This window comes from Triturus cristatus, chromosome 10 (assembly GCF_964204655.1).
Source record: "Triturus cristatus chromosome 10, aTriCri1.1, whole genome shotgun sequence".
Classification (NCBI taxonomy): Eukaryota; Metazoa; Chordata; class Amphibia; order Caudata; family Salamandridae; genus Triturus; species Triturus cristatus.
Window position 1 is genome coordinate 1,049,513,687 of NC_140593.1, and position 72,089 is coordinate 1,049,585,775.

Sequence of the window (72,089 nt, forward strand, 5' to 3'; positions counted from 1 at the left end):
CACCTTCACTGAGAGAGCAACAGACCAAGGCAGGAGACTAAAATGGGCTAAAATAGACGGGGAAAAGTTCTACAAGGGCCTGGTGGACGCAGGTATACTTGCTATTAATGATTGTTTGGACACAGAAGTCCGCGGACCGAGGATAATGGAAGCTTTCGACCAGATCGCTAATCTGGTCGATGGTTTGCTAAAGACTAGTGTCCCATTTAAGAACCACGGGAATCCCAGATGGTTCGACAAAGACTGCTCTAAAGCTTTGAGGGAGCTGAAAAGCTGCCTTAAAACTAAACCAAGGGTCCCCCACAAAGTTAAGGTGTGCAGAGAAATTTATAAAAAGGAAATTAAGAGGAGGAAACTTGCCTTGCAGGCGGAAGCATGGGCAGATTTACGAGAAGCGGGGGAAAGAAAGGACCTAGCAGGCTTTTGGAAAATAATTAATAACCCAACTTTCCAGGAAAAAGATACCCCGGATATAGGGGCCAATATTCTCCCAGAGCAGTGGGTCAACCACTATAGGGGCCTGTACAATCATGAGCCTGGTTCTACTGTAGACCTACCGGCCATTCCAACTGAGGCTCCACTGGTAGAATTCTCCATTAAGGAGATCATTGCAGGGATTGAGGGCCTGACCAAAAATAAAGCTCCGGGGCCTGATGGAATCCCCCCTGATCTGTTTTTGAGTAACATCGAACTCTGGGCTCCCCTAATGACAAGGGTTATTAATACTGCTATCATCTGTGGCCTGCCCCCGTCTTGGTCCACGGCAGTAATTGTGCCGATTTTCAAAAAGGGCAACAGGGATGACCCAAAGTGCTACCGCCCGATCTCCCTGATTGATGTGTCAGCAAAACTTTTGGGGAGGGCAATTCTTAATAGACTGTCCGAGTGGACCGAGGAAAAAAACATCTTCTCGGACACTCAATACGGATTTAGGGCAGGGAGGTCCACTAGTGACCAGTGCCTGAACCTTTATTTGCTGACTGCCAAGTATACCATGGCTAGTGATGAATCCATTTACATGGGTTTCATGGATCTGGCAGCAGCATTTGATCACGTCAATAGGGAAAAATTGTGGGGCATGATGCTTAGTATGGGGATAGAGAGTGGTCTAATTAATATATTGAGGGAACTGCACAGTGACACCACCGCCAAAGTCCGCTTTAATAGGGAGGGGGGGCTGACTAGTTCTTTTCCCTGTAAGAGTGGAGTCCGACAAGGCTGCATTCTTGCTCCCTTTTTGTTTTCCCTTTATATTAATAATTTGGAGCAGTTTCTGTTGGGTCTGAAGGCAGATTGCCCAAGGGTTGGGTCGCGTCATATTCCTGTTCTGCTTTATGCAGATGACGCGGTACTGATCGCACGGACACCAAGGAGCCTACAAATCCTGATTGATGGTTTTGTTAGGTTCATGAGTGCCTTGGACCTTTCTGTAAATCTGAGTAAATCCTATGTGCTCCTGGCGGGGAAAAAAACCACCTCTAAATTTACATACAAAATAGGGAGCCACATTGTGGAAGAGGTCAAAACGTTTCCATACCTTGGTGTAACATTCGATGGTGCCCTGCGGTTTGATACCCTGGTGGAGGAACGTTGTGGTAAAATGATTGCATCTAACGGGGCAATTGCTAGCTATGGCAGGAGGCTAGGAAGATGGTCCCCGGAACAGGTGATAAATCTGTACAGCTCAGTATCATGCTCCAAGGTAATTTACGGGGCAGAAGTATGGGGCTTTGTCAATACCACTAGTATCCAACGTGAAGAAAATAAATATCTGAAATCACTCTTGAGGGTACCACAAAGTACTGCTGGTTTGATTGCCCATAGGGAGCTAGGGAGACCATATATAGAAGATTTGATAAAATTGAGGCCTATTATCGCTTGGTTAAAAATCTGGTACAATCCTGATGCGACACTTAGTAGAGAAATCTTATTGGACTGCCTAAAAAGGGACAAGTGTATGCGCATCCCCTGGCTCCTTTATGTGAAGAATACCCTGGAGGAGCTATGTTTTGGGAACCTCTTTACTCATCCTGTAACTATTGTAGCCCAGAATAAACTGCATGTAGGGAGAATTTTTCTAGAGCGGAAAAACCTACGCAGAGATGAGGCTGAAGGGTGTAAAAAGACAGTGAGGGCCCATCACCTAGTGAAGAGCGTGGAAGGTATGGAGCCATACTTGTTCCTCATGTACAATGCACAGGATAGGTTCCTGATGTGCCGTTTCAGATTGAACCTTCTCCCATTTATGTTGGCATCACCAGCGGGGTTTGCTACATCAATAGAACAGAAGGGGCCCTGCGGCTGCGACAACAGGTCTCCGCAAGACTCCCTTCATTTTGTTCTACTCTGCCCCTTTTACTCAATGCCCAGACGCAGATACCTTGTAAATATTTTGAAAAATGCTAATTTGGTCCACGCTAGGGAGGCACTTGTATTCTTACAGAAAGCTGAGGAACCCCAAACACTGTGTAGTATTATGAACTTTATCAAGGTAGCACTTCGTTTAAGGCTTACTAGAGGAGAAGACTGAAATGTTTTTACTTTAACTTTTAAGTGTTAAATATGGCTATATTGTTGTATTTATGTTTTGTTAATTCACTGTACAAAGAACCCTGAAATGTTTAATGACTTTTTAACATGTAAATATGAGTGTGCTTTTATGGTGTTTTTTAATCACCGAATAAAGATTCTTTGACAGACTCTCAGGCTCTTAACGGTAGAGCAGGTTCATGATGCTGCCATAAGGAACTCTGACCAAGAAAACAGACACTAAGATCGAATAGCCACTCCATTTTGTGAAATTTAATTTATTCCACCACTGAAAGTTGGTTTACTTACTCTCATCCCCGCAAGAAGCTGTTATTTGCTCTCTCTCTATTGTCAGACGTGAGGGGATAGAATACAACAACCCTCACTCTAAAATGGTGCATGCCTCCTGATTTACAAGAAGAGGCAGCACCAAGCCTCTGGATGATGGCAGTCTAATATCTGCCCTTCAATATTGCGTCTTCGAACTTGCCACTACAAATGGTTCTGGAGTGAAATGGTACTCAGCAGTAGAGTTGACAAGCTGTAGACTAGCCAGAGATGGCAAAGAAACCATAAGCCTAGAGTGACAAACTGCTAGTTGAAATTCTGATCTGAAAATGCCTGGTAATAAAGGTATCTGTCTGACCCAGGCTGAATGTAGTAGGCAAATAAAAAAGTAGCACAGTGGCACAGAAAAGGCAAAGAGGACCGTTTGGAACTGAAAGACTGTAGGAAATCTGGAAGAGTGAGAGAGCACATGCTAAGGGGTAGTCAAGGAGAAGAACGTGGAGCAGTGGTGAGCAGGAGGATGCATAGATGAGCTTGCGAGGTTCTGTACTGCAACAAAACGCTGTGGAACACTGGCAGTTGGAGCTAAACTCCTTTTTAAGTGTACTGATATTTGAGCATGTTCAAGTGATCAGAGTATTCTTAAAGGCATTTGCTGTATTCCGTTTACTGACATGTGCAAGACAACAGCTAATTCTGTGTTTGGTTTGGTTGCTGTTGCCTGTTCTGGATGAAGGCAATCATTCCATGATTAAATCGTGCCACTCAGAGGCCACAATCTCTCTAAGTCATTCAGAATGTGGGAATAGAGCCTGGCAACTACCTTCCTCCAGATGAAACCTTATTTGGGTGTCATATTTAGTGCTGAAAGTTCAGTCCAGTTGGAAGTCCAGCCAGATATCCTTCAACGAACAATGGATAAACTGCAGAACCTTGTGGTAAGTAAAGCATACAAACATGCTGCTGGATCATTTCATATACCGCTCCCTCCGACACTTGGTCAATGCCGGCAAATAAGAACTTGGTCTAAAATTGTCAGTCATCCATGGGCAGACCTTTTTTGAAGGTGAGGAGTCACAACAGCTGTTTTAATCTATTTTGAGACCACACCCTCTTGCCATACCATGGGGCAGATACCACAACATGCTGCTGGGCAGGGACCCAACAGTGCCTCACCCAGTGAGATAAGGAGTAAAACAAATACATTCCTGACTAGATAATATTCATGTTTTGTACTCAATTATAATGATCTTGTGTTGAAAAGCAAGATTTTCAGTTGGTCACCAAACTTTGTGAAGGCAAAACCATCAGGAAGAGGCCCGATGGATGAGTAAGCTGACTGAACCCCCAGGCAGCACAATCTTATGGCGTCATTAATGTAGTAATATAATACATATGTTTGCCTTTTCCAGTTCTTAATTGAGCTGCAGGTGGTTCCTACAGCAAACTCTGACTTCCTCAAATTTTCTCTTCCTCCACCTTCTTTCTGCTGTTCCACACATCTCCCTTTGGTGATAAATGGACAAACTAAACCAGGGTTTAGACTTATGCCTATCAGATAGACTGGCTGTCTCAGACAGAGGCACCAACATCTTCAAACATGTTTTTATGGTTTAATAAAAAGTCTCAAAGTTTCTGCCTACCATGTTCCCAGATCCTGAAACCAAGTTTAGGCCTTGTCAGTCCTTAGTGTTTTTTTGAATTTGCATAAGCTTTCGGATTCATTGATTTTCATTTTTGTCGACAGTTGTTTGCATTCCGTCTCTGCCATTTCCTCACTTAAATAAAAGATCTTTTTAGATCTTCTGATTTCCTCTCTGCCAGCCCTAGCATTGCATACAATAAGAACAATAGTAATTTGTCTAAGATGCTTCTCTTCCTTGATCCATAACATACCTGAACCCCCGGGTTAGCATCCCGTCTGGTTGATGCCATTTAGTGTGTGCAACCTGCAGAGCTTTTTTTCACTTGAGATACAACACAGTCTCAATCCACAGCCTGAAGATTTGTGTAATCTGGGAATAGTTCTGCTGAAAGTGTCTATATGTTGTGCAGTTCTGAAAGTCCTTGCAAAGGTCAAAGGTGAGGGACATAGATTGCATGTAGGTGAGCAGGGCCCCTTCATCGCACCTTGCAGGGGGACCCCCTAAGGTGTTGTTACGCCACTGCTCCCACAAATCCATCTGAGGATACTAATTACATTTTTCGCCTCCAATTTCTAATTCCTTTACATTTACAGTGTGTTTTAAATGTTTTAATTGTACATGTAGCCTCAATTTTTATATACGCTTTATTAATCTGTTAATATAATGTAATTTCCTAAGTAGACGCGGAACCCCTGAGGAGGCTTTGCGGACTCCCAGTGGTCCCCGGACCACAGGTTGGGACTTCTGTTCTACATATTATTCTCTCTTGTATAACTCTTGCTCCTAACCTCTGCTTTTTAGGTGTAGTTACTGACAGCTTTAGCAGTCCAGGAGACTTCACGTTAACAATCCCTTAAAAAAGTACAATAAGAGGTAAATAGACATGGCCGAGGATCAGCACCATTCAGCCATTGGCTTTCATGTCTTCTTCGTCGTCTGAAATTGCTTGAATTGACTATCCAGACCATGTCATTCAGTGGATGGGTACATTATCCCATGTGTGTTCCATTAGTTTTTGCTTGAGGGGCATCAAGTAGTCCTTTTGTTTGATTTCAGATATAACATGATTTGTAGTTTGTAACTGAGTTAGTGTGATATTAGATGTAGTTACTCTACAAACATAGCATTTTAATTGCCAGTTAAAGGCGGTTTTATTTAGGAAGTGGGTTTATTTATTTATGCGTTTTTATTTAGAGCGTACTTTACCCGAAGGTGTAGAGCGCTTTACAATAGAGCCAGTTACATTATATAAGGACTTCAGAGTACATGAATTACATAAAAGATACAAGCAGATAAACTCTAAACTCAAAAAGAAAAGTAGTAAGTACATATGTCTACTACAGATACTCGTGGTTAGAGTTACATAAATACAAGTTGCAATTTCACTCAAGATTACATATTAATGAAAGCTGAAGCGAATAGGGTTAGCCAAATATATATTACATATTTACAGGTTCATTTGTTTTACTTTGCTGTAGCACATGACGGTAAATTTGTGTCTTTTTTGTTCATAAACGAAAGACGTCTGTGCATATAGGCCGTCTTAAAGAAGCAACAAACTACTGGCCCTTTGTAAATAGTAGATGCAAAGCAATATTTTTCTGTGTATTGTTTTTAAGTTCAACCCTTAGAAAGCTTCTGAATCCTTTGCATACTGCTTTTTGAGAGTACATGTTTCGAACGCAATCTGTATAGCAGAGGGGACCGTACTCACAGAGTACTTTGCATTTCTTTAAAATCAGTTACTAATAGAAATAAAAGAGCAATTTATGAAAGGCCAACAAAGGAGCGGCAAAACAACACATGGAGGACTTGGAGACCAGCAGATTTACAAAAGAATCTCTTATACTGGGGCTCACAAAGAGTTAGTTGTTAAAGTGACAGGACCAGATAGGACTTTGTGAACTAGTGCGTAGACAGAGGTTGTAAAAGCAGATGAAACATTGGCTAAAGAAAATCATGAGCTTGTCCTCAAGCATTTTACATTTTTAAAAACAAAGATAAACAAAAGTGACCATGTGTTCTTAGCAATTTTACTACATTTCTCAACGATAGAGATTTGCCTTATAACGAACGGAGAGTGTGGATTCTATGGAAGCCGATTAAAACATGTTTTTCCACATAGCCCTCATTACGAGTGTCCCATTAATCCAGATTGGTTCAGTAACAGAAGTTACCTGAAGAATCAGGATCACAAGTTTATCAGCAACACTGTGTTGCTGATCCCCCTTCCCATATCTATTCGGACAATTCACCAAGAAAACACTTGGCAAAATGTGAAGGGAAAAAAGTCTCAGTGAGTGTGAAAACCCATGGGGATTGGTGCAGAAACACAAATTGCCAAGGCAATTTTCCATTGGTGAGGGCTAAACTTTAAGTACCAAGGTATTCAGATGCCTCCTAATTACTCATCCCCATGATATCGTTCTAGCTGGTGTAGGAATAAGACATTGGTAACCCAGGTGAACTTGTACTGAGACTTGTAGTAAGAAATTTACAGAGCTCAGAGGCTAACAACCTTATTGAGTTATTCACAAGAGTAAAAAAGATTCACAAATTGAAAAAAGTGTTTCTACTCTGAAAAGAATGAGAGTAGGGAACAGTTTTGGTACTAAAGGTGTGAGTCACAGTTAAGCGTTTCCTGAGATTTATATAGTCACATATAATGGAAGGAAAAGTGGTCTACTTGTTAAGTTAAAAGGGGCCTAGAACTTCTGACTAGTCAATAAGACACCTGGGGAGGAGAATATTAATGAAATCACCTAGGCAGGATTACGTCATCAGTCACAGTTTCCCGAGAGAAGCTAGTTACGAGGTCCATTGAAACGTGATGTCACACAGGAAGGTCATATTAGACAAATCGAATTGATTCCTTTTGATTCGCTGACCTGGAAAATAGGGAAAGGTAGGGCGATGAATGTGATTTAACTAAACACCACCGAAGCCTACACTTCCTTTCCACAGCAAGCATTTACATTGTAAACAAACTGGAATTCTTTGGGATGATATGGTGTGACCAGACAAAAACGGTCTTCAAAGTGAATTCAGCCCTAACCAAAGACTATAGAAGACCTCCTTCATGCCACGCGGGGAACGTGGATTTGCCACACAGACCGGGTAGATATGGAGTAACAGGAATGCAGTGTGGTGGGTTGAAGGCAGGGTCACTTACAGAAGGGGGGATGGAAGAGTAGATCATCCTCATGCATGGGATTATTCAAGTGGGCAATTAGGGGGAAGGAGGATGTGATAAGCGAGGTAGAAGCAACCCAAAAAAGCATAAGGAGAGGAGGAAATGGAATGGAATGAATACCCAGCAACACAAAATGGATGAATGTGAAGGTCATCGGTCACAGATGGTACATTTGGGAATTTAGATGGTGAATAGAAACACAAGAGGAACCAAACTCACAAGAGGTGTGACACAGGGAAACTCAACCAAAGGGTGGATAGAAAGTGAATCAGTCACACTAAAGAGAAATAATTGGGGGGTAAAATGTAACCCTATTTTAGATATATTTGGAAATGTAGTACTTTTGTGATCTAGTTTTTCAAAAACGTGTTTGGCAAAGACCCCATCCCCTCTATACAGAGATGCTCTATGAAGCTGGGTCTAGTAACAGAGAAAATAAGGAAAGTAATTATAGCTGGTGTAGTAAAGGTCTGACCTGGATTTGGTGTGAATATACACATACCATGAGGGATTATATTTTCTCTTATTATTGAACATATTTAGTGAATACTGTTGGGGGCTTTGTGCACCTCTTCCTGTACTGCCTACAAAGAAATTTATATGTGGCAAAATGTGTAATGAGTGAATGCCATTCTACTCTCCAGTCCCCCCGTATTCCAGGTGTTCTTGCTGCTAACAATATTCATGACTCCTCTTGCCACAGTTCACCATGGAGGACAATACTTCTGCACTGGTAATCGACAATGGATCCGGTATGTGCAAGGCCGGCTTCGCTGGAGATGATGCTCCACGTGCTGTCTTTCCATCCATTGTGGAACGCCCAAGACACCATGTAAGTGACCCCTACTTTGGAAAAGGTTGGCTCCTTTATTTGGTTTTCCTTTCTTCATATATTAGTTGAGAGATATTTCTATAAACTATGTAAAACCACAAAAGTACGCTTTAGGTCCCTTTCGCACGAAAATACCAATGAAGTGCATTTCTGGTACCAATCAAACATTTTGATAAAAAAAAGGCAACACACTGACTTTCATGTTTTCTCAGTACTTATGGATCAATTTTTAGTTTTACTTATTGTTATTTACAAAAAAACTGTCCTAACCTGTGCTTTTATACAGGTGTGATTTTATGCCCATCACAGAAAGGATCCATTCCCCACCATCTTGACTTATGCCACCTATGGGTCGGATCAGTTTATTTACCTGATTTGGCCTTTCACTGTGAAGGTGTGTGACGAGTTACGATAGGTATTAAGATGAACCTGTAGTCAGAAGTGTTTTGGTCAACAGAACCCATCCTTTGCTTGAGAGGGAGGGAGCGGTACGCCTGTATAGTCATTCGCCTTCAAATGCTTGCATAAATAGGTTGGATTTCATTTTAGGCTAGGATAGAACCTGTTCCAGAGCATGGTGTTCTGTGTTTAGATTATCCTTCAGTTTTTTTTATTTTAGCTTGTACTGATAGATTTGTACAGAATAACTAGATTTATTGCTTCGGGTGGGCAGGTATCGGTCAAGCACTTTATGAAGTTAAGGTGCATAGCAAAGACTAAGTCAAGTATAGAACATAAATTAGTAGTGCAAAAGTTCACAAATTAATGAACCTTGGTGGTTGACAGGGTCGCTTCACTATGCAGACCTGATGGGAGGCTGTTGGTTGTCGGCATGGATTGTCTAGCTTAGAGATGGAGGTGCGCCCCCCCCCCCCGCGAAGTAGGTAAGGAGGCGATGGAACTGCTTTTGTAAGGTCCTTTTATGACTTGTGCTTAAGTTTTTACTTCCTGTCACTCTTCAGTATAGATTTGGAAGACTCAAGTTTGACTTTGGTCTCTGTCTTTGGTTGCAACTCTCTAATTGTGGAGTATAAAGTAGCTGTGGGGATTAGGAGTTTGTGGGAACGTTTGAGCCTTGACAATGGGACGGTTGTGATGTCTTGGGTATAAATGTCGCTCCATCTAGTTATGTTTGATGCATGGAATAGGAGTTAGGTTATTGACATTCCTGCCTCTATATTGAATGTGGCACCCTGGATTATCCTTGACAACCACCATTTTTAATGTCTACTCAGCACTGTTTGAGAACCAGTTTGAATTGAATAATAAAAAATACATAGTCCAAAGGAAAATTCCCCAATGAAATGATACATTGTTTAAATGTAAAAATTAGTCGGACAAAAAATTAATCAGACAAAAAAAAGAAACAGTTAGTGATCACAAAACAAAAACAATAGTTATTAAATAGTAAAGATAAAAAATACCCTTTTAGAGTGCATTAAAAAGAGAGGATATTAATAGAAGAAGGACTTTCCACATAAAAGATTTTAGCACTGAAGAGCAGATTCTGAAACATTGTGGTTTGAAAATTCAGCTTGCTGTAATATTGGGATGTCCAAATGTAAGAAGTCCTTACTACAGTTAAAGACAGTGTTCTATCAATTTCACTTTTTTCAAACATACAAGGAGGCCACTTTAAGACAAATGCATAGAAATCAGTATAAAATAGCTTTAAGCAAATTACATAGTGCAGGCAATTCACTGCAATTCATTAAAACGTGTAGTAAAGTGAAAAAGTATAAGTTTAGAAACAGTTAAAAATTCACCTATAAGGGTTCAGCTATTAAAAAGCTGTTAATGCTGCAACAGTTTTAGAATGCTGCGCTGAAGCCAAATGGGGCGGGTTAGAAATGAAACTCCTTCACAGTATAATTCTGCACGTTCGTTGGTAAGCAGTCCCTCAGTCGGTATTTGAAAATATTATTTCATTTTATTTGAGTGGACATCTTGCAGTCCACAAAGGAGGCATACACTTTTTTGTTATACATTAATAAATTAAACTCCTTCACAACATAATTCTGCACGCAGCTTGTTAGCATGAAGTCCCTCCAAGCAGAGACGGTATGGAAAATATAATTTTAATTTATTTAAGTGAACATCTTAGATTCCCTGAAGGAGGCATCCGCTTTCTACAATACATTTAAAAAACTGACAATGACTGCAAAGGAAACTGCAGTGGGATCAGGGGGAGGATGGAAGATAGTCATTTGCTGGCCAAGGTTTTAGATTTTCGTCTGTCTGCAGGCAACTGGCTCTCTGTGGTCAAGCCCTTATTCCCATGCCTGTGGGAATGGAGTACATTGAGACTTCTAGCCTAACTATTTAAGATGTACAGGGAAAGAGAGATGAAAAGAGTAGTACAGAAAAATAGATCAAGAGAGATATAGAAAAAAAGCCAATGATGAGGAGAGAGAGGGACAGGGAAAAAGAGAGAAAATGGGGTCAAAGAATCCAAATGTTTGACTATTACCAGTACTTGTATTCCATCTTGAAATAATTACAGTGGACTACTTGAGCTGTTTTCCAAGTGTCCATCTTACTTCGGACCTCTCTGTGAAGAACAACCATGTGTTTATGGTTATGAATCTGGATGTCCTTTCAATGGTTTCAGCTGTATTTGTCACTTTTTATCAAACGTTAGATATTTAAATTAGTTGTGAACACATATAAAATGATTGCTTTCATTATATTGCTTCTTCCCGTCTTATTAGATTGTGATGTTTGGTATAGACCAGAAAGACAGCTACATTGGTGATGAAGCCCAGAGAAAGAGGGGCATCCTTTCTTTGAAATATCCTATTGAACATGGTATCGTGTGCAACTGGGACAATATGAAGACAATCTGGCATCATACCTTCTACAACGAGCTCCGCGTTGCCCCAGAGGAACACCCAGTCCTGCTAACGGAAGCACCAATGAACCCTAAACGGAACAGAGAAATGATGACAATCGTGTGTTAATCCATAACCACACCTTCAGCAATCATAACCTTCGAAGAAAGTGTATTACATGTGTATATTTTGTTACTTTTACTCAGTTTTCATAATATTTTCATTTAATTGTCTGCATTCCTTTGAAAATCTACTTTCATAAAGAGAATCACTGGCCGCACTTAAGTTCACCAAATCAAATGTGTAGTTTGAGAATTCAGGAGCACTTCTATAAGAAGCTTACAGGGGAAAAATAGATTAGCTTAGTTGTCTGGGGTTTGATTATTCTACTAAGGCACATACATCTTTCAGTCTTACGCAAAGATAAAGGGGTAGTGGGGTATAGGTTGTGCAATATGATGTAACTATATATTCAAAAAGGCAGCAATTGTATTATCTCTTGTATGAAGGTGCTCCAAGGACATTGAACGACGACCACCCGCGTTGTTGAATGAGTGTAAACACTTGTCTACACGCATATAGTACAAATAAAAGTATCAATGTCCTGAGCCACAATCATATAGTTATGCCAAAAGTAAGTCCACACGGTAGTTTTTTCCAGTGTTCTTCTTCGATGTGTTATTCCAAGATGTGTAAAATATATGCTTCAGTTCTTCATCTCAACAACAGATAGCCACAGAGCCAACACGTGTTTCATCTTAAGGAATTAACCCAAGACTTCATCCGGGCGCAAGCAGCAATATCTATAGGAGAAGTATAAATATAATCCTCTTCCACTGTCAAAAAGTGCTGTCCATATATTCCAATAAACTCGTCAAGTGTGAGGTCTCACACATAACATTAAAAGGGAAAAAATACTCTCTTATCTCCAGTTTATAAAAGTGGATGTGGCTATGCTACAAGAAACCACCTAGACGCTCGGGAGTCTGACAAACTACGCTGAGATTTGGTGGGCAAGGTGATACATAGCAGTGTGCACTCAGGAGTAACCTCAGATGGAGGACCCCCTGCAAATGTGGAGTAGCGATTCTTCTCCCGGTCACAGTAACGAAGACATGGTCCGACCCAGATGGCAGATATATATTTGCCAAATTGCGCTTGGGAGACAATTTCTTGTGGGGTCAAACTACGCTCCGACAGGGGCTCAGCGATCATATCTCCTCCACTTGAATCACCTGCTGGTAGAGGTAGGCGCCTCGCAGTACGTCATTGGTGGAGACTGGAACCTCAGGAGAGACCCAGTCCTGGATAGAACAGGACCCTTAGACAGTGGCAATGCTGCAGATAGGGCCCAGATGGACGATGTTCTGTAGGACAATGGACTGGTGGATCATTGGCGTCTCAGCCACCCGACATATATAGAGTATACTTTCACCTCTCCGGCCCATGGCACGTTCTCCAGGCCGCACTACTTCCTCTTCTCCCACAGAACAGTTGCGATAGTTCGGGACTCCCAAATCCTAGAGGCGGTCACTCCCTGGTCCAACTATCTTTGGAGGTGGGGCTGACCTCACCGGGAAGTAAACCATGGCGCTTGAACATACAGAGGCACCGCACCCCTCAGGGTAAATCCCAACTAAAGGTCCACCTCTCTGAGTATCTCTCTCCGATAACCAGAATTCCGTGGCCTCACGCAGAATACTCTGGGCTGCCGCAAAGGCAACCATTAGGGGCCAACTCGTGCGGGACGCTACAGAGGCCAACAAACAGATAGTGGTCCGCCAGAAGGACCTGGAAAGGGATGTTTCATCCGATACCTACCACTATTCCGCCCACCCCATCCTGCAGCACCGCTGATCCTTGGAACTAGCCCGGATGGCCCTAAACAGCCTTTTTACTTCTAAAGCCGAATATGCTTTGCAACGGATGAAAGGGCAACACTACAAGCAGGGGGAGAAAGCCGGATGACTGCTAGCAGCGCAGCTCCGTCAAAGGGAGGCAGCCATAGCTATCCCTGCTGTAAAATCAGCAGGGGGCGAAATCCTCACCCGACCCCAAGACATCATGAACTAATTTGTCTTGTTCTATAAATCCCTCTATACTCCGGGAAACCTGACTGGAGGAGATCGAATGACTACTTTTCTGAACGAGGTGAATCTTCCACATCTCTCTGACAAGGGCAGGAGCAAAGAGGAGATAAAGCTCGCAATATCCAAACTACCATACCATAAAGCCCCAGGGGGAGAATGGATTCTCGGCAGAATTTTATAGGTGGTCGGGGGAAAAGATGGTTGCTACCCTGCAGGCTGCATTCCAAGAGGTGGAGCGGACATCCTCCTTTGGTCCCTAGTCCACTAAAGCGATGAATGGCGTCCTTCCCAAACCTGGGAAAGACTCCTTACTATGCAGCAACTACCGACCCAGCTCCTTGTTGAACTGCGTCATTAAGATACTGGCCAGTGTTTTGGCGAACTGACTGCGTAAAGGTCTACCCTCTCCGATTAATCATACGCAAGAAAGTTTAGTACCAGTTGGTTTCGTACCAGGCCGGTCTATCAGGAACCACCTCTGCACCCTGGCACACACTCTCTGGTCAGCCAAAGACCTCCATTCCGATGTATTGGACCTCTGCAGAAAAGGCATTTGACCGCATTGAATGGAGCTACTTATTTGAGGTGATGGAACACTTCGGCCTGGGAGCCCAATTCATTGCTAAAGTACGGCTGGTGTCTGATGGCCCCACTGCCCAGGTTAACTGCGGGGCTTCCTGTCCGACCCATTTCAGATTCATTGGAGAATGCGCCAGGGATACCCTCTATCCCCACTACCCTTCCTTCTGGCCACAGAACTCTTAGCCTCCACTTTTCGCAACTCAGCTAGCATTGCGGGTGTCCCACTTCCAACAGGCCACTTCAAGCTCTATCTCTATGTGGATGACATCCTGCTCACTCTAACTGATCTACAACGAGCCCTACTGTCCTTGCTGGGCACTATTAAAGACTTTGACATTCTAAGGCTATAAAATAAATTGGGATAAGAGCGAAGCCCTTCCCATATCAGCTGGTACCACTAAAGCGGCCATTTATGGATACCCTTTCCACTGGCAACCATCACGTCTCAAATATCTGGGGATACTGGTCAACAGAGGCATGGCGGGAATGGTCACGGATAATCTGAACCTACTAATTGCTCAGATGGAACAGGTCTGTTTTGGGACTCTTAATGTGGGGCAGAGTGCAGGCAGTACAGATGGTAACTCTACCACACTTCATATATACACTCTGGATACTCCCCAACCAGGTACCTCTTTCCACACTTTGTTTAATTGATTCACATATCCGGTCCTTCGTGTGGGGCTCCTCAAAACCCAGACTAGCTGCAACTAAACTGATGGCTTGCCATTCCAGCGGAGGCCTGGGCCTCCCATCATTGGAACACAATGCCCTTACCTTCCAACTGTCCCAACTGGCGTACATGCTGCCAGACTCCTCGGATCTGCCGCAATGGGTACACATATAACAGAACCTACTCTCAGCGGACACCGGCCTTTCTATTCTATACAGAGCCTGGACATGCCCACACAACACTACCCACCCAGTGTTGCACGCTACACATAGTGCCTGGTTAGCGTGCACATCACTTACTTGGCACGGACTCATAGCTTCATGAAAAAGCCCTCCCTGTGGGGGTATGCTAGCATACACATTGAGGGGCAGGTACTATCCTGGGCCCACTGGAGAGAAGCAGGTATCCACACTCTCGACCAGCTTCTCCTAGATGGTGACCTCAACCGTTTGAACAGTTGAGAAAATAATTTAGCCTCTCCGTGGCGCTAACCTGGTGCTACACGCAACTGCGGCACTGTCTGCGGGGTTGCTTGGCCCTCATCCAGGGTCCCTACTGACTTCCCCAGTGGAGTCCTATCTCCGCGTACGGGGGAAGCACAAAGGGGTGACGTCAGGACTATACAGCACATTTTCATCCCATCTCACAGCCCCCCGTCGCAAGCTCTATACACCAGATGGCAGGCCCAATTGCATGTCACGTACGAGGAAGACAAGTGGGCAGATGCCCTTGAAGCCCTGGATAGGGGCACCAAGGAGGCTCGAATGAAATTCTGCCTTTTTAAGACGTTACACGATTGAAACTGGATAGAGCTGGTCTCCCCTGCTCACAAACTGCTGGAGGTGCACGAACCCCTGCTGCAACATAACGGATAGCATATGGGAATGCTCCTCGATTCAACCCATCTGGTTATAAGTTGGATCAGTCTTAAATACCTCCATGCCTTTTCACCTGCCACTCATCCCCCCAGCCATTCTCCTTCATGATACACAGCACTCACCGGAACTCTCCTGACTGCAATGCAGCTTCCTCCATATCGCCCTGGCCACAGCCAAGATATGCATCCTCCGCCAATGGAGATCGCCAGTACCCCCGATGCAGGAGGCCTGGCTGGTGGCCATGGTCCATACAGCCTCGCATGAGTGCATTATCTGCAACCTGCAAGACCAGTCTAATCTGTTCCTCCAAACGTGGGCAACTTTTCTGCAAGAAGGGAATGATGACAGGCTCCCCACACCAGGCGCCTCAGATCCCCCACCCTCTCCCCAGCCCTCCTCCGAACAGATGGATTAAATCGGGTGACATTACTGTGTACAACTGCCTGTCCATACAGCCCAGAACGCTTCTTCACTTTCACTTTTTCCCCCTCCCTTCTCCCCCTCCTCCCCTGCTACTATTCTACATATACTAACATATTCTCCTGTGCCTCCCTTCCCCCTCTTTCTCCACTGCTCTAATCTGTCCTTCTTTACTATGTGCCCCTTACCCATTCGCTATGTGCCTACACCCCCCTTCCCCTGCCCCCATCCTACCCTACCTCCACTCCTACCCCCACCATCCCCGCACCCCCCTCATTTCCCATAGATCCCTTTCCCTTCATTTTCCATCCCCCCTCCCCTTCCTCCCTTTCCCGCTCACTCCCTACCCAGCCCCCTATTTCACCCTACCCCTCATCCGACAACCTGCTGATTTCTCCCCCCTCCCCTCACATGATTCCCTCTCTCTCCCCTCCCTCCCCTCCGACCACGCAGACCCACAGAATATCATGGATTCCCATTCCCCGTACCCCAAGGACAACGGCTGAAGCCACTTACATTAGCAACTTGGCCCTGTCACTATCCTCCTTCCCACCCCCCATCATACCCCCACCCAATTCTATAATGACCTATGGATGTGCCATCGATAACAGCTCTGGGGGAAACTCTCCCACCCCTTTTTCCTGCCTGTTCCACAACCCAATCTCGTTCCTCGCCCTGTTTTACTCTGAGACATCAGACCTCAATCATAATATTGGTTCATCAGCCCCACCGCTAGCTTCCATGATTATCATCTTTCATCCAGGGAGCTCATTCCCCCCACACTCCTACGATATAATGCACTGTAGCAAACACCATAGCTAGGACCTTCAAGAGAACAGGAACCCGACCACCATTATGCCGCCACCGACAGGTTGACATCCAGCCCCCTAAACCCTCTGAACTGTTCAGAACTTTAAGTGGGAACCTCCAGGAGGCACCAAGCGTTTATTCCCTACCCTGCCCCTCCCTATGATTATGACTATCCCCCTGGTTTTCCCTTCCCTTTCTCTTTTCATTAATATACATTATGGGGCAGATGTATCATTGTAGCAGTTTGCGCGTCCTTAATAGCGATTTTTAGAGCATCGCTATTAAGGACTCGCAAAATGCTATGTAGATAGTAATCGCAATAATGTTTACGATTCCTAAATATTCCTTAATTGCGCATCGCAAACTGCGATTCGCAATTAAGGAATCCCTTTCATTTATTCCTATGGGCCATGAGGCCCATAGGAATGAATGGGAATTCCATGTGCAATTTGCGAGTACCCAATAGGTACTCGCAAATTGCGCTTGCAATTTCCAGGGTGCAAGGGTTCAAAAAGGACACCCTATTGCACCCCTGAAATGTGCATGTGTGGACATGTGGCGCATGGGCATGTATGTGCCCCACACGGCACTTTGAAAAAGAAGTGCTTTCTTCGAGGAAATTGCAAATTACCACCAACTTGAAGTTGGTGGTAATTTGCAATTCCTTACAGCCGTATCGCAATTTGCGATGGCTACTAGAATAGCATTTAGGGAATCGCAAATTGTGATTCTCTAAATGCATGTGCAAAATAGGAAATCGCAAATTTTGCAATTCATATTTTGCGAGTAAGTTTTTCTTTACCACATTGCACCCAGCTATATTGCGGTCGCAAACGATGAAATTATGCGAATTTCAGCGTTTGCAATTTAGCTTGATACATCTGCCCCAATGTATCATCTCATCCTTATTACCATTGTATGACAATGCCATACCTGGTTGTTAGATGATGTTTACTCCTGTTATGTACCCTCACGCTTTCCCTAATAAACAAATGCAACACAAAAAATATTCAGTAACTGATGAAGTGAGAATCCTAATGAGAAACACCAGGAAGTATATGGATATGTGTTCACGTTGCTTGATATTGAAACATTTTGAGCCTGCTGTGTGCGCAATGTTTACGAATGCATGCAAACACGCCAAAATCTACTGAAATAAAAAGTTGCAATTCTTGAAAAAGACAAAAAAAAAGAAAAAGAATATGGGTGGTTGTCATGGAATCTTTTTTAATTTTAATGAGTAAACTCTTTGACACTTAGGAAACGGCATACTATACAAATTCATTTCAGTAGTGGAATTCAAAGGGCTTTATTCAGTCCCTTATTCCAGTGAAACAATGCATTAACAAGCTCCTCCACCCTCTTAGTTACTTTGCCAAATGTTACCATTAAACTAAACGAATAGCACCTTTCCTAAGGAAAACCTGCTTTAGATAATGCTCTCGCTCACAAATACTTGGAGGGGTTTTCTTCTTTGAGTTCTGTGCAACTAAAGCCACTGTAATCAATGAGCTAAAAACAGATAATGCATGTATCAACAAATTCCCTCTTCAAACTGCATTGACTTTCCAGGGCACCGAAGGATTACAATGCCAACTTTGTTGCATACCTTTTGAAATGCCACTCACATAAACGGAACTGTTACAATACTTTAGATTTGCACCATGAAGTAAATTTAAATGTTTTCTTTCCAACAAGTGCATATTTTAGGAATCCTTTTGTCAACAGATATATTTATAATTGCGAGTCCTTAGGAGACCTCCTTCTGAACCATGGATATGAACAACAAACAATTCGGCGAGATAGGTAAATTGTACCGCCTATAAACAAAAATTACAAAAATGAAGATACATCACCTAGAACTCAGAGAAAGCTTTAAAGTTTATAACATCCATTACGATTTCTATCACAGTCCAACCATTATCTTACCATTTCTTAAATACCCCTTGCAAAATGTCAGAGTAATACTCCATCAAATTCCAAAATGTAGTTAATTCATGGTCTTGGGGCAACTGTAATTCTCAAGAAGTATTGTCAAATGGGTAATGGGCCTGATTGGTGTTTGGTGCCAGCTCTCCGTCAGTCAGGGTGGCAGAGGACATTAAGTCTTCCAGCCTGATAGACTACTGCCTGCCATACCAGAGATCACTGCCGGCCCAGCAGTCTGTTATGGTGGTTCCTCTGAAGCACTGCAAGTTTGATTCCCAGCTGCCATTTTTGAAATGGCTGCACGCCAAACATTTTTCTGTTTCAAAAACAAACTCCGAAAGTAGGAGTTTGTCACTGAAAAACAAAAAAACGAATGACACTCTCACACCTTAGGAGTTTTTTACAGAGAGCATATGTCATTTTCCATTCTTTTATGTTCCAGACCACCAAGTGTTTCCGGGCGGCGACAGACAGAAACAAAATGCATTAAACTGTTGGCACTAAATAGGACAGGAGGCCTGATATCTGTACTGTGACAGTCCCTTATAATAGAGCCGGTGGAGTGATAGTTAGACTGACATGGTACTCCGCCAGGTTTGTAGTGAACTACTCTGTCCACCAAAGTCTAAGTCGGGCCAATGATTGCTAAGTAAAATACACGGCATATGATGACATTATTATTTGTCAGCATGAACATTCAGATCAGATTTGTAATAAAACCAAAGCGTTCTCCAACATGTGGAAAGAGGATAACTCTACTGCTATATATTTCTCATTTACACTTAAAATATTACAACAGGTTTTTTTTCTCATAATCTAGTGTCTTAGTGTCTGGACTAGAAAAAGCAATTTTCAGACTGAGCTAGAAATTATTTTGGTGCAATCATAAAAGATTGTGAAAATGATAGGCTTTGTGTCACAAGAGTATTCCCATGGCATTTTCCACATTTCTGGAATTCTGAGGGACCTTGCAAGTCCTGTTTTCCCCATAATAATTTAGATGTTTCTCCCTGACCTCCCATCCACATTAAGTGCCTCAAAGGCTACCATATGTGGTTGATTGCAATAGAACTCCATATTATTTACTCTTTACTGGCTAAAATCCTGCATTTATCTACATGATATTTCTGGGAATGCTATAAACAGTGTTAACATGAGTTCAAATAGTTCATAAAACTACAGCGTTTCCTGATGGATAACACAACCATTATCTGTCAACCAACATCAACATTTGCACCAGCCTTTGTTCTCCTATTGCATTGTACCACTTTTCTTTTTCAGGTCATGTTTGAGACCTTCAACACACCAGCCATGTATGTTAGCATTCAAGCTGTCCTGTCCCTGTATGCCTCTGGTCGTACCACTTGCATTGTGATGGATTCCAGCGATGGTGTCACCCACACTGTGCCCATCTATGAAGGTTATGCCCTGCCTCATGCTATTCTGCGTCTTGACTTGGCTGGTCGTGACCTGACAGACTACCTCATGAAGATCCTGACCGAGAGGAGCTACCGCTTTCTTACCACAGCTGAAAGGGAAATTATGCGTGACATTAAAGAGAAGCTCTGTTATGTTGCTTTGGACTTTGATCAGGAAATGATGACTGCTACCTCCTCGTCCTCGCTAGAGAAAAGTTATGAGTTGCCAGATGGTCAGGTGATCACTATTGGCAATGAAAGGTTCAGGTCACCAGAGGCGCTTTTCCAGCCATCCTTCCTGGGTGAGTTAATATCAATGCTCTTGCTATTATGTGATAATGTGGCTGCAGGATTGATCATGGAACTTTTGTTCTGCATTGTGAGATATTCATTAATATTCTTAAATAGTGAATATATATGCGTCTGTCTGCAAGATTCTGGGGCAATGATTACAGTAGATGCGTCTACCTGATAGGAAGAGTGTAGTGGTGGCAGTGCAAAGAGTTGTGCTTCACCATGACATAAGGATTGAGGGGTGTTATCAGAGGATTGGTGGGAAATTAGGAAGGTTGAAGGGATGAGGCATATAGAATGGAAACAGTGCCCACAGCTGATACACCTGTCAGGCCTAATGGGGGTTGGTCACAGCTCCAACACCAAACTCCAACGCACAACATGTTCATGAAAATGCAATTTCCCACCATCAACAAGAGTGACAACAACATAATACATGGTTGAGCCCTGGCCTGTTGTCCTGCCTACAATCCTCAACCTGATCACTGTGCGTCTGTTCTCTCATATGTTTGAATCTTCACACCTTTGCTGTCAAACCTCTTTCTGGCCACCTTAAGCATCACCTTCTAAAGATGAGCCTGCTACAGCCTTTCCTTTTTGCTTCTATCTACCTTGTTCAGCTTGCCTGAATTCTGCAATTCATTATTTTCTGTCTACCTGCTACACAGGGAGCCTCTTCCAACATCTCCCTACCAGCGTCTATCTTCTGGCCTTTTACAACCTGTACTTATCGGTTACCAATCAATCAATCAATCAAGGCTTTATTTCGATAAAAATATATCATAAAAGCATTACAATAAAAGGATTATTCATCACAACTTTAAGAGTCATCATTATATTTACATTAAAAAGTAAGAAATATCATAAATAGGTTATAAAAACGTATTAAACAGTTATTTTAAGCCTATTAGTTCTAATACGCCATGCCCAGGATAAAAATTTAGAAAGGGCACAGGCGTAAAGTGGCCGGGAATCAGACCTTAAAATGCGTAGTGCCTCAATATGCTGCCTGGTACCTAATGCACGGCACAAGTTTTTGAGCCATCTACTTCTAGGGAGTGCGTACACCTGACATTCGAATAGAAAGTGTGCTACAGTCTCGGTTCTATCTATACAGAAAGGACAGGATTCTGTAGTCTGTGCAGGGGGATTCCAGCCAGATGTAAAGGCATAGAGTGGAAGAGTCCCGGTTCTAAATTTAAAATAAAGGGCCTATCAAAAGGTCTCTCTATAATATCTAAGTATAGTTCCCGGAAAGGCAGGTCTTTAAAGCTCAGAAAATCCTCAGTGAGTCTACCCAGCATGCAGTTAGAATTCTGCTGGGATGCAATCCAGTTCCGATATAGAGTTTTTAGTGTGGCTTTCGGTGGGGAAGACCTGCTTTCCCATGCAGTGCTTAGACCAAGATTGCAAAGGAGGGTTTTCATATCTTTCAACCATTTGATCTTGTGCCACCCGGGAAGTGACATAACTTCAGAGAGGCCATTGGCATATTTTACTAATTCCGGGACACGCCACAGTCGGGCCCATAACAATAGGGGGCGAAATTTCGCCAACTCATCGATTGGACGGCAACCCAAATCAAGCAACAGTGGGGTCGTAGGAGTACCCTGAGGGAGTGACATAATGGCCCTACAAAACTTTCTCTCAGATCTTGCCAACTCGCTAGAATTACATGAGCCCCACAGCTCGGCCTCATAAAGAGCAGAGCTTACTCCCCTTGCTGTATAGATTTCCATGACAGGGGCTATGGGTCTAATTGCGCAAGAGCGCTGCTCCTTTAGGAGTGCCCCTGTCACCCTTTTATGTGCTAACAGCATTTTACATAGATGGGGGGCCCAGAGCATGTTATGTGTGAGGCGAATGCCTAAATAATCGAACACATCCACCCTCTCTATGGGTACAGTGTTCAGCCTTGGAGGACGTACAGGTTTCTTGGGTGGATTCATCACAAGGAATTTGGTCTTGTCCGTATTAATTACTAGACCCCTTTCTCCACAAAAAGACTGAAAGTTATTTAATAATTTTTGGAGGCCCATTGGGGATTTAGAGAGTAAGAGTGTATCATCCGCGAAGAGGAGGGTCGGAATACGTTCCCCGGCCAGGGAAGGTTCATCTGCAGGATCTTTCAGCAGGTGCTCTACCACACCATTCACATAAAGAGAGAACAGGGTGGGAGCCAACACACAGCCTTGGCGAACCCCTCTCTCCACCGGAATTCTGTCAGTTTTTTCTCCCTCTCTACCCCATCTGATCTGTGCATAGGTGTTTTCATGCATCCTGATGATTAGGGATAATAGATAATACGGAACCCCCAAATCAATGAGCACTCTCCATAGGGTCACTCTCGGTACTAGGTCGAAGGCAGTCTTCAGGTCGATGAATGCGAGATAAAGACTGCCCTTGGCCAGGACCACGACCTTCCAATAGACTAGCAGCAATCTGAAGGCTTGTTCGATTGTGCCAGTGCCTACTCTAAAGCCTGCCTGGAGGTCGGAAAGGATGCTGTTTTCATCGATCCATTGGAGTAATCTAACCAACAGCACCTTACCAACGACCTTTTGAGTTACATCAAGCAGGCTTATGGGTCTATAATTGGATGGATCATCCCTAGCCCCTTTCTTAAAAATGGGCACAACCTCTGCGCCTTTCCATGAAGCGGGGATGGGTGCACCTCTGCTAATAGCATTAAGGAGAGTGTAAATCAATTTTCCCCGTTTCATGATGTCAGAGCGCAACAGGTCCCCAGGGATGCCGTCAGGACCAGCGGCTTTTTGGGGCCTGATGGTGCTGATTGCATATTCAATTTCTTTGATAGAGAAAACATGGTCTACCAACTCTGGCCCTCGGGCAATAGGGGATATAATTGGACATAAGTTGTCAGCGGGATAGTCAGTTCTCCTAAGAGGGACAACAAGATTAATACACTCCGCCAACTGGGCTTGTTCTTCATAATATGGAGTTGAGGCAATATCACTATCTTGATTGGAATATAGTTTAGAAAAATGGGTAGCCCAGGCCTGGCTAGTGATGTTGCATGTTATGAGCTCGTTGTCTGGTCTACTTCTGGTTCTGATTATTTCCCAGAAGCGTCTAGGATCCTTCCCAGAGCTGGCCTCTTTTAGCGTAGACCAATATTCTAGGTCCCATTCTTTTCTGGCATTTGCCAGGGATTCCTTGTAATTTTTCCTGGCTACCTGAACCTCTACTTGGATTTTACTTTTGATAGCCTGGATCAAGGTAGTTTTGGCCTGTCTCCAGGCAGGTGTAAACCATTCCTGCTTACCCCTAGGATTTCGAGCTACAGTTTTTTTCCCCACTGAGTTTTTTTTGGTAAAAACGTTTCCGATGGTCTCGAGAGTTCCCTCAAAAATAGATGTTATCCTTTCTATAAGAGGGGGGGGTTAAGTCGATGTTGTCCAATTCAATTTGAGAAACCATAAGGATTGTGTTAATAATATTAAGCTTGGCTTCATCCCCTACGACCATTTTCCACTTCAAACGCCTTCCACACGAGGAGACGGAGATAGTGTCTGATGACCTAGAGGATGATTTAATCGCTTCATTCGGCCAGGGGTTCTTAAGAGAAAGGGAAAGCGAATTGTGGTCGCTTTCGATAGTAGGCAAAACTATCATATCCTGGACCAAGCCCCAAAGAGAAAAGTCAAGCATAATATAATCAATCCTTGAGGTATGCTTGTCTCTATTATATGTGGCCGCACCCATAGAATCCGAATTTGTGCGGCCATTGGCAGCTCTTAAGCCAAACTCCAATGTAAGAGCATTCAACTGAATCGCTGCTTGTGACCATTTTTTAATCGGGGGGATAGTTAGGGTTGGAATACCCCATCTAGCATCATCTTCACCAGGGTCAGAAATATCGTCCGTTGTGAGAGGCTCTGTCAGAACCAGCTCTTCTCTCGCTGGCGGTTGACACAGGAGCAGGATGACGCAAGCTCCCAATTCCTCCTCTGAACTCCCCGGCCTCCACAATATCTAAATGCGTAGCCAGAAGAGCCCCAAGGGGGAAAGGGGAATTGGACAGAGAAGAGAATGCACACACTGGTGGTCTTCCTTTCTGCTTCTTCTTATGTAGTCTATCTTTTCTCTGGCTCTTGCTGTAGTTCGTGAGCTGTAAATAAACAATTACATGTAAATCACTTTCTACTTCCTTTTCTTCCTACCTATGTCTTTCCTTATTCTCTATTGTACCCACCCTGGTGCTGTGTGCCTTTGCTTCTCTTCTATGCTTCTCGTTCTTCTGTTCTTAATGTTTTTTTTTTTTACTGTAAGATAAATAACTTGTGTTATTATATTTCCTTCTCCCTTCCTGACCTCTCTTAGTCTTTTTTCTCTAAACTCACTTACTGGACAGAGAACGGAAGCCTTGTTTTATTTTCTTATTCTTCTTCACCTTTTATTGGTAGTTCTAACTACTGTTGCTTCACTGTAGTTTTGTTCTTACTTTTCTGTGTCATTTGTATTCTGCCCTCAAGAGTATTCCACTCCCTATGGTTTCTTATTGACAGGAATCGGAACTCACTCGGAACTACTTAGTGTACCTTAAACCTTTTATATTTTAGACTTGAGCTGACTCTACTCGCACCAAAAACGCTACACCTGTACTTGTGTTGACTTTTTTGAACGCTGTAATCTCATTCACTAGAACCGGTGCTTCAGTTAAACTTCCGCTGCTGCGAAGTTCGGAACGTTTTCTCTGGTAGAAAAATGGAACAGTCTTACTTGGGGTTGCTGGCTGCTTCCAAACTCTAAATTCTCCTCAGAATTCTCGCGACGCGTAGCTTCTTTTCCCTGACTAACGCGACGCGTTGAGGTAACCTCCTACTCCTCTCACAGTTCAGGTGAAGTGCGCAGCTCTCCGCGCGCCTCACCGGTATCACGCAAATCTGCCAAATCAACTAGAGCGCTAACCCGTTTCGGATTAAGGAACGCTCTGCCGCCATGTTGCATTCGACCTAGCACCAAATGCTGTTTACACAGTTTTGACAACACGGCCACCATCATTCCTTTCTTCTTATACTGGATACCTTTCTTGACATGTGACCTCTTTGTTGGGGACCTGACAGTACCCTCCCTCAAAGATCTTCCTTCCTTCCGGACCTTGCTTGGAAATCTTCTGTGGAATTCTGCTACTAGTCGTGGAGCATTTACTTCAGACTCTGGCTCCCAGGATCTTTCCTCCGGACCATAACCCTTCCAATCTAATAAGTAGTACAACTTTCCATTTTGCAGTTTAGAGTCTAAAATCTGTTGAACTTCAAACTCATTTCCTTTCTCAGTCTGAATTGGCTTTGGGGTCTTACTCAATCTAACTTCTGGTTCTGCCTTCTTTAATAAAGAAACATGAAAGACTGGGTATATCCGCAACCTCTTAGGTAATTTTAGCTGATAATTTAAGGTGCTAAGTTTTTTCGCAATTGGATAAGGTCCAATATATCGTGGTTGGAACTTCCTAACCCCTTTTAATCTGATATTTTTTGTACTTAACCAAACCTTGTCTCCTACCAACAATTCTGGTTCTTTTCTTCTCTTTTTGTCTGCGTAGTGTTTGTATTTTGCCTTCGCTACTGTTAGATTCTTGATAGCTCTACTATGGGCTTGTGTCAGTTGTTCTACCCAATTGGATACTGCTGGAACACCCACTTCTTGGAAGTTTAAGGAATGTTGTGGATGTCTACCTGTATTCAGAAAGAATGGAGTGTATCCAGTTGATGCATTTGAAGTGTTATTATGTGCAAATTCTGCTGCCCATAAATAATCGGGCCAATCTCCCTCCTGTTCTAAAAGACACAATCTCAGATATTGCTCCAGTTCCTGATTTGTGCGTTCTGTTTGCCCATCTGACTCTGGGTGGAAGCTAGTGGAGTATCGATTCTCTATGTTTAAACGCTTGGTGAATGCCTTCCAGAAATGAGACAGAAACTGAGAGCCCCTATCTGACACCAAAACCTTAGGTATGCCATGTGCACGAACTACATGCTGGCTGAAAGCATCCGCTAACTCCTGGGCAGATGGTACCCCCTTCAAGGGCACAAAATGCGCCATCTTTGTAAAGGCGTCCACACACACTAGAATGGAATCATAACCATGACTAGAGGGTAAATCTACTATGAGATCTAAGGTCACAGTGTGCCAGGGAAAAGGAGGGGTGGGCAAGGGCTGTAACAGGCCTTGTGGACGTTTCCTTTCTGATTTTCCTCTTGCACAAGTCTCACAAGTCACCACATACTGATGTATATCCTTGATCATGTTTGGCCACCAGAATCGTCTGCGCACCAATTCCTTAGTCTTGTTAATTCCCTTGTGTCCTGATAAGATGCTATCATGACATTCTTTTAAAGCCTTCAACTGCATCTCTGGAGTGGGCAAGTATAATGCTCCATGGTGATAGGGTAGTCCTTCTCAAATTTCTCTTTTGGAATCTTCTTTTAACCAACTCCTCATCTCTTCGCAACTCCAAGGATCTTCTTTCTCTTGATTTTCTACGGTTTCTTGCAAGACGGCATTGATCACTTTTTCCGCTGGAATTATTGCCTGATCCAAAACCTTTTCCGTGACTCCTTCCGTCTCTAATCTAGATAGGGCATCCGCCTTCCCATTCTGGGCTCCAGGTCGAAAGGTGATTACAAAATCATATTCAGAGAAATACAAGGACCAGCGTAGCTGTCTGGGAGTTAAAGTTCGGGCTGATTTTAAAAACTTCAAATTTCGGTGATCAGTATACACTGTTACTACATGCCGAGCTCCCATCAAATAATGCCTCCACTCCTTGAAAGCATCCTTTATGGCCAGTAATTCCTTTTCAGTGATTGTGTAATTAATTTCTGGAGGTGTTAATTTTCGAGAGCGGAAGGCCACTGGATGGAGCTGACCTGTAGTTTTGTGTCTCTGCGATAACACTCCTCCCAAGGCCAGATTCGACGCATCCGTTTCAACAAAGAATGGTTCTGCAGGATCTGGATGCAACAAAATAGGCGCTGTGGTGAAATCCTTCTTTAATTGCTCAAATGCTGCCTCTGCTTCAGCATCCCACTGGAAAGGAACTCCCTTCTTCAATAAACGTGTGATTGGGATTAACTTTTTTGAGAAAGCCTGAATAAACCTTCTATAGAAGTTGGCAAATCCTATGAAACTTTGGATTTCTTTAACTGAGGTAGGGGATTTCCACTCAGTCACTGCCTTTATCTTATGTTCATCCATGGTGATTCCTCCTGGAGCAAGTACAAATCCCAAGAACTCGACTGTGGTTACATCAAATGCACATTTGTCCAATTTGACAAATAACCCATTCTCACGAAGTCTTTGTAGTACCTTCTTGACATGTTCTTCATGTGTCTCTACTTCTGTCGAGTAAATCAATATGTCGTCAATATACACAATTGCTATTTGGTCTATGCAATCCTTCAATACATCATTAATAAAATGTTGAAATGCAGCTGGCGCGTTGCATAGCCCATATGGCATCACCTGGTATTCGAATAGACCTTGCTTCGTTCTAAACGCCGTCTTCCACTCATCGCCTTCTCTGATTCGAACCAGGTGATAAGCTCCTCGCAGATCAAGCTTGGTGTAGATTTTAGCTTCTTTCACCTGGTCCAGAAGAGTGGAAATCAGAGGTAAAGGGTAACGATTCTTGATTGTTATTCGATTTATTGCCCTGTAGTCTATGCACGTGCGTAATTCTCCATTTTTCTTTGGAATGAAAAACAAAGGGGAGGATACTGGAGACTGCGAAGGTCGAATGAATCCATTCTCTAAGTATTCCGCCAGATACTTCTTTAAATGTTTATCTTCTTGTTCGGTCAAAGCATAGTGCAGGGTAAGTTCACTCCAGGTTCCAGGTCTATTTTACAATCATACTCCCTGTGAGGAGGTAATTTCTTTGCTTCAACTTCATTAAAGACATCCTGATATTCTCCATATTTCTTTGGTAAGGTTACCGTGTCTATCAAACAAACTGAATTTTCGTTTTCACTTAAATGATAAGCAGGAGATTCTTTTATTCCAATTTCGCAGTCTTTGAAACAATTTTCCTTGCAGTAATCCGAGTTCAAGGTTATTGTTCTTGCGGCCCAATCTATGGTGGGGTTATGCTCCGTGAGCCATGGTAACCCTAAGATCAATTGAAACTGTGGGGCGTCTATTAGATTGAATTGTAATATTTCATGATGACCTTCTGTGGTTTCTAGATGCACTGGCTCTGTGTGACTCACAATGGGGCCTGATGACAGATTGGTACCGTCCACTGCTCTGACGGGCTCACTCTTCTCCTTTCGGATTGCTAGTAATCCAATTCTCCTTGCGAATTGTAAATCGCAGAAATTACCTGTCGCTCCCGAGTCTATCATCACAGCTATCTGATTTCTCTTTTGTTCTCGATAGCTCAGAGTGACAGATATCACCAAATGAGGAGCGTCTGCTTGTAAAGTATTTGCCAAAGCATGATTCTTTGGAGCTGACTTTGTTTCTGCAACCACCAGTCCAACTCCAGCTACTGGTGGCGCGTGGCGTTTTCCGCCGACTGCGTCTTGGGCTTCTTGGGGCAATCTCGAACAAAATGCCCACTTCCTCCACAATAGAGACACAATTTATTATTCCGCCTCTTCTCCTTCTCCTCCTTTGTAAGAGGTCCACGGATAGTTCCTATTTGCATAGGCTCGGTTCCGCGATTTGTATCTTGCTCCTTGTGAGGCTCATATCTGGCTCTATCAAAACGCGGTACACTGGGTCGATAATCTCGTTTCTTCTCGCCTCTTCTCTCGCTCTGGCGAAAATCGATCTCCAACACTAGATCCACCAAAGCAGAGATGTCTGTGGGACGATTGGGAACTTGCGCTAAGGCATCTTTTAACTCATCCTTTAGCCCCCGATAAAATACTGCGGCTCGTTTGTTCTCTGGCCATTCCGTCTCTAACACCAACTTGTTGAATTGTGCCAAATATGCAACTAACTCTCTGTTTGCTTGTCGGATCTCTAAAAGTTCATTGTCGGTAGCTTGAGACACCTTCCGACGGTCAAAAATTCGCATGAACTCTTTCTTGAAGTCTTCTAAATTGAATAGCACAGGGTCGTTTCTGGTGACCAAAGGCATTGACCAAGCTGCGGCATCCCCACTTAAGTAGGAAAGGATAAATGCCACTCGAGACTGCGCATCTGGAAACAAGGCTGGTCTGCACATAAAGTGCAAGGAACATTGGGTTAAAAAGACTTGGGCCTTCTGGGGGTCTCCACTAAAGCGTTCTGGGGGTGCTAAGGGAATCACCTGGGATAAAGAATGTATTACTTGTGTATTAACCCTTGACTGGGACGGAGCTGCTTCCTCAAATGAACCCAAAACTGGGGAAGATATCTTATACTCATCTCCCGCAACCAAACTCCCTATTCTTTGCGCCAATTCTGTGGTGTCCTTTTTGAGTTCCCTGTTTTCTTCTCTAACGGTAATTAGTTCTCTTTGTATCTCATCCAAAATGTTTCCTAGCTTCTTTAAATCCAAACCTTCCGCCATTCTGCTCAGGTGCCTATACCTCGTGGGCACTTCACTCTGTCAGAACCAGCTCTTCTCTCGCTGGCGGTTGACACAGGAGCAGGATGACGCAAGCTCCCAATTCCTCCTCTGAACTCCCCGGCCTCCACAATATCTAAATGCGTAGCCAGAAGAGCCCCAAGGGGGAAAGGGGAATTGGACAGAGAAGAGAATGCACACACTGGTGGTCTTCCTTTCTGCTTCTTCTTATGTAGTCTATCTTTTCTCTGGCTCTTGCTGTAGTTCGTGAGCTGTAAATAAACAATTACATGTAAATCACTTTCTACTTCCCTTTTCTTCCTACCTATGTCTTTCCTTATTCTCTATTGTACCCACCCTGGTGCTGTGTGCCTTTGCTTCTCTTCTATGCTTCTCGTTCTTCTGTTCTTAATGTTTTTTTTTTTTACTGTAAGATAAATAACTTGTGTTATTATATTTCCTTCTCCCTTCCTGACCTCTCTTAGTCTTTTTTCTCTAAACTCACTTACTGGACAGAGAACGGAAGCCTTGTTTTATTTTCTTATTCTTCTTCACCTTTTATTGGTAGTTCTAACTACTGTTGCTTCACTGTAGTTTTGTTCTTACTTTTCTGTGTCATTTGTATTCTGCCCTCAAGAGTTTTCCACTCCCTATGGTTTCTTATTGACAGGAATCGGAACTCACTCGGAACTACTTAGTGTACCTTAAACCTTTTATATTTTAGACTTGAGCTGACTCTACTCGCACCAAAAACGCTACACCTGTACGTGTGTTGACTTTTTTGAACGCTGTAATCTCATTCACTAGAACCGGTGCTTCAGTTAAACTTCCGCTGCTGCGAAGTTCGGAACGTTTTCTCTGGTAGAAAAATGGAACAGTCTTACTTAAGGTTGCTGGCTGCTTCCAAACTCTAAATTCTCCTCAGAATTCTCGCGACGCGTAGCTTCTTTTCCCTGACTAACGCGACGCGTTGAGGTAACCTCCTACTCCTCTCACAGTTCAGGTGAAGTGCGCAGCTCACCGCGCGCCTCACCGGTATCACGCAAATCTGCCAAATCAACTAGAGCGCTAACCCGTTTCGGATTAAGGAACGCTCTGCCGCCATGTTGCATTCGACCTAGCACCAAATGCTGTTTACACAGTTTTGACAACACGGCCACCATCATTCCTTTCTTCTTATACTGGATACCTTTCTTGACATGTGACCTCTTTGTTGGGGACCTGACAGGCTCGTAAGTACAATTGAAGTCTCCCGCAACCAGGATTTGGGTTACAGCTAAGTTATTCCTGAGTTCCCATTCAAGGGAAGACACTGTCGAGGACAATGAGCCAGATTTAGTGCCTCTGGCGTAAACATTATACAGGTCGAGGATAGGACCCATATGGGGGCCTCTTAAGGAGATGCCTAAAATATCAGATGAATTAATCTTTTTCCTGTCTATTCGGCAATTCAGGGCAATATTTACCCATGTAAGCAAGCCTCCAGATGGACGACCTTTGCCATTTCTGGGGAGGTTGGCTGGAACAAAATATGTAACATATCCAACCCAATGAGTCGGTTCTAGAGACCATGTCTCCTGAAACAGGCAGATCGTATGAGCCTCCACAACGGCGCTCCACTCGGGTGAACACAATTTCCTTTGGAGGCCCGCTAAGTTCCAGCTTAGGACCTTTATCGTATCCAAAGAATAGTGAGAGTAAGTTTTGGGGGAACTAACACAATCATTGGGGGGTATAGAGGCAACTGGTGTTGGAGTTGAACATAGACTTGGAAATGGAACCTGCGGAGATTCATAAACGGCGGGCTTCTGAGTTAGAGGAGTAGAATTAGTGTCAGTGGAGGTTTTTTGAGGGCTGTCAGTGGGTTGAGGTTGGATGGAAAGGATATGGTCGAAAACATCCATACCTTGACTTATGGGTGATAATGGTCAATCCACCGAATCCAGGCAACTATATCTGTTAGTCAGAGGTAAGTCGCGCCAGTCTACAATGAAAGTTGCAACCCTACTCCTATAGTCCTGCCAACCATCCCGCACCCTCCTGCCAACCCAGTTGACACCTTCAAATCCACCCCTTCCTGGATCAAGACAGCGGTTAGGGGAGGAATAAAAGAAGGAAAGCCTTCTTGTCTCAATTCCATCCTGCTTGACTCTTGTGCCACGGCGGCAAATGTAATCCGCCGTGTACGGATTGTCAAAATTTACAATGACACAATCCCCCCGGATCCGTTTTTTTCCACTACCTACCCAGGATACCCTACGTACCATTAAAATTTTACTTGCACAAGAGGGTGGGAGCGGTCTGTTAGTGGTAAGCCAGTGTTGTACCTTATTTTTTAGGGACCCTATAGGCTCCTCTATGTTGGGCCTTAGGCCTGGGACTCCTGTCATAATGACGACGTAAGGGCCAGCTTCAGGTGGTAAATGTATGTGCTGGCCATTCACATCCCTGTCATTATCAGGGTTATTCATTTCCCCAGAAAATTTAGATGGTATAGAATTCAAATTTACAGCTGGGGATTGGGATTTGGCAGGTTCCACAGCCTTCTTACGATCACCTACGGGTGGCTCAGGTTTTTTATTCAAAATGTTGGATGGTAGTGGTTCCGTCCTTGTAGGTGCGTTGTTGGGTTCCCTAGGTGTAATCGGCTCGCCACCCAACCCTACTTTGGGGGGAACAATCAAGGAAGATATATTCCTAGATGCCAGCAATTTTTCAATGTTCAGAAGTGATAGTTCTAAAGGTTGTAAGTAGGATTTAATAAGTTCATCTATTCTAGACAAAAGAAAGTTGTTGGCCTCACAGGTCTTGCATCCCTCTCCCAGTCTAATAGGTACCCCAGGCATGATTGGATTCAGTGGAAAAGCTGGGGTATCCATAGACCCTCCCTGTATGAGAATACTTTTTCTATGTGGGCGAGTAGTGGGGGCTTTTTTAGCGGGTTTGCGTTTACATTTGTTTGCCTCCCTAGCCTTCTTAGTTTTAGGGATAGCACCTTCCCTCTTGCCCCTTAATACGTCAGTAGTAGGGGACACCTGCCTTGGGCTCCTAAGGAGGGCTGGCGTCCTCGCGAGAGTCACGCTAGATTGTGTGTCTGAGGAGGCCAAGGATGCCGAAAGATCAACAGTATTAGGGACTCCATGTGTCTCGGCCTGCACTATAATTAAGGGCCTAGACTCCCTTGGATTTAAGGGTGATTTAGATAGTGCTAGTGCGCCTATGGAAGAACGTCTCGCCAGGGCCAAATCTTGAGACACCCTATGTTCTAGGAGAGATATGCCTTGGTTAATAGCCTCATTCGCTCTGGTGATATATTGATCAATTGGACCTGACACATGTGTTGAACCATTTTTGCTACCCCTCGTCATCATTGTGCTGCTTCACTTATATGGGCTAACACAAGTCTAACTGAGAGAAGGGAAAGCTAATCACCAAATAAGAGATGGCAATAAGAAGGACAACAATTGCAAGAGATAATAATTCCAAGGCAAAGTTCAGGGAGGAGTGTCCAAATCAGTCTTACCCGAGCTTCTGGCGGGTTTAAGCAAGTCCACTGGAGGGAGGTGATGGATGCTTTGAACGCCTACAGGGCGTTCTCGCACATCAAAGGTCGTTGGCGCTTTTGGAAGACGAACTCCTTTGAAGTCCTGCCTCAGCCTCTGTACCCACAGAGATGGCGTGCAACGAACCCCCACTTGTACGCCAAAATCAGTGTGCCGACATTAGGGGAGTGGCCCAGCCCAGTCTGGTCCGGCGGCTTCGCCCGGGAGCTGCCCGCGCGCGTCCCGCGCTGCGGGGGCCCCTGGCAGGCTTTGAGGGAGAGTGGCGCGGCCGCGTGACGTCACTGGCGTGCGCGGCCGCTTCTGCTGCTGGACACTGTAGGCCGTTCCCCTCACGGCGATGTTTCCTCGAAGGAGCACCAAGGATATCAGGGCCGTTAATGTCCCCACTGAGCCGTTCCCCTCATGGCTAACAAAGGATGTGGAAGTAGCGATAGCCAAGGGCTGTGCGTCCCGCGCTGCGGGGGCCCCTGGCAGGCTTTGAGGGAGAGTGGCACGGCCGCGTGATGTCACTGGCGTGCGCGGCCGCTTCTGCTGCTGGATACTGTAGGCCGTTCCCCTCACGGCGATGTTTCCTCGAAGGAGCACCAAGGATATCAGGGCCGTTAATGTCCCCACTGAGCCGTTCCCCTCACGGCTAACAAAGGATGTGGAAGTAGCGATAGCCAAGGGCTGTGCGTCCCGCGCTGCGGGGGCCCCTGGCAGGCTTTGAGGGAGAGTGGCGCGGCCGCGTGACGTCACTGGCGTGCGCGGCCGCTTATCGGTTACAGTTACTGTATTGCTTTCTGGTACTCTGTCTGAAGTCCTGTCTAATGCCACTTTCCTAAATTTCCTTTGTCACCCTTTTTCTACCTTATTCCTCGTGTTTGCTGCACATTGCCTGCCAAACTCTGTGTTGCGGCTTCCCACAGCCTCAGAGTAAAAGATGTGGAAATAGTTGCATCTATTGTAGCCCCTGGCGATGCAGACATTCCATGATAGGCACCAGTGTTACAAATCTTCCTGATCTCATTCCCACACAACGTATGTCTGATGATGAAAATGAAGGAATAGGCTGTAGGGAGTCAAGTGTAAACATGCCTTTGGGACTACGTTCTACAAGGATCCTAGCAAAGAACCAGTTTTACATTCTTAGAATTAGCCATTCACACCTTCACAACCCCATGGCTCTAACATCCTACTTTCCACCAACACTCCATCAACTAAATTACAAATATCTGCACATTCCATAACACAATCTCACCTCTCCTAGCACAGAGGTGTGGTTTAATCTGCACCTTGCACATGCCAAGATTCACAGCACCTGATGAAGGGCTCTTCTCTGGGTTTTTTGCATGCGATTGAAACAGCTACCCACCTAATAAAGGGATACTCCTAATATTCTACATTTAGAATTGCTTCTGCTTACAGGTTGTTCGGACCATTTGAGTCCACAAGGGATGGAGCTAAGGTGCTCACATTACTACATTATGAATCCAATTGTATTTGTTACCTTTATTTGAATACTAACAAAAATTACACTATAACTCTTCTGTGGCTCTATATGAAAGTGAGCCAGGGTCTTTATAAGAGACATCTTGACAACATGTAAAACATCTGAAATAAGCAAATTAATTTCAATTAGTTCATTTTGTGAATGATCAAACTCTCTGAGAGTAGAAAGTAAAACAAATGTTAGCAGTTTTGGTAGTTTGTGTGCATCAGTGGATTTTAAACTGTAGGGCATAATGCTGGCGAAGAGAAATGGTTTGAAATTGTAAAAAATGGTAGGATGACGAGGTGAGTTCAATCAGAGCTAGACAATACTAAGAGAAGGCACATCCTATGCTCTCTTCGCTGGCTCCCCATTGTTCAAGGAATTAAATATAAGTCCCTGTGCATTGCCCATAGAGTCCTTCATGGGAAATTTCCTCCCATACTTCAACAGCTTATTATCCCTTATGTTCCCAGAAGGGAACACCGTTCCTCCAACCTGCATTTGGTCACCGTCCCTGAACTTAAAAGAGCCAGAAAAGGAGGAAGCTATGTTAGCTTTAATGCAACTAAGCTCTGGAACTCTCTCTCCTTGATGATCAGGACTTTAGACACTGAGCTGCATATTCCTAAAGCCCTCTCAGACGACTGCTGATATCTGTCTTGTTGTGCATCCTCTCCTTACTAGTGCTGGGATGCCTTTGGGTCGCCATGCGCTCTACAAATCCCATAGCATAGCATGTACAGGTAGATCAGAGGACCCTGAAGCACACCTAGCATCTCTTTATCCTTATTCTCAGAGGATCCTATGTACTCAATATATGGGGTCCTTTTCTTCTACCATCTCTCGGTATGAAAGATGCTTAGCAAACATATTTTTTGTGGACATGTATACAAAAACACAGAAAGTACATTTTCACTACATCTTTCAGGTCAGCTAATCTGTTGTAACACCCACTGCTAAATGTAATAGGCGGTATGGTATTGCAGAAAGAGTGCTGTGACCATATAAACGTCAATGAGCGGAGGCCATAATGTCTAGGTGTATGTATGTGTAGTGTGCCTCCGCTGAGAAGACCATAGGAGACTGATAACTATGCTCTCCTTCCTAAATAACACAGTTCTCCTTTCTGAGTGAGGCAAAATAGAAATGTTATCAACCGGCACAAAAAGTTAAAATGTGGATTTTCTGTATTAATCCTGAGCAACCCAATCAGTAGTACGAGAGAAATTGGTTATCCATCAATACATTTTTCAGGGTTATGAAACATTTGAATAGTTATAGTTTTGCTATGTTCACACTTATACCTGCAGATGGATGTCACAAAAGAAGAAGGGCTCAATGCCAAGATTTTTAAGTTTCCTCTATGTTCACTTGCATCAGGCGACAATGTGGGTTAATTGGCTGAATAAATACATAGGTCCCCCTTTACTACTTGTTGTACTGCAAAGGAGGCAAAAGAGATAAGATATATATTTTTTAATTTAAGCAAAAACTGTCATATGGCCATTCCCCATAGGTTTTTGTAGGAATCCAAGGAGGAAATAAAGTCTGCCTTCAGAGAATAGATCATTTGGGATGCAAAGAGTTAATTATATTTCCCTTGTAGATGTTTGTCTCTAAAATACGGTTGTCCTAAACCAGTATTCATTGTAAAGCAAGTGCATATTAGACCCAAGAGAACCCTAAAGCTATTGAAAATCTGTACTCTGTTGTAGCCCTAAGCTCAGGCAACTCACCTCAAGAAATGGCCATCTGTTTCATTGTCACAACTAACATGTTCCTGATTAAGATAGTTAAAAGAGATGTGCTGTGTTTTTACACATTATTTCTGAAATAAACATGACTTATTCCGGCAAGATCTCCTAGTGAGTCTACAAAGAGGAGAGAAGTTCTCCACTCGCCTGTAGATTCCTTATGACGTCTGTATTTTCAGTTTTCCCCTAAGTCCTTATATGACAAGGGTTTCAGTCACTACATAAAGATGCATGTACTACAAAAGACATAACAAGAGAATGATAAAAACTCATAAGTATTTAGCTGAACTGTATGCTTTCAAATTCCATAGGATCTCAAGCCCTCTTTCCATGACTCAATATAGGATCTGTGTCTTATATTGTTTAGGGGTGGTTGAAAGATTATTTCCCCCGCAGAGTTTTTACCTCTTCACGTTACTCTAGCCAGATTCCGCCAATCGCCGTGTGGCTGATTTCGGTCCTCGTGAGGCTCAAAATATTGGAGCTGGTGAGCACGAGTGAGATTTGGCGTCTCCTAACACGATTTTCTAACCTAGGTGGTTGCGGGCATTCACTGTCAGAGGGCTGCTATTTGAGTAGATTTGCTGCCACTCAAGTAGATTTTCTATTTGAGTGGAGAAAAACCAACTCGATGGCCGCGTGTTTTTGTGCAACGCAATGTGCTGTTAGTGCTTATTTTCAGCACTGCTCACGCTACCGACGCTAAACTGCAGCACCAGCAGTATATTTTTCACCCGTTGGCGAAATTCTGCAGAGTGAAACTCTGCAAGTTCCGCCCACCCTAATATTCTTGTGACAGTTTTATAAACCTATAATCCTTATTCAATGCTAAACAGATGTCTACAGTCCTAAGCAATCCTCAGAATAGTAATAGAGAAGTAGTCTGCGGTCTGTAGACAAGAAAGAAAGAAATGGCAGCAAAATGAGAGAGTAGAAGAATCCGGCACTACAGAGCCATATTGGTCATACTATAGGGACCATACCAACACAATCCTAGGCATCCTTCTTGAAGAAGCGCACACAGAATACTACTGGGTGGAATTTCTTCTAGGCATTTGACTCTATTTGCATTCATATTCCAATCTCTGGCTTTCTCATGTATTGCTTCATCAAACAACATTAATAATTTTGTATTTATCATGTTTGTAATTATTTACCATAAAAGCTCCAGTGACTTGGGTATGAAATAATAATTGCCAAATAGAACAATTTAAATGTTGATGACAGCCCCAACCACCAAACATTATGATCTACCTGTTAATTACAAAATTCACATACTTCTGAACACTGTTTGCCACTCTCTAAGCAGGATATTGTGTATCAGCTCAAAGTCAAGCAACATATGAGCTACCTTGACACCATGTAAATTACAATGCCAGAGAACCTGAAGTTTTTGGTTTAGTTTTGCTTAAAGGCTGGCAGACCTCAATAATTAATTCATAAGGAAGAACACGGTGTGTGCTGCATTTACAGAAAAAGATAATTTCATACAGGTGGTCCAATCACTCATCCAACTACTTTCAAAATTTGAGTCAACTACATCTTCCCATTGAAGCTCACACTCTTTTTACCTGAACTCACTTTTCATCTTAAGTGTTCTGTCCATCGTTTAGATTGTAAAAGGCTAGAATGTTTATCAGTTTACTCTATCACTCCTCTTTCACTTGGTTCAAAACATCTAGCTACAGGATCTAAGATTACCTAAGGTTATCAATAAATTACGGGTATCCTTTTTCTATAAATAACTTGTTTCTTAGAAGGCAAATTCAGAGTTAATATTTAATTTAAACTTTTCTGTCCTATTCAAATTCCAATCACCACATTACTGACTAGATAGAACATAATTATATGCACAAGGGGGGGCCAGGGCACTAATACAGGTCCAGTACCCATGCGGCTAAAACATAATCAATAAATCAAGGAGCTACTGTTCCTAACGAATAGAAAATGAAATCTAGGTTGGAACCCTGGAGAATCTGTATGATAATGACTTGGTGCCCTCACACATCCAAATCAAATCAATCAGTACATTTGTAGAGCGCGCTACTCACCGGTGAGGGTCGGGAAGCAGCTAATGGTCGTACAGCCAGGTCTTGAGGAGTCTCCTGAAGGTCAGCACGTCCTGGGTCTGCCGCAGCTGTGCGGGGAGGGTGTTCCACGTCTTGGCGGTGAGGTGGGAGAACGATTTGCCGCCGGTGGTCGTTCGGCAGATGCCTGGGACTGCGGCGAGGTCGGCGGAGCGAAGCAGGTGGTTCGGGGTGTAGAAGGACAGTCGTTCGTTGAGGTATGCTGGTCCGGCGTTGTGGAGCGTTTTGTGCGTGTGGGTGAGGAGCTTGAAGGTGGTCCTCTTATTGACCGGGAGCCAGTGCAGGTCTCTAAGGTGGGTGGTGATGTGGCTGTGGCGAGGGAGTCCGAGGATTGAGGCGTGCGTAGCGTTTTCAATGCGTTGGAGTCTCTTCTGGAGTTTGGCCGAGGCTCCTGAGTAGAGTGCGTTGCTGTAATCTAGCTTGCTGCTGACGAGTGCTTGGGTGCCCGCCCTTCTGGTTTCGGTGGGGATCCATCTGAAGATCTTTCGGAGCATGCGAAGGGTGTTGAAGCAGGAGGAGGAAAAAGCGTTGACTTGTCGGGTCATAGAGAGCGTAGAGTCCAGGATGAAACCCAGGTTGCGTGCGTGGTTGGTGGGTGACGGGGCGGCTCCCAGCAAGGCTGGCCACCAGGAGTCGTCCCATGCTGAGGGGGTGGATCAGAGGATGAGGACCTCTGTCTTGTCTGAGTTCAGCTTCAGCCGGCTGGTCTTCATACAGTCTGCGACGGCCTTCATTCCCTCATGGAGGTTGGATTTGGCGGTGTCCGGGTCCTTGGTGAGGGAGAGGATCAGCTGGGTGTCGCTGGGAGACGATGTTGAGGCGTTGTGCTCGGACGATGTTGGCGAGTGGTGCCATGTAGATGTTGAAGAGGGTCGGGCTGAGGGATGAGCCTTGGGGCACGCCTTAGATGATCGTGGTGGCTTCGGAGCAGAAAGGGGGAGGCGGACTCTCTGGGTTCTACCGGTGAGGAAGGAGGTGATCCAGTCCAGGGTTTTGTCGCGGATCCCTGCGTTGCGTTTTTCGTGTGCGCAGGGTGTGGTGGCAGACTGTGTCAAAGGCGGCCGAGAGGTCCAGGAGGATGAGGGCCGCGGTTTCGCCGTTGTCCAGTATGGTTCTGATGTAGTCAGTGGCAGCGATGAGTGCGGTTTTGGTGCTGTGGTTGCTGCGGAATCCGGATTGGGAATGATCCAGGGCGTTGTTCTCCTCCAGGAAGCGGGTCAGTTGTCTGTTGGCTGTCTTCTCAATGACTTTCGTCGGTAACGAGAGCAGGGAGATGGGTCGGAAGTTCTTGATGTCCTTTGGGTTGCTTGAGTAGGGCGTTGATTTCGGAGTGTTTCCAGCTTTCCGGGAAGGTGGCAGTCTCTAAGGAGCAGTTGATGATTTTTCAGAGTTGGGGTGCGATGATGGAGCTTGCCTTGTTGAAGATGTGGTGGGGGCAGGGGTCGGAAGGTGAGCCGAAGTGGATGGTGTTCATTATCTGGATGGTGTCTTCGTCGTTGACGTGGTTCCAGGAGAGCAGGAGGTTGGTGTGTTTGGTGGATGTTGATTCGGGGGTGTCGGTGTCCGTTGTAGGTGTCTGGGTGTCGAAGCCGCTGTGGATGTCTGCGATCTTGCGGTGGAAGAAGGTGGCCAGGGAGTCGCAGAGTTCTTGTGATGGTGGGATGTCGTTGGAGCTGGACCTGGGGGAAGTGAGCTCTTTCACGATGTTGAAGAGCTCTTTGCTGTTGTGTCCGTTGATGTCGATGGGTTCCTTGAAGGAGGTTCTTTTGGCGGATCGGATGAGTTGGCGGTGGTTGCGTCTGGCGTCTGTGAGGGCGGCGTGGTTGTCGGGTGTCTGGTTGTTGCGCCACTGCTTCTCTAGTCTTCGGCAGGTGTGCATGGAGTTCTGGAGGTCGGCGTTGAACCAGATGGCTCTTGTGTTGGTGCACCTGTTGGAGGGTTTCCTGATCGGGGCGAGGGTGTTGGCACAGTCATCGATCCATTGTCTGAAGTTGTGGGCTGCTGCGTTGGTTGCGGAGGGCTCCGGTGGAGGGTTTCGGGCTAGTGTGGTGATGAGCTGGTCTTCGGTTACTTTATTCCAGCTGCGGTGAGGGATCTGATGCGGCTGGTTGTGGGCGGTGTGTTTCTCGAAGGAGAAGTGGATGCAGTGGTGGTCGGTCCAGTGGAGTTTGTGGTGTGGCTGAAGGTGACATGGTCGCTGGCAGAGAAGATGGGGTCGAGCGTGTGTCCAGCGGAGTGGGTGGGTGTCGTGACGAGCTGTTTGAGTCAGAGATTGGCGAGGTTGTCGATCAGCGGTGTGGAGTTACTGTCGTTAGCATTCTCGACGTGGAAGTTCAGGTCTCCGAGGAGGATGTAGTCTGTGGAGGCGAGGGCGTGTGTGCTGATGAGGTCGGCGATGGATTCGCTGAATTGTGGATGGGGACCCGGGGGTCGGTAGACAAGGGTTCCTCTGAGGGTGGTGTTGTGATTGACGTTAATCTGGAAGTGTAGGTGTTCTGCCATGCTGAGGGTGTCTTCGGTGTTAGTTGAGACTCTGATGGTGTTCCTGTGGATGATGGAGATTCCTCCTCCTGGTTTGTTGTTACGATCTCTGCGGGTGATCTTGTAGCCGTCCGGGATGGCTATGGCTATGTCAGGCGCCGAGGTGGTGTTCATCCAGGTCTCCGTCAGGAAGGCGATGTCCGGGCCGGCGGAGTCGAGCAGGTCCCAGAGTTCGACGGCGTGTTTGTGGACTGAGTGGGTGTGGAGTAGTATGCAGCTAAGTTTGTTGTGGTCGGCGTCTGTGTGATGGGCAGGACGTGTTGTGCACTGGTTGGTGTAGTTGCAGTTTCGGCAGGTGAAGGGTCCGTGGCTGAGCTTTGGGGTGACCTGGAAGCAGGTGGGAAGGCGGCCGGCGTGGAGGGTGTGGGTGTCGAAGCGGTAGTGGGTGTTGTTGAGGTTGCGGGGCCAGGGGGTCTGGTACTGGGCGCGGTCCAGGCGTGGACGGGCGCAGACAGGTTTGCCATTGGCACGCCAGCGGCGTGACTGCACAGCGGTCGCCATAAGAAGGGAGGGAGGCGGGAGCAGGAAGGGGGCGGGAGCGGACTGGATCGGTGGGCGGGGCCGTAGGGGCAGCAGCGGCGGAAAAAAACACGGCAAAAACACTGAAAGGTGCCCAACAGATACGGGGTACACAATACAAGGAAGCAAGTAAGATTAACGGGGTACAGAAGTGAATGGAGGCACACAAATTATGGGGTATAGGAAAGAAAGAAACAAAGACAATTACGGCAAACACAAATGATAGGAAGGGCAGTTACCGCCGGGCGGACTGCTGGCTCGAACCCGGAGCTGGGACACAGTCAGGAGCGTGGCGGACAGGCGAGGCTGCTGAGGAGAGTGCTGGCCTTGAACCAGTGGTCATCATGGATATCATACATTATCAAAGGGCGTGCTCCTCATTCAGCCGGCGCTTTAGGGCCCCTACGGGCCTCGTGAGAGGGCTCTTTGTTGGAGATCTTTTCCGTTTTCTGCCAAGAGGTCCAGCCGGACCTGTGGCGTTTCTTCTGGACCTAAGCGATTCTTACCCTACACTGTGAGAGGAGTGTGTGTTGCCAGGTACTCCCCTACAAGGAAAATACCTTTATATATGATTGTCCCACCCTTCTCCCACAGAATCAATCTGTCAGGCCCCTTACACCATGGACCCGGCTGGACCTCTGGGCATGAAACATGTCGACCGCAACAACATATTAGGCTATCTTGCTCCTTTGAGCCATTATAATAGCCGTCTTCTCATTGTTTTTATCCCTGCCAAGTAAACCATCATAATAAAACCATTTGGTATCCTTTAAAGTTGTAATTTAGTTCATTTTACACTATAACTATCCTAACTCCACCCTAGACATCTGACATCCTCACACACACACTCATCATTACGGTAGAAAATGGAAAAGATCTCCGATAAAGAACCCTGTTGACGGGCCCGTAGGATATTGCAACGCCAGTCCGACGAGGAGAACGCCCTTTGATGAAGCATGGCATCCATTCGATTGTGTAAGGGCACCAAGTAATTATCATATAGGGTCCCCAGGGTTCCAACTTAGCTTTCTTTTTCTTCAAGGAAAATGGGACGCGTTTAAAAAGAAAAAGTGAAACTTTGCAATTTCTTTTTTAAAGAGTAGGCCGTGGTCCTCTTAAAAATATTTGTTTTCCATTCTCATTTGCCAATGGGTTACCACTTTCTTCAAGGAGTTGGTAAATTAGGAATGTTTTGTGACCATAATTCGGTCGCAAAACATTCATACATCCAATTCAGATTTGGTACTTGGAAGTGACACCCTAAACACACCCCTTCCAAATAACGAATCGCAATTAGTATTTTGTACATACGTAAAAGCATATTTGCAGTCGGAAACGGCCTGATCGTCTATTTCTGACTGCAAGAATGTTTCTTACATGTGGCCCTAAGTCTTCAATTATTCTACGAAAATGGGCAACCAGATGGCCATTGTAAGGTCCCTCAGGAAATCAAACCCTAATTTGGGAGCCCACTGAATATTGTATAATCTCTACTATGAAATTATAAACATGCCTTTGTTCCAAACTCAATGTAGAAGAGAAGCCCATAAAGCGAATGATTCTGTGGCAAGCTAAAGGAAGTGTACACTTTATTGCATTTTACAGAATTCGTTTAGATTTGAACCTTCTTGCTGTATAGGTAGTCATTCTAATTCCCCATATAGTTGCTATGATCTGATACAATTTAAGCCCCCCATAGCAGGTGCCTGTTTTGGGAAGCTAGAAGTGGAAGCAATACTCTCAGTAGCTTCCTACAAGATGGAGTATTAATACACCAGCTAAGACAGAACAAAGGAATGAACAACTGCCTGAAAAAGTACATTAAGTGCCAAGTGGAGTAGATCAATTTTAGAGGAGCAAGTACAATAAAATAAAATCAGGTTTCACAAGCCGCACTAGAAGAAACTCACTGTCTGTCACCTGACATTAATTCTCTTGACTCAGATATGGAATTATTTTTCATTCAGTGTGTAAATCACCGTACAAATTCTGTGGAGTTCAATGTGAAAAATGTGCATTCACTCAGGTTCCAAATCAGCTGAGTAAGATCTGGGGACCTATAATACAGATATTATTCTCTGCCATCAGGATACTGATAAAACGATTCAGATTTCCCAACCATTATTTATGACATTTGTCTATCTGATGAAACACTGTTGGCAGACCACTTGCCATTAACATCATACAACTAGCTTCTCAATCCTCTTGGGTCGTGCATGGCCAGAATGCCATTAAATGTGCTTCTGTCTTCCTTGCGTAATTTGTGGGAGCTCACAATACTGCTGATGATACTCATCATGCATTTGGTAAAAATGTGAAGCATCCTAATTAACTTAGGATGCTTCACATTACTACCAAATCCAAGGTTAGGATTATCCGCATTGCATTCCCAATTCCCCCAAATCTTACATGCACCTCATTTGCACCCACTTCAGTTTTGTTTCCCATTGGATGATAAATGATATAAGGGGCTTCACACATCCTTGTACCTAGCATTATTAACTGAATAAAGTAGATCAAAAGTCTTTCTCCTTCGGCAAAAGACCTTAAGGAAAGCACCAAGGTCAGCATCAAATTTGCTTGAACAACAAGTGTGGCACATAGTGTACTGGCTAGGTAACTATCATGCAATGCCACATATATAAGTACACATACACACAACCCTTCACCTCAGAGCGGTTCCTTAAGCTTAAGCAACCTAAGGAAATTAAAGGGTGCTGCACAAGTGAAAGGACTATAGTGAGGAAGTGTAGGATGAGGAGACTTAGTGTTGCAAGAATTGCCAGTCAGTAATGAGAGCATTACCACACTCTCCTTCCCCGTCAGTCATGTCCTTGAATCATGGAAGCCAAACTCCAAAATGAGTGGACAAATACCAACATCTGATCGACAAACAAGCATAATACATGGCTTTACACTTCTCGATTCTATATTAGCATGAAGAACAGAAAGCAGTGAAGGACCATGAAACCAATGTAACCATGATGAAAATGCCCCAACGACAATTTATAATCCTATTTGGGTTTGAATGGGGAGTGCCTGGCAGCAGCATTACAAATGTCTCTATATGAAATACCCTGAATCTCCACCAGACCCTTTTTCTCAGGGAAGGAGGTGCCTATAAGTGCAGAGAATATCATGAAAAGGTGGGTGGTGCAAAAATGTTTTATCCAATGCCTCGTGTCCTCTTGGGTTGACAAAGAAGGTAGGGATCTAGAAAGCCACAATACACTGGCAAAACCATTCCTTATAGCTCCCAGTTATCAGAGTTAAAAGATCTATAAACGTATTTCAAGCCTACAATCTAGAGAGCAAAAAAATGAGTGCTTGTCCCTCAAACTTAATGAGGCTGGTAATGGCCTGAAAAAAAGATTTTTGGGCAGAAATGATTAATTGTACAGCCCAGGCTATTTTCATTCTAAATTCATGCACAGCAAACTATTCCAAACATTGACAAAGAAGAGAAGTGGGAATAAGACAGCAGGCCACATTCCATACGATTCATGGTACAGCTAATGCACTGGATTTACAGGTCTGGGCATGTTTAACAAAGGGCTGGCACTGCAACACTTCAGACCCAGCTGCCTACAAATTGCAGAAGCTGTCTTTGTGATTGAGTGATTTCCACATTCTTTGCCTTCAGTGCAAAAATGTGCAGACCGTATTTGTTTTGACTTGTATGCACGAGTTTGTGGCGCAAGTTGGTGGAGTGGAAACGTACTGGGCAGCGAAGCCGCGAGGGGACCACATTTCCCACCATCCCTAGCGCCTGGAGGCACTTCAAAACACCGTCGTTCGGCCCGCGAGCCCGGAGGAGGCTGGGCTGGGCCCCCCTCTAACGTCCTAGCTGATGAACATGGGGAAGAGAAAGGCTACTCCATGAGACCAAGGAGCTGAGGCCGTTAACACATTGGACACTTTCCTCTTGAAAGATGCAGACGTGTTGTCAAAAGAGATTGAGAGACCAGAGGGACGACTGTCTGGAGGCAAGGCGTACTCATTACCCCTTCACACCCCTATCCCAAACGCTGATAGGCTATCCAGTGTCGGTATTGATCTACTTACACAAAATGAGGCTCCAATAATGGTCCCATGCCTAGTTGTACGGTCGGCCAAGATCCTCCTGACTCCCCTATTGAGCCGCCGGTTAAAAAGAAGAGAGGGGGGAGACCGCAAAGACTGACTGTACCCGGTGGGGACAAGAGCTCTCCTCTGAAGATCACATGTGGCCTAGGAAGTCTACACAACCCACACAAGAACTGGAAAGTATCATGGCCCGATTGGTACAGCCTGTATTAAAGAGCCTGCATTGAGGCTGAGTTAACAAAAATCAGTGACAGAGGGGGAAGTGCTTGTGCTTGTGTATGCATTAGTAGGCCTGCTGAACCTGTACAGAGGGTAAACTGTGCATGCCGTGTAAATTTAAAAATCCTTCTCTCACTAACTCTCAGCCTGCGGTCTGATCTGAGTGTCGGTCGGATACCTCATGTAACCAAGTTATAAGGGGGGAGACCTGCAAGTATGGGAAGTGGGCAAAGTAACAACAATATACTTTGTATGGCTGACTCACCGGTAATTTACTAGTATACTCTCCCAGCTATTGACGACCATCAACTGTGTAGTGACCCCTGCACCCTAGCTACATTTAGTCAGACCATCGCTCACTTTGATGCACCCCCTCAGAATCAACAATCCATACACTTACACAGTACTGCAGATTCTGTTAGAACAAGACAGGCTGCCCAAGGGTTAGGTCAGGGAGTGTATCAATCTCACCATAAGTTTAACTTGAATCTCCGCCCGGCTGCATGCCCCTTTGTGATGATTTTAGTAAACACTCCATCATTGCATTATGGCCAGATGGAAACTACTCAACAACTGATGAACAAAGCGTCTCATTGGCTGACTAAATTTTTCCCGTACCACGAATGTGCTAATGTTGCCAACCACATCATCATGGCAAGAAGAGTGCAAGAAGAGTGCCCTGGGTGGGCAACACTCCAAAATCAATTGGGGAGGATTGCGTAGTAATCAATTTTAGAAACAAACATCTTGTGAAATGCCTTCTGGATTTGATCCCCAATTCTCCTGTGGCATTTACACAAATGTATGCTTTGACATTGTATTTTTTTTTATAGACCACTGGGCACTAATTCTCTGGACAGGAGGATAAATAGTATTCCTGGCCCCTCTGTCCCTCCTCATACGTATGCCCCTGTGACCTTCCCTAATGGAGGAAATGATGTCTTAGGTATGTCACTGGCAAATAAATGTGCATCCCTTGAGGGCCTAGAAGCATGCGATTGACATAAGAGTAGTGGTGTGACTCAGTATCCGCAGAACCAACAGGAGGTAGCCTCTTCAACAGGCAATCAGCCTCAGGCCCAGGGAATCGATATTATTAAAGTATTAGCCTGGAATATAGTGGGGTTTCAGTCTAAGAGGGAAAATGAAGACTGGTCTAGGATTATCAATTGTTATGACCTAGTGTGCTTTCACGAAACATGGGAAGTTGGTGCGGTGTACATTGATGGGTTTCGTGCAATTTATACCCCTGCTATTCCTTCCCGGTCAGGCAGCGCTAGAGGGGGCTTACTATCTTTGAGAGGAATCACCTTGTGCATAAGGATACTCAAGTTAGATGTCCAGTCCTCTTATTACCATCTCATAGTGTGTAGTGGTTTTGGTGGAGAGGATATGCTCTTAATCAACTATTACAATAACTATTTTGAAGGCAACATGACAGAGGTAATTCACTCACTTGAAAAAGAAATTGAAAAAGTAAAAACCACCCATCGTAAACCCTTACATATAGTGTGGGTGGGTGATTTTAACGCTCATAGTTGCCCAAAAACCACAACACCGCTATGTGGGTTGGTAGATGAAGAAGGGGTTGTACCTTATCATTTCTTACATACGCAGTACGGGGAAGAATTGAACAGACTCCTGGTTACGAGAAACCTGGTAATTCTTAATCCTGTAGACAAGCAAACGGGCACTTTGGCAAAAACGTTTGGGGACACAATACATGGTTCCACGCTAGATTACCTAGTGTTGGCGACCCACGTTAAGAGGTTTTTTTTAACCAGAGAGGAACATTTGCTTCAATTTTTAGTGATCATGTTGCATTGACCTTTCAAATCCAATGGAAGGGCTGCTTTAATAGCGCAGTTACGAAAGTTCCAGCACCAAAAATAGCAAGAAGGAATGGCATAGTGTTAAAGTGGGCAAAAATTAATTAGGATGTATCACTACCTACTGTAATTGGGAGCACCCAGAAAGAAATATCAGCGTGTCTTGACTTGCATAGTGACCCGCAAGGTATAGTCCAGGACTTTGCTTCACTGCTGAGTGTGGTGGAAAGCAATTTAAAATCTAAGAATAAACATGGCTTACTAAAGACTTTGTGCTGGTTTAATAAGGCTTGCAAAAAACCCCTCAGTAGCTTACACTAAGCGCTAATGGAAAGGCCAAGGAATATTGCCCTGGACAGCTCTCTTCTGGCACAATACAAAAAATGTAAGCGGGAGAGACTTATGGCTCTTAAAGAGGATGCCTGGGACAAATTACAGCTTGCCTCCCTATTAATAAGCTCTAAAGAATTTTGGGAGATAGTCAACTCACCATTCTTGAGTCAAGCTACAGATCCCACTTTAAGTATAAATGTGGGGGAGGAGGCTTGGATGGATCACTATACAGCTATATTCGGGTTAGCCATAGATAGGGTAAACTTGACTGATGACCCCCCAAACTGTGACATGGGCATTCCCATTACCTTCTCAATGACAGAGGTGGAAAATGGCCTTATTCAATGCAGTAGCGCGAAGGCTCCAGGCCCCAACGGTGCCCCTATTGATTTTTTTTTTTATTACCTGGAACTCTGGATTGCATTCCTGACCAATGTTTTTAATGCACTTGCTAAAGTGCCCCCCTGCTTAATGGGAAAAAAAAGTGATTGTGTCAATATTCAAAAAAAGGGGACAAAGCGTTGCCCTAGAACTATAGGCCAATTTAGCTTATAGATGGAACATGTAAACTAATGGGCCGCTTGTTATTAAATAGACTTGAGGAATGGGCAGCTGACAAAAAACGTTTTAATTCCAGTCCAATATGGTTTTAAAAAAAAGGGATGGGGACATTGGATCAGTGCCTAAATTTAAATCTAATTGCAGCAAAGTGTACCCATGCTAAAGGAGGAAATGTTTTTATGGCGTTCATGGATCTTTCCGCTGCATTTGATTCTGTTTTATTCTGGATTATTTTGAAAGACATGGGAGTGGATGATAACATACTTTTCATCAGACAATTATACTCCCAGTCTACTGCATGTGTTAGGTACAGCAGCCACGGCAAATGCACAAGATCTTACCCAATCCTTCGGGGGGGACACCGTCTTAGCCCCTCTTTTATTCTCAATGTATACCAACGGTGTGAGTTTTGAGGTGTCCGACGTATTCAACGTAAACAAGAAACAACTACTTATACTGTTATACACTGACGATGCCGTATCGGTTGCCAGGACAGGTGTAGCCCTGCAAAAATCAATAAATAATGATGAGTCATATATGGCGGCAAGTTAATGAATCAAAAGCATTCGTCCTTATAGCAGGGAAACAGCCAAAACTATTTTTTTTTTTTAAATTAATTTCTTTATTATGTTTTCATAACAAGAAATACGAGACTCATGCACAATTGCTGATCAATACTTAAGTACATCTGTTGTTTACACTCTGTCAATTGAGCACATCAGTAAAGTTTCTAACAACGTTCTCCTGATACTAGCACCATTGGTGTTGTTTTCTCAATTTTCACTGCATTCAGTTCGCTGTCATTAATCCAACATGTTCGAGATACAGCTGTTAAATCAATAGCATATATCAATCCTAGTTAACATTATTCAGCATTCTGCAATTCTTCCGGATCAGCATCTATGAGCACCTCCCCTCCCTCCGTTCCAATCGTGTTATTATTCTCTACCAATGCTTTGTACATCGCCCAGAAACTTTTAAGCCGATTACGTGGTGGTAGTAAATCACTATAAGTTTCAGTGAGTGCTACAGAATAACATATCTTTAGACCATTTTGTTATCGTGGGGGGAGGCCCTCGCATCCAGCACATGGCCACACATCTTTTAGCTAACAATAGGGCCATATCTATCAGCCTACGCTTCGGTTTAGGCAGTGTCTTGGAGTAGCCTAACAACGCCAATACTGGGCAGGGGTCATGGCTAGTTCCACTATTTGGTTTAATTCTACAAAGATCTGCTCCCAAAAGTTGGCAATCCCTGGGCACATCCAGGCTAAGTGGTAGAAGTCAGCGATTGGAGCATTACATCTATCACAGGTGAGTTCCTCTCTCAAGCCATATCTGTGTAGATGCTCCGGGGTGTAGTAAACCCTGTTTAAAAACTTAAAATGTATGAGTCTATGTCGCCCGTTGAGAGAGATGCGCTTTGTGTTTATGCAGCAATATGTCCATATTTCGTCTGTGATATCTCTTTGTAGATCGCACTGCAAAGCTAGTCTGGCTTTGGTATAGGTGTATTGTCTATTAGCCATCGCGCTTTGGTAAATTCTAGTAATCATTTTCTTGGGGGTCTGCGATTTGTTGAGAGTGGTCAGAGCTGGTAATTCCGGAGGTTCGGCCATATCCTCCCCAAGCGTTTCAGTAAGCGCATGTCTTACTCTATGGAATTAGCATTGCGTTAACAGGGGCGGTGGTACCTCATTTCCCACCATATCTCCCCATCTCTTATCCACTCCCCCTTCAAATAGGTTGCCTACGTGTTGTGCTCCTAATTTCCCTTGCGCCCTCACCACCCCCTTATCTTTACACGGTGGGAGCCATTCACACCATTCAAGCTTTGCTGCTGAGGAATACATGATTGCTCCCCCTTGCTGTTGCAATAAGTAATGCCAAGCATGTGTCCCTGTATTTAGTGAATCAAGTATCCCTGTACGTCGATCCGGCACCGTAAACAGTAAGGCTGGCAAGGGTCTAGGGTCAGCCACCACTGCCTCTATACGTACATGTGATATGTCAAATGGGCCGTGAATCCATTGGTACGCTAGTGCACCTTGTGCAGCTCTATAATACAGGTCAATATCAGGGGTGCCTAGTCCCCCCCATAGAGTACGGGAGGGTGAGTATCTTCCAGCTAGCGCGGGCCTGTTTCCCCGCCCATGCAAGGCGAGTCAAGAGGGTCTGTAATCTATGAAAAAACACACGTGGCAGTACCATGGGGATATTTGTGAACAGGAAAAGAAAATGTGGTAAAACAATCATTTTCATAATTGATGTCCTGCCTATTAGAGACAATGGAAAGTGGACCCATCTAGCTATATCTTCTTCTAGTTTATCAATAGCTACTCCATAATTTTCTCTAAATACCACTTCTGAGTCTGCGTGTATCTGGACACCTAAGTATCGCACTGCTTCTGTGGTCCACTGCAGTGGGTAATCCGGCTCAACAGGGTTAGTGGCTGGGGTTAATGGGAACATATTGGACTTCTACCAATTAAAGCATAAACCAGACATAGCAACAAAAAGCACAACCTCACGCAGCACAGGGAATAGATTAAGTTCCGGATGTCGGACATATAATAAGGTATCATCCGCGTGGGTGGAAACAATCAGTCCATATCCAGGGAATTGTATGCCTCTATGGTAATGATACTCTCGCAGCGCACAGGCCAAGGGCTCAGCCGTAAACGCATATGGGATAGGAGATAGGGGGCATCCCTGTCTTGTACCCCGAGAGATTGGAATAGGCTTTGTGACTAGGTCACCTATTTTGATACGTGCCGTGGGAGAGTAATATAGTACTCCAAGAAGCTGTATAAAAACAATTCCAGCACCCATTCTGATATGGACCTGTTTTAAGAAGGGCCATTCGACAGAGTCAAATGCCTTCTCCATATCTAAAAAACCTGCTACGGCCTACTTCAGGCTTGGTATGCTGCATGGTAACATATACCGTCCGCAAATTATATGTCAAATTCCTGCCCGGAACAAAACCAGCTTGTTCCGGAGCAACTAGAGTGGGCACCAAAGGGACCAGTCTGTTCGCTAAAATTTTCACAAAAATGTTGGTATCTAACTTCAACGGTATGATGCACATCTGTCCGGGGGTTTACCCGGTTTGAGGATTGCAACTATAATTGCTTCCCTCATAGATGGGGGCATTGTTCCTGTGATGCACATATCTTCATACAGTGTGAGCAACTGCGGTAGCAGTAGATCAAGAAACGCCTTCTAAAAGGCGACCGAAAGGCCATTTCCCTCTGGTGCGCTCCCTGCTCTCATGTTGGTTATGGCAAGTATTATTTCTTCCCTCTCCATAGGCCGCATCAGAAATTCCCAGTGAGTATCACTTAACCACGACAACTTAATATGTGCCAGGTAATCCAGTACCTGTTTATCCGTGCCACCACCCCTAGTCGCATATAGAGCCAAGTAATATTGTCAGAATTGTTCCACCACTTCACCTTCCGCGATTAGAACATCCCCATCTGCCGTCGTAAGCTCAGGGATCACAGATTTGTCTCTTCGCTGTCTGAGCAGTTGCGCCAGCACTGCCCCAGGGCGCTCCCCCTCGCCATATATCCAAGCAGTAGCGTATTTGCCCATATGTTTAATCTCTGCAACCGCCTCAGTGTAATATTCTTCTAACGTGTGTTTCAATGCTTGTGTGATCTCTTCCGAAGGCCGAGTCAGCCTTGCCTGTTCCAAAGCAGCTAACTTACGCTCTTGGGTGGTCAGGCGAGTCCGAATTGACTTAAGGACACCCGCGTGTTTAGATATAGTTACTCCACGTATATACACTTTGAATGCGTCCCATATCGTCTGAAAAGAGTCAACTGAGCCCACATTTTTCTCAAAGAAAATCTCAATGGCCTCTGCCATTTCTTCCTTAAAGACTGTGTCTAACAAGGAATAGGGTGGGAATCGCCATGTAAAGGGGGGTATACGCGCCTTCGGGCTTCCAATACCAACAGTAGTACGTGCGGGGGAGGATCTTACATGTGTTCATGTTTATGGAATGTTGCCTGTCTATAAACCAATAATCTATCCTAGTATGAATATTATGGTATGCCAAGTAATGCGTGTACCCTCCTTGTGTCGGGTGCCAGTGTCGCCAAACATCAATCAGATCATAACGCACTAGCGCGTTTTCCATAGCCCTCGCTGATGCTGATATGCGTCTCTAAGGTCCTCCTGATCTATCCAAGGCAGGGTCTCAAACAAAATTGAAATCACCTCCCCATATCAGTCGTCCACCCGCTAGGGACCCCACTGTGTCAACTAATTGTCTGTAAAAGTCTGGGTGATCATGGTTCGGGCCATAGACATTAACCAGAATTAGTTCTAGGCCTTTCCCTTTACATCTAGTGATCACAAATCTACCCGCTGTATCCGCTAACAGCTGTTCCATTTGAAGGGAGCTTTTAGGATTCACCCATGTCATTACTCCTCTAGCATGAGTGGTAAAGCCTGATGCATGGGTGTTGCCTAGTAATCCCCTAGTGCACAGTCTAGCACTGTTGCGTGGGAGGTGAGTTTCTTGCAGCAATGCAATGTCGATATCATGTCTGGTCAAGTATCTTAATATTTTACGAACCTTTCTGTGATCATTGAGACCACGAGCATTCCAAGTTAGTGCACTAACAGTGTCAGGACTAGCAGTTCTGTTGAGATTTTCTTCAGCTATCATAGGGTTGGTGTATGTAAGAGTGTCCGTCCAGTGTGTACATCAATCACAGATTCACATTTCCTTATCTGTACCATATCCAGCAATGTGAGTCTCAGACCCTTCCCACCCCCCACCCACCCACGCCCAGCCATGCCCAACCTTGCCGTGGTGGTGTCCCCTCATAATCCCTCTTGTTCGCATATCAAAGACACATCAAACAATACTAGATGCTAAAAGAAAAAATAGAACTCAAAGTGTGGAGCACACACGTGGGTGGATATTGCCTGCTCGTGCAACTGACAATCTACTATGAGAAAGTCGCCGGTTCCCGCCCGTCATCCTAGTTAACATTAGCGTAAAGCGTATTAAACTTTGGCAATATCTCTTCCTCCCCCCCACACAAGGCAAGGAACATTTATAACAGATCCCCCTATATCACCATCCTGTTTCTGTTATATAACAAATAAACCTGATCAACCAATCAGTACATCCTTTGCTGAAACCTAAAGCAGTCTGACTTTGTATCATGCGACAACCCTATTCATCCTCTGGCCGCCCCCCAAAAAGTTCCCATCTTATCTGGCAGGAGGTAGGGGTCTCTCATCAGTCTTGTTCGTCCAAATCTCCTCCCATGGCTCCCTCCATTATGGCGCGTTCCGGACTCTGCCAATGTTCTATTGCCCAATCCTTCAGGGCTTTTTGTAGTGCTTTGGGATCTGTGAAAATCTTCGAGTGCCCCAGTCAATTAACCCGCAGCCTCACCAGGTATAGCATGGCGTAGTCCAACTGGTGGGCCCGTAGTTGTTTTTTGAGGGGTGCAAATCTTTTGCGGGCTTCTTGCACACGAGCGGTGAAATCCGGGCTGAGCGAAATCTCTTAGCCTTCATACTGCAAATGTTGTTTCTCTCTTGCGAGTCGCAGAGCTGTGTCTCGATCCCTATAATTTAGAAGCTTCGCAATGATAGGGCGTGGGAGAGCTCCCGGGGGCAGTCGGGAGCCCAGCGCACGATGAGCCCTTTCTACCACAAACATATGTGAGAATTGTTCCGGGCCAAACAATGTATGCAATAGTTTCTCCACAAATAGTTCCATATTGCCTACACGAGTGGATTCTGGCAAACCCTTGATGCGTATGTTGCATCTCCGAGAACGGGCCTCAAGATCCTCCGCTTTGTCCTGAAGAGTCTGGAGCGCTGTGTTCATCCACTTCTGTGTGGTGTCCAGTTCCATCTGCGATTCTTCGACTTCCGTGACTCTACGCTCCGCTATGTCAGTTAGTTCCGCCTACTTGTCCATCCGTTCGGACATTCTGTCCATTCGGTCAGCTAGGGAGTCCAGTTTGGAGTCAATGGCAGATAAACTTGTTTAAAGGCTGGTTTGCATGTTAGTGAGCAATGTACGCATGTCCCTTCAGGCTGCTCTCTGCTGTCTTCCGTCGCCGCCTGTGCGTCCTTCGTGGTTTCTGCACCGGGCTGGCTATTCTTCTGTTGTTCAAACGTGAGCCGCGGTTGGGTTCGGTCTACCCTCCCCATTGTGGCGAGCTGATGCGATCAATCGCGTAAAGTGTTATAGGGTAGCAGGGGAAGTACAATAGTTCCCACTTCAGGTGTGTTACCAGAATAACAGGGGGGCCTTTGCTCAAGGAGCATCCAGTCAGCAGGACAGTTTGCCCCTCTTCTGTGGATGATAGTACCTGGTGGGGCGATCAAGGTCAGCCCGGTGCTCAACAGTCCAGCGCCGCGTCTCAGCAGCACCCACTGCGCTTGGCTTGATCGCCGAGGTTGCAAATTCCCCACTGCTCGTACTCACTGCGGATTAGTACTGTCAATATGGTAGCTGCTGCTGAGTCCGCCAGCCCGTGGGCAGAATGAGGTGCATGTAGGGGGTCTCAGCCCCTCCTGAGGCAGGAGAAAGCACTCTTCGTATATTTCACCAAACCAGAGTTAGGTCGGGCGCCACGCAGGCCACAGTGTCTTTATAGGCCTAGCGCCGACAACTCCGGCGACACTCCTGCCTCTGATTTCCCGGTCCCAGAAACAGAGGTGGCACAGGCGCTACTCACTGGCGGCATGGGGCGCAAGCCATCAGCCACCAACTCTTTGCACCATGAGCACTATGAGCGTCTCCAGAAGTGCGGCGGGTCTCTACTTCGCCATTGGGCGTGCACCGCCCAGCCGGCCCAGCTCGTCCCTGGCGGTATGGATATCCCCAGGGGGGCACCGCGATGTTCGCTGGCTGCATATGGATATCCCAAGGGGGGCACCGCGGTGTTCGTCAGCTGCTCGGCTAAGCGCTCTCACCTGTCCCTGACGAGTCTTCGCAGGACAACGGCCGCAGGTCCGGCGCTCTGGCCTCCCAGTTTCTGGTCTGCAGTCGTGGGCGGGCTCTCCCTGCTTATATCGTCCCCGGTCTTCAGGCCCGGTCTCTGGCCCCGGTCGCGTCGTTGTCGGATCTATAGTTTCCGGGCTGCCTCGTGAGCGAAAAACCGCACCGAGTGTGTGAGGGTACCTCCCGACCTTCGGGGAGTCACGATTACAGCATTAAGCGGCACTTAAACGCAGGATTCATGACGAATTAATGGATGACGGACGGAGCTCAGAGCCTAAGCGGCCATCTTAGCTGCAGGCAAGCTCCGCCCTCCAAACAGCCAAAACAATTACCACCATTTTTTATTGCTACATGGAAAATTGAAATAACTAAGTCTTTTTTATACTGGGGGGTACTTTTTAACAGTGAAGGGACCTGGACAAATATGATTGAGAACAGATGTAACGCACTAGAAAAGAACACTGTTGCCATATGCTCATTCATAAACAAAACTGGGTACAAAGCCACTGGAACCAATTAAAACAATTTATGGCGCTAAAGCTATCGCTTCAGCCAAATATAGAGCAGGGATTTGGGGCATATCCAAAACTGAGCTATTACAACAGAAAGAAGATAGTTTCTTTAAAAAGCTATTATCTCTCCTGAAAGGTTGCTCAAACTACATCATGCACCAAGAGTTGAATGTCCCATTTATATCCGATTTAATCTTTATAGCTCCGGTCCTGCTCTGGCACTCAATCTGGACTAGAGATACAGTGGAACTCACTCAAAATATTATCAGCGATTGTTTATCCCTTGACAAGGTGTTTCAGGTTCCCTGGTTGCGTGATGTAAAGGCTACACTGTTAAAGTTGGGCTTAGAGGCCCTATTCACAGAACCCCTTCTTACCTGTAACGGTATCTCAAAAGTGGCAATTAAATCTTGCTCTAAAGAGCATAGGGAGAATGAAAGATATGCCTCAAATTGTAACAAAACCATGGTGGCATTATATCTGGGCCTCCCGTTTGTCCCTGGGGAAGCAAATTCATATCCGACATCCGGGAAAAATGCCTGACATCGATTTGTACCCCTGAGATTTAGATTAAATCTTATTTCATGCATGCTGACCTTTCCATCAGGGACATACTCAATAAACAAACTTTAAGTTTGCCCCTGTGATGGCACATCTATTCAATCTAACCTACATTTTATATAATGCACTCCTTCTCGCAGCAACTTCTCCTGTGCGCACAAATGGAGTACGGACCACGGTTGCGTGCAGCTCAGATTTTATTCAGCTCCTGTAAAGCACAACACAATCAGCATGACGCGTTTCGATCCCCACCGGGATCTTGATTATATATATATCATGTAAAAATAATATTGCTAAAATTACAATTACAGGTTTCAAAATATGCATTGAGAGCTGACTATACACCAGTTGTCCAATTTTACAAACGTTTTTTGTTTTTTTTGCATTGTGGATCTAGACGCACCTCCCAACCTCACGCCCTCCGCACAGAATCCCGGACAGAGGGCTAGTTTCTGCTTGCAATGGCAAAACATGCCTTCTGATAACTACACCTCTTCATATAAATGATGATGAGGAAAAGATTAAATGATGAAGATGGCAAACGCTGAACATTAGTAAAAAAAAGTATTCCCATGTGCTAGCAGGATAATGCCTCACTGAAAACCCAAGTATATCTTTATCATCACCACGACCTGTAGCTAAGGTTAGTACTCAAGATGTAGAGTAGGATCCAAAAAATGCTGTCTCGGTACACCTGCAGCAAAGATTGTTGTTGCACATGTTCATATAATTCTTCAGTTTTTCTTACACAGATCATTGCCCCACCTGAGCGCAAGTACTCAGTCTGGATTGGTGGCTCCATCCTGGCCTCCCTGTCCACCTTCCAGCAGAAGTGGATCAGCAAGCAGGAGTATGATGAGTTCGGCCCTTCCATCGTCCACCGTAAATGCTTCTAAGTGGACTCTCCACAATGTCGCAGAATAAACATCAAAGCAACCACAGACAAGGCTTTTTTTATTTTTATACCTTGCATTTTTAAACCCTTAGTCGAGCATTAGAAGAATGACATGATGGTACTCTACTCTTGTAAAGAGTTTCTCCATATATAATACATGCAGGATCTATTGAACAACAATTCCATTCCAAACGAAAGATTACTTCATACCAGTGTTCCTAGGTTTAGAATGCCTTTTGAACCATGATAAAAGACATCAGAGGTTCCTATTGGCTGTGAATGTGGTTGTAAATGCATATCGTTCCGGTTTAATAAATCCCTGTTCACATTTACACAAATAGTTTAGTATGTGTAGCCTAAAATGCATTTTTCCTAAATGTAGAAACTGCACTATGGGTTCTTGAAAGGACTGTATCCCCCAATATCCATGATAGATTCATTCTGAAAAAAGATGTGAGGCATTATTTTTGCAAAAAAGACATTTAAACCAGATAAGATAAATGTACATACTATAAACAAGTGAGATCTTGTGTGGATATTTCCAATTTACAAGTCTCGAAGAACTATTTGATAGAAGTGTGCAAAGTTGCTATTCACAGAACATGAATACATTTTGCAAAGTTACCGATTTGTTGTGCACTACAAGATAATTGTCACTGCAAGACAAAATAATTTTACATTAATCAGACCCAGCCATGATGGAAGCGGTTGGCAGATTTTTGTTTCAGTGTAGATTTAACTTTTCCAAAAGAAACTGTCAAAAGTCACGATTGTCATGCAAAAACGTGGCATAGTACTTCGTAAAAGTACAGATAAACTAACACACCTAAATGTCTTTGTTGGGAGTTAAAATATGATCCGGCTGTTTTCAAATATTTTAATGCTTGTACTGGTACCCCACTACACTCCGTTCTATTCCACTCCACGCTGTGCAACTCCAATCCACGCTCCTCAAGGGTAATTGTATTTATATAGCGCATACTACCCCTGACGAGGCACTGAAGGACTTTGCGGCATCCCACTCCGCTCAATGCCACACAGTGCAACTCCACTCAATGCCACTCCATTTCACGCCATTCAATGCCATTCCACTCTACACCACACAATGTCACTCAGCTCCGCTCCACTCCACACAATGTCACTCCACTCCATGCTTTGGAGTGCCACTCCATTCCATACCACAGAATGGCCCTCTCCTTAACACCACACAACGCCACTTCACTTCACGCCACACAATGCCACTGGAACTGCAAATACACTTGTAGTAGTTAGATGTAAAGTGGATGTTAGGGGGTAAAGAGGACTAAAATGGAGTGAAATGTCAAAAGTAGGTACTACATGTGATGTGCGAGGTCAGTGCTGGGATGTTAAAGGGCTGAGAAAACGGCATCAAGGAGTGGAGTATGCTGAGGAAAGAGGGAGCAGTGGAATGCAGGGAAGCTGGTAAGAGGGTAAGTAAAGATGTTATGGGGAAGGTGGGATATGGGCGAGGGGAGGGGCAAAAGTTAGTGAAGGGGAAGAAAAATGTTGAACGGGTGGGTGAGGGGAATAGTGAGCAGGTAGAGAGCTGGGTGAAAAGAGGTTAGAGCGGAAGTTAAGGGTTTGGAGTTGTTAGAGCAGATTTGCGGGGAATAGATGTAATCCTCACGGTGGGATCAGGGTGAAGGGGCGACCTATGAGCATCAGTTAGGCTAGAGGAAGTTAACAGGGAAATCGTGGGAGTGATGTCAAAGCCCTACAGGAGGAGGTAGGTGAGTTAAAAGAGGAGGAGAGTGGCTAGCATGGCGAGGAAGGATATGAATAGAAGGCTGAGGAGGTGGTTTGGGGGTAGCAATAGTAAATTGAGTTCATGATAGTTGGATAGTAGGGCAAGAGCAGAGCAGACCATTTAGGGTGAAGCATACGATTATTTGAGATGGCGGGTAAGAGACATAGATTGGGGTAGAGGCTAAGTTCATGTTCGGAAGAGAAAATAATGCTAATATGGGTGAGGAAGGTCAGCACTTGTGTGCAGAGAAGTACATTTAGATAGACAAAGAAAAAGAAAAAGCGGTGCAGAGTGAGTTAAGTGTTGGGGATGGTAATTAGAGGAAGAGAGGGTAATGAGGCGATAAGATTTAAGGTGGGGTTAGGGCATGTGCTATGCAAGATACTAAATGAGTAGGATGGGAGAATGAGTAAGAGGCAAGGTTTTTTGTGAAGGAGAGGGAAGAACTGGAATGGGAGCTGGAATGTAGGGATGAGATGCAGAACTTTTCTCTGGTGTGGGATATCATCGAGATGGATCAGAGACTGTCAGAAATAAATTATCATCAGAAAACCAGAGAGGCATATTTACAGACTACTGGATGCTGTGGCACACCACCAATAGTTATGAGTCTCTGCAGTACCCTAAAGGTGTTGGAAGTACTTCAGACAGGGGAATCCAGAAAGCACAAGGGATTGGAGAGCTATTGAAAACACTTAAAAGTTAAGTAACCCACAGAAAGACATAGCTTACAGAATCCACCAGTGAATTAAGTAATTAAATCCACAAGGCATTGTTAGACCCACTAGAAAATGCAGCTTCCAAAGCCATCAGACAATTATAGTTTCATGAAAGTGGAGTCCATCTAGAAATCGATCAAGAAGATGAAACCCACAAAGAAGGCATGTGGTTCTAAATCACTAGTGGTTAAAAAAGTGTAAAGGATTCAGCTAAAAGTGCAATAGGGGCAACCTTAAAAACCACCACACAAAACATCAGATAGGACTAGTAGAGTGCTGATAGTCTATGGAGATAGAGGAGAGAAGGAACAGATGCCATCCACCCAAAGGTATGGCTTCCAAAACCCACCATGAATTGAATTTTGAAGTCTACAGTAACCACACTGAAGAAGTGTAATCGTAACCCACTGCAGTACTGAGCTTCGAAAACCACCGTGGAATAACCATTTAATGATGGATTTAAGAGCCTATGGAGTCCACCTACAAGAGGTGGTTACAAAGGCTGTCCGCTACACTCAGCTAGTCTGTGTGCAAAGGGAAGAGGGTAGAAACATGTACAAAACAGAAGAGCACATATACAATATCAATATCAAACATTAAAACACTAAATGAAAGTAAATGCTATATCTTAGATAATATGAAATGCTGTCACAACCCTGGTAATAAAGGGTAGGACTATTCTCTACATCACAGTGTCTTAATGGAAACTAATGTAAATCACACAAATGTGCTTGAGGAAAATTTTTCACCAGTACAGAAGCTCACATGCAGGTCCTCGGAGGCGCCCTGTATATGAATTAAACAAGATATTTGAGAAGCTGTCTCGCCAACAACTTGTTGTGGCATGCTTCATCATCTGCAACTCCCACATCAAAGTAGGACAGTGCCACTGTGGTGGACTCAACCATGAAGGGAGCTCTTAGATATTATGTTAGACAGGACAAATTACAGGGTCAAGCTATAAAGATTAAAAATATCTAAGGATACACCCAAACGTTTCGTATTATTCAAGGGTACCCTTGATATATACTTGAAAGAATAGTTACTAACGTGTAGTTCAATTGTAACTACAATGGATCACGTAACCATCCATAACTGCCAACATGTTTTGATTTATATCTAAACCTGTACAGGTCAATGGTCTTCTTCAGTGCTAAGGAACTCCCTGCCTAACTAATTCGTAAATTTCATGCGATTAAGATGAGGCATAAGGCTCTCATTCTTGTCTACTGCTGTACAACGTGAACTCCTGCAAATAAAAAAATCCATGCAAAGTAAATGAATCAAAGGCAACAAAGTCATCGTAAAAACGTTTCATCTATTTTAAACGGTACTAACATGTTCACTGAAGAGGACATGTACCCCAAGAAATATACTTATCACAATATAATAACCCCACTCGTGGGAACTGCAATCACTATAAAAGTGTGTGTTAAATGTGGGTCAATGTTAACTCTAAAAGATAAAACACAATGTTGTTACATGCATGTGCCAAAACCTTATTCTTACTATTATAAAATTCAGAACGTACCAGACTTGAGAAAGCTCGAAGCATCATTGTCAAGACAGGGAAACCTCCCCTGTGGTCACATACTGAAAATATTTTTTAAAAGTCTAGGCGACAGAAAATATTGAGGAACACTTTTCTTCTACAGATGTTCAACCAGGCCCAAAAAAATATATATAAATTGTTTTGCTATTTATATCCCAATTTGGGTGGAGTGGTCTCCAAGCTTGGACTACATAATGATGTGTTTTTCTATGTAATGCGCTCGGCATGTAATGTAAGGGCGTATACATGGATACACCATATATATTTCCATTTCTCAAAATGAAGTTTCTGGGTTATTCCACCTCAAAACATCAACAAGTGCCTTGACATTGCATTCATAACTTTTATAAGTTCTTCCAGCTCACGTATGTGAGCCATAGTCTAATTGTCCAGAATGGACTGGAAAGGTATCATGCAAATGGACAAGAACAACACAGAATACTGTCAGAAACATTTCTCAGCAATAATTGTAGATTTGCAGAATAAGAAAAAGTAAAGTGGGCACCCCCTATTTGTAGAGTTTGAAGTCATAGACTTTGGAATATGCTACACCTTAAGTTCTTTTCTCTTACCCCTGAGCCACTGCTGTGACTCGGCCACCCATACTTGGTGTCCTAATTTTGTTAACATATCCAGCAAGAAGCCTCCTATGCGGATATAACCCAGCTGAAAAAACGGGAGGGAAGAGGTAGGGTCAAGCCGATCCGCCTGATGAGTCTCCTTCTGCCATGCAGTAGATGCTGGTCTCCACACGGAAGCAGTATTTGGGGGCGGGTTCCCTGCTCAACGCATACGTCCATATGCATCAGAACGTCCCTGTAAGCATCATGGGAATTGAATTTCGCCTACTCAAAGGTACATGAGCAGTGCGAGATAACGGAATCATTACTTGCCTTAATTCCCTTGGCTTTTACATGCTAACCATTCTGGACTGTCATTTTTTCTATATAAAACAAACATTTTAGTACAAGGCACAACGTGCACCGGGTTAACAAAAAACATAACCCGAGATGAAATACAGAGGAGAAAAAAGATGTACACCTATATATTATTTAGACTTGTTACATAATACAGAGGACTGCATTGTACATCCAGTCCACATGCAATATTCATATAATAAAGTTAAATCATATTTCTTTGATATTAAAAGGCATCTGTGTGTAGGTACCTTCTGCAGGAATTAAGTGCTCTAAGCAGGATCTTGTGCAATATCTAGGAACAAGTTTGAGAAGTTCTATCGTATGCTGATATTAAATATTCAAATGGTAGTCTAAATTTGTTAATCCAGTTGTTTCCACTGGACTTCATCGTTGAGGCCTCTGGTTTAAGTACAGAGACCGTAAATCCACCTTTGTTCAGCACATAGGAGTTTCTTGTCAATGTTAATGGTACTTGATGGCATCTGTTCGATAACTGTCCATACTAGATTGTCTTCAGAATGTTTATTCTCCAGGTAATGACACATTAGTTGTGTGGTCACGTTTTCCTGTGAGGTCATCTACCCATACTGTAAACCAGACCTTATCAACTAAAAAAAGTCAGAAAGAATAGCTAAATCTTCTAACAGTTCCTTCTCTTCTGAATCAGATTACAGTGACACTGATTACATTGCACCTAGGGCTAGAGAAAAACAATATAGAAGGGAACAACACTTTCAACGCTCCCCCCTCCATACCAACAGCCGTTCCTTGGATGGAATTCCTTCCCTGGCCATCCACAACCACCACCCTTTGGACACTTTCCATGGTTTCAAACCCCTGCTCTTTTTTGATGCAGAGGCGGCAGGAAAGGAAGAGGAGAGATCAATGAGTCCAGAGTGGAGGACAACGCTAGCAGAGATATTTCCAAAGGTTTGATGCAAGGTCTTTTATGATAATTAGCCAAATATCGAAAAAAATATCAATACATGTCTAAAGAGAAAATCCTATTTCATCCCCCCCCCCCCCCCCCCAAGTTGGTACTATGCTATGTAAGGTTTTGGCATTCGAACAGCAGGTGGTTAAGGAAGTTGACAATTTAAAGAATACACGCGGGTATTTCACAACATCACCACAGGAGAACAGCAAGCATTATCTGAGTTGTCAGAGGGACAACCATTGTAATTAAACCAGAGGATATATACAGACAAGAATGCCTAAGACTTCTGAGGGATACAAGTAATTATAAAAGATTACACAGGGACCCCACAAAGGACATTATGAAAAATATCACATTTATGGTACATCAGTCCAAAGAGAATAACTGGATCTCAAAACAGGAAGCTGATTTTTGTTTGAGACACACTCATGGGTAACTTACTTATGCATCTTTCCTAAAGTTCACCAAGGAAACGTCCCGCCACCCGATTGTGTCAGGGATTGGCTCAACGTTGAAACCTTTGTCAAAATTCGCTGACCAGTTTTTAAGACCTCTAGTGACAACTATGCTGTCATGCGTAAAGGACACAAAGGACATCTTTAATATCCTTGAAGGTGTCACATTTAATCATCACTCTCAACTTCTAATAATGATGGACGTTGAAGCCCTTTACGCCAGTATCCCACCAGAAGAATCCTTAAAGGTACTAAAAGGGTTACTGTCTGAAACTGAGTGGATCTCGATTACCCCAGCAGATTTTGTCCTAGACTGTGCACAAATGTCCCTAAGCAGGAATTACTTCTAATTTGAAAATGTATACCTACAGATCCGTGAGACTTCGATGGGCAGTAACTTTGCCCCTAGTATAGCCTGCCTCTATGTACACAAATTTAAGAGAGAAAAAAGAAATTATAATTATATATATATTCACTGAAAAAACCATAGGTTTCAGGGGCGTTATAGTTAGCTGGGCATTTCCCTCATACAAAACCCTAGAAATTCCCCTGTAATAGTTAGTTCAGCTAACTATAACTCGCGCCCCCACAATGCACTGCTGATGACGTCACATATTACATCACTCATGACATGGTCAGTGACATCACTGATGACATTACTGATGACATCTGAAATTACATCACTGATGACATCACGGATGACGTCATCCAGTGAGTGTGTGTTTCTGTAAATTTTAAATATGTTTAATATATATATAGGGAAAAACCTATGGAAGAATGAGTGGGTGTATAAGTGTGTGAATGGATGATTTAGTAGGTGCGTGACTGACTGTATAAGTGAGTCATTAAACGTATCTTACTGCAGACTAGTGACTAAACTGTGTGAATGTTTGTATCTGTCTGTCTGTTGGTGTGCGGCTGCATGGTTTTGTGAATAGCTATATGAGTGTCTCTATGAGTTATTGATTGGTTGTCTGAGTATCTGTTTGGGTGCCTGAGTGTTTGTGTGGGTGGGGTGTGTGTGACTGTGCATACATGTGTGAGTGGGTGATTCTATGGGTGCATGGTTTTAAGAGTGCATCTGTGATGGACTGTATGGTTGGGTGAGTGTATGTATGGGTGTGGTAGTGATTTAATGTATATCTCAGTGGTACATGTGTGAGTAACTACATATGTGAAAGGCAGTATATATGTGTGTAAGAGTATATAAGTGGGTATATGTGAGAGTGTGTGATTGTGAGAGTGGCTGTATGGATGAGTGTGTGCTTGTATCAGTGATTGTATAAGAGTGTAAGAATGAGGTACTATTTTTATGAGTAAGTGAACTTGTGTGTGTATAACTGCATAGGTGAGTAAATGGGAGTGTGATTAATTATTTGCATGACTGACTAGGTGTGAGAGTACCTCTATGGATGATTGGTGGTGTGTGAGTGTCTATGTAGGTGTATAAATGCATATGATAGTCCTGTACTGAGTGACTGTAAGTATGAGTGACTGTACAGGTGAGTGAGTGGATGTGTGTGTAGATCTAAGAGTCAATGAGTGGGTATGTAGTTATTGGTTTTGGAGTATCTATGGTTTTGAGAATGGAAGTCTGAAATTTTGATTGAGTATATCAAAGGGTGTGAGAAGATGCACTAATTTATCACATGGATGACGTCATCAGTGATGTCATCAGTGATATCATTTCAGATGTCATCAGTGATGTCACCAGTGATGTCACTGACCGTGTCATGAGTGATGTAATATGTGACGTCATCAGCAGTGCATTGCGGGGGCGCGAGTTATAGTTAGCTGAACTAACTATAACAGGGGAATTTCTAGGGTTTTGTATGAGGGAAGTGTCCAGCTAACTATAACGCCCCTGAAACCTATGGTTTTTTCAGTGAATTTCTAAGGTTTTTTAAATGCCAATTCCTAACTATAACGCCCCTGAAACCTATGGTTTTTTCAGTGAATTTCAAAGGTTTTTTAAATGCTAATTCCTAACTATATCAGGCCTGAAACCTATGTTTTTTTTCAGTGAATTTCAAAGGTTTTCTAAATGACAATTTTGAATGTATTAATTGTTATACTGATTTTTTTGATACTGATTTACTACATTTTTTAAACTTTATTTTTAGATATATTTTTTTTAATTACATTATACATTACAATACAAAATATACTTTCTCAGAATGAATTACTTTAGTTTGAATACTTGGCAAATAGGCAACAGACTTTTAAGTACAGTAGTTACAGTTGTTGCAATGGGCAACACAATTTCAAACACAAAGCAACATTGAGCTCAATGTGAATTTCTAGTTAAATGCAATTAGTTACTTTATGGATTACTTTTCTAACCACAAGACTGGATCCTGGATTCAGTCCTTGGACATCTCCTGTAAACAGTTGAGTAAAAGCGCTTTGGTTACAGTAGTGATTTTTAAGGAATATTATTGTATTTTAAAAGTTGACACTTAAAAACTTTTTCCCATAGAATCACCAATGTTATCCTATGGCAGAAAATTCACTTAGCAGGTAAGTAGTGTTATCGTTACTTTTTCTTACTCAGTGGTGGATCCTGGATCCAGCACTGGCCAACCTCCTGTAAACAGTTGAAAGAATGTGTTTAAGTCATACAGACGATTTTTTAGGAATATTTTTAGTTTGTGAAAATAGACACTTAAAAACTTTTCTGGTGAAAACCACACAATGGATTCCTATGGAAGGAAATACAAGTTACTGGTAAATACGCTTAGAATTGCTTTTCAGGGTCAGTGCTGATGATGCAGCCCTGGGTTCTCTCCTGATAACAGGTGAGTAAATCGGAATTCGTAGTTCGGCAGATTTTAGAGGAATATTTGTACGTTTCAAAAATGGACACTTAGAAAATGTTCTGGTGAAAACCGCACAATGGATTCCTAGGGAAGGAAATACAAGTTACTGGTAAGTATGCTTAGAATTACTTTTCAGGGTCAGTGCTGGGCTCAAAGATGCAGCCCTGGGTTCTCCCCTGATAACAGGTGAGTAAATCGGAATTCGTAGTTCGGCTGATTTTAGAGGAATATTTGTACGTTTCAAAAATGGACACTTAGAAAATGTTCTGGTGAAAACCACTCAATGGATTCCAATGGAAGGAAATACAAGTTACTGGTAAGTACGCTTAGAATTACTTTTCAGGGTCAGTGCTGGGCTAAAAGATGCAGCACTGGGTTCTCTCCTGATTACAGGTGAGTATACGGAATTCGTAGTTCGGCTGATTTTAGAGGAATATTTGTACAATGGTGAAGGAAGGGGGAGGGGCCTGAGGTGACGTGTGCAAACACGCCCTGTTGCGCGTTTTAAGTTGGGGAATTAATGCCTCTTCAATCTTGAGGTCCCCTGGGGGCCAACTAGCCCACCAGGTACCTCCAGTATGCGCCAGGGAGCTGCATTGCAGAGAGGTATTCAGAGGCCACGCCCCTTTTTACAACACTCTGCAACACAGCTCCGTGGCGCTTACTGGAGGTACCTGGTGGGCTAGTTGGTCCTCAGGGACCCTCAGGATTGAAGAGGAATTAATTCCCCAACTTAAAAAGCGCCACAGTGCGTGTTTGCACAGATCTCACCTCAGGCCCCGCCCCCTACCTTCACCACTGTGCAAACGCGCCCCGTGGGGTGTTTTAAGTTGGGGGATTAAGTCCCCTTGAATCCTGAGGTACCCTGGCGGCCAACTAGCCCACCAGGTACCTCCAGTATGCGCCAGGTAGCTGCCTTGCTGAGAGGTCTTCAGAGGCCACACCCCTTTTTACAACACTCTGCAACGCAGCTCCGTGGCGCTTAGTGGAGGTACCTGGTGGGCTATTTGTCCCCTAGGGGACCTCTGGATTGAAGAGGAATGAATTCCCCAACTTAAAACACGCCACAGTATCACCTCAGGCCCCGCCCCCTACCTTCACCACTGTGCAAACGCGCCCCGTGGCACGTTTTAAGTTGGGAGATTAAGTCCCCTTAAATCCTGAGGTCCCCTAGGGGACAAATAGCCCACCAGGTACCTCCACTAAGCGCCACGGAGCTGCGTTGCAGAGTGTTGTTAAAAAAAAATTGGGGCCTTGGGGGTCCTTGTGGGACCCCCTGAGTAGGCCTAGGGGGTCAGGGTGTTTCTACCCTGCCCCCTTGTTGCGTTTTGCGTCTTTGTTTTTGTGCTTTCTTGTTCTACCAAGGCACAAGATGGCTGCCAACACTTCCTGATTCAGAGTGTTGGCAGCCAATTAGCATTCAGCTCGTACTCGGGAGGGTTCGGGGAGGGTTCGTGGATGATCCGCGGATCCTCCGTGGCCATAGATATCACTAACTTTTTTACCTTCATTTTCTCAGGAACTACTGAACAGATTCACACCATTTATGCAAAAGGCACAAGTCTGAACTGAGGACTACCTTTTTGCCAAATTTTTTGTCATTCCGTTCAGCGGTTCGGGCTGTAGCTGCGACTCCAGATCCTATGGGAAATTGCATGGGGAAAACGCGTTTTGGGACCCCCCTTTTTTCCCGGCCCCCGCTTGACGAATCACCGCAAAACTTTCAGGGTAGGAGCAGAGCGGAGCTGGCCAAAAGTTTGGAAAATTTTGCGAAGATTCATCAATCGGCGCCAAAGATATTCCCAATAGAATGTTGCGGATTTCCTATGGAAAATAGGTCCCAACTATAACTATCTACTGGCGACCGCCAGTAGATAATATATATATACATACACATATATATGTATATACATATGAAACCATGCTCGATTTGTGTTACCACTTATGGGATCCATTTCAATAATATACAAAGAACAGTCAATAGGCATTGGCGTGTTTTATCACAAACATCACTAAATTTTGACATATAGATGTTTTCCTTTAAACAGGGTGGATCTCTAAAATACATATTGGTCTATACATGACCCAAAAGATTCAATACCCAGAACACAATAGCAGCACATGGAATCTTTTACCAGTTACAGGTCATGCACCGTATAGCCGATGTAATGTCAGCAGGTACACAAAAAGAATAAAACAACTTGATTTAGGAATGCGTTTCCCCTGGATACAGAAGACGTTTACCAAATGTGACTCTACTCACGTAACGTACATGATCACATGCCCATTTGGCTTAAATACATTGGGGTGATGACTCACAAAGTTAAGATCTGAATTAATGAACATAGGAGAACTATACGGTCTTCGGTAATATGTAACAAGTCTGTATAATATATAGGTGTTCATCTTTTTTTCTTCTCTGTATTTCATCTCGGGTTATGGTTTTGTTAGCCCCGGTTAAGTTTTGCCTTGTACTAAAAACTTTGTTATATATATGAAAAAAGACCAGAACTGTTAACAGGTAAAAGCCGAGGGAATCAAGGCAAGTGACGATTCGCTTAGCTCGCATTGCTCATGTACCTTTGAGTAGGCAAACTTCAATTCCCATGATTCTTAGAGTGATGTTCTGATGTATACGCACATATGTGTCAAGCAGGAAAGCCACCTTCTAGTACCACTTTTTTGTGGCGGAAGGGGGTTTATCAGGTGGATCGGCTTGACACTACCATTTAACTAAGTAAGTGGTCTCGGTTTTGCTATTCCCTCCTGTTTTTGCGGATGGGTGGGATCCACATAGAAGGTCTCTTGCTAAATATATAAACAAATTTAGGCACCAAGTATAGGTTGCCGGGTTAGAACAGTGGCTTGGGGCTAAGAGAAAAGAGCTTAAGGTGTAGCATATTCCAAAGTCTATGACCTCAACCTCTACAAATAGGGGGTGCACACTTTGTTTTTTCTTATCCTGCAAATCTATGATAATTGCTGAGAAATTTTTCAGACAGTATTCTGTGTTGTTTTTGTCCATTTGCAAGATACCTTTCCCTTTAATTCAGGACAATCAGACTATGGCTCACACACTTGAGGTGGAACAACTTATAAAAGTTATGAATCTGATGGCAAAACACCTGTTCACTGATTTGAGGTGGAATAACCCCAAAAAATATTTTTGAAAAATGGAAGTATATTCTGTGGATCCCTGCATATGCCCTTACACTACACGCTTCTCGCATTACTTAGAAAGATGCATCATTAAGTAGTCCCAGCTTGGAGACCACCCCAGCCGCATCAGGATAAAAATTGGAAAAAATTTAAATATGTTTTTTTCGCCTGGGCGAACCTCAGTAGAAGAAAAGTGTCTCTCAATATTTTCCAATGCATATATTTGTTTCAAAATGTTGTCAGTGTGTGACTACAGCAGAGATCCCCCCTATCTTGACCATGATGCCTTGAGCTTTCTCATGTTTGATAAGTTCGGAGTTTTAGAATAGTAAGAATAAGGTTTTGGCACATGCATGAAACAACACTTTGTTTTATCTTTTAGAGTTAATGTTCACGCACAATCAACACACACTTTTATAGCGATTGCAGTGCCCAAGAGTGGGGTGAGTATATTGTGACAAGCATATTACTTGGGGTACATGGCATCTTCAGTGAATGTGTTAGTACTGTTTAAAATAGATTAATCGTTTCTAGCAATGTCTTTGTTGACCTTGAGTTATTTACTTTGCATGGATGTTCTTATTAGCAGATGCCAGTGGCGTCACTAGGGGGGTGCGGACCGCACCGGGTGACACCATCACATAGGGTGACACCCGGTGACAGTGGGTACAGGGGACTCGGCGGTAGGGGCAGAGCGAAGTGCGGAGGTACGGGGCACTACACTTCTCGCACACGCGTTCAGTGATCACGACTCTTTCCTTGTTTGCAGCTGAAAAAATAGTGAGGAAAATCTACACTAAAAGTATTTTTGCAATGCGGTAAAGATAAAATTACTTGTTTAATTGTAGGAGTTGTATAGCATACCGTCAATACATGGACAACTGCAGGAGCGCGCGCTGCGCCATGTATTTAGCTCATCTTCCTACGGATTTACTCTTTACGCATGCGCAGTCTGTAGACCTCCACCCTCACTTTCTCTTTTAGTTATTTGTGATTTGCGGGGTCGAAAAGCGGACAAAAGGAAGTCATTGTGGTGGGCGTAGGCAGCCGGGGCCTGAGGCTTCACATACGGAGCTCCTGCAATGCCGAGGACCGGCTGTGGTGGTTGCACTGTGAAAGGCGCGATGTGAGTGCACTTTTCAGCCGCTTGCAGTTTAGCTTTTACAGGTTGCTTATTGCGTATGTAAAGTTGCTTTGTGCTTTACCTCTGTATGTAGATTGTGATAAATATATAATAAACTATCAGGCAGTTCCGGTGCAAAGATTACACAAAATGATTAGGGCGTACATTACAAAAACTCGCATCATGGAATAATATTTCCTTGCAAGACCGGCAAAAGTAGCAAACAGGCTCGGGATTGGTCTGTAGAGCAATCTGGCAGTGCCCGACGAGCTGATCTAACAGATGAGTGAGTGTGTGGGGCATTTTTGGACTGTTTTTGGGCCTGTTTTAGGTTCTTTTAGGCCGGCCGCTGTGAGTTAGCACATTGTCTTCACCAAGCACAGATGTAGGCTATGGAACGGCAGTGTGCAAACAGCTTCTCGGAGCTTGACATAGACAACGCTGGTTAAAAGGACGGGCTGGTGCGGCTTGCCTTCTTTCTCCATGTACGCTTGTGATGTGTTTTCGATCTTCATTTAAGGAATGTTGAAAGTAAAATGTTCAGTAGGCATAACAAGTACAAGCTGCAGGAGTGACGTCTGTTTTATTGAATGTTATTGTGTTTTTTAATGCCATTAGAGACTCGTTTTATTGCGGCGTGCAAAAGTGTTGTATTGTGAGTCATTCGACATGCAGATGGAGAGGGGCTGTGATCTCTAAGAGACATGGCCATTGTTTTGAACAAAAACTGTGGGGGGGGGAGAATTCCTGGGTCCGAGAGCTCTCATTGGCCAG

General features: G+C 44.1%; 1 protein-coding gene across 1 annotated transcript; it reads left to right on the plus strand.

Moving 5' to 3' along the window:
• The first annotated feature begins 8,365 nt into the window (after positions 1–8,365).
• Positions 8,366–57,864, plus strand: LOC146796543 (actin, cytoplasmic 1-like). The gene is made up of 4 exons (XM_085631342.1): positions 8,366–8,488; positions 11,200–11,439; positions 19,983–20,421; positions 57,707–57,864. Exons 1-4 carry the CDS (start codon positions 8,366–8,368, stop codon positions 57,862–57,864), a joined length of 960 nt encoding a protein of 319 aa, XP_085487468.1.
• The last annotated feature ends 14,225 nt before the right edge of the window (positions 57,865–72,089 follow it).

Excerpts from the sequence above, each read along its gene's own strand:
- LOC146796543 (XM_085631342.1), top strand. The coding sequence starts at position 8,366 with ATGGAGGACAATACTTCTGCACTGGTAATCGACAATGGATCCGGTATG. Across the intron at positions 11,440-19,982 it reads ACAGAGAAATGATGACAATC|GTCATGTTTGAGACCTTCAA; the intron begins GTGTGTTAATCC and ends TTTCTTTTTCAG. Across the intron at positions 20,422-57,706 it reads TTTCCAGCCATCCTTCCTGG|TTTTTCTTACACAGATCATT; the intron begins GTGAGTTAATAT and ends ATAATTCTTCAG.